Below are 57,848 nucleotides of genomic sequence, written 5' to 3' on the forward strand. Positions count from 1 at the left end.
GCAGGTGGGTGACCATGCTGGGCAAGATGTTGGAGCAAGGGAGGGGCAAGTGCCCTGACACTGGCCCTGGGGCACAGACCTAAGTGGGAGGGGTTGGGAGTCCAGAGGCAGGCCTTCCCTGAACACCTTGTTCTAAACTGCAACTCTTCTTCTTTAACTCAGCTGTGAAGGAGAAGGTACAGCAGGTGGCCTCACCCACAGCCAGGAAGGCGGACATGACACTGTATGGCCCCTGAGCTCCCCTAGACCGCCCCCAATCAGAACAGTGTCACGAAACCAAAGAATGTGGGGTGGGAAGAACACCTGAGCTCCCTTGAAGCCTCAGCTTCTTCTTCTGTAAAATGGAATGGCACAGAGCTGGAGCCAGAAGGATCCAATGAGGTTACAATCACCAGACACTCAGTAAGAGCTTGCTTTCTGCCAGAAGTTGTTCTAAGCACATTAACCATTCACCTCCCAGCAGCTCTGTGAGGCAAGTAGATTAGCGTCCTCCACACATGAGGAAATCAAGGCACGGGGAGATTCAGTCACTTGCCAAGGCTTCATAGTTAGGATGCAGCAGAGCTGGTAAAAGATCCCATTTTTACCCTTGTATCTTATGCACTCTGGTGTGAATAACCTTGCATATATAACTCAAGGACCTCAAACAGAGCCTGGCACACAAGGAGTGCTAGCTATGGGCTTGAAAACATTCAACTCAGAAGTGCACACAGCAGGAGAAGGCACACAGGCCCAGATCTCAGCTGCGAGATGTAATCAGGGGAACCAGGAGGGCCCTGCGTTTGCTGAGGCCTGGCCTTGCAGGGATTCCTAGTTCAGGCAAGCACCACCTCTCTTCTGAACACAGCCCTGGACTTCTGTAACACCAAGAGAGCAAAGAAGGCACTCTCTCCCTCTTGAATAAGCTGAGAGTCTCCGCAGGCAAGTTACTCAGTCCTCTAAGCCAATCATGGCTGAGTCTGCCCAGTTGCTCAGCAAACTCATTTACTTTCCTCCTGGACCAAGAGGAATAGCTAGCCTTCGTTTCCAAGCCTCCTTTGCTGTTTGGCTTAGCCACGTGCCTGAGTCCTGGAGGCGAATGTGCGTGGAAGTCACATTCACCATGTCCAGATTTGAACCACGAAAGCCTCCTGTAGAATCTTCCACATATTTTCTTCTTGTGTCCACCAGGCACATGTTGGCACACAGGGTGCAGGTCTTCCATCCACCTGGGTCCCTGAGTGATTGCATGAAACAGAAACACATTATGCCTACCACAACCATCAGCTGAACTTTATGTGAGTGAGCAATAGGCTTCTATGGTGTTAAAGCACTGAGATTTGGAGGTTTATATGTTACAGCAACTACGGCTACCCTAAAACACCAATATCCTTCATCTTTAAATTGGGGATAATAATTTGAGTGTTCAAAAGCTGTTGAGTGGCTTACATTAAATGTGATAAAGTGTCAGCATGCAGAGAGTACAGAGTGAACATTTGATTAAGTGCCTAATGAATGTCTGTGCGAGTTCGTGGGGTGGTTTGGCTGGTGTATTAATGAAGAGTGCTTTTGGCTATAAATGAGAGAATGTTGCATGAACAGTTGCTTAAGCCATAAGGAGTTCATTGTTTACTTAGCAAGTCATCTGGAAGAGGCAGTCTGACTTCCTTCCTTGGCTCGGAGATGTCAGGCCCTTCCACCTTTCCCTCAGCCATTCTCAGCACAATGGCTGTCCTTCTTCGTGCTTGCCACTTCACAATCCGTGCAGTTCCTGGCACCACAAGCCCACACCAAGTTCAAAAACAGGAAGCAGAAGCAGGGGCCAATGCTTTTTTCTTTGAGAGGCTCCCACTTTTCATTCGGGAAGCAAACTTTTTTCCAGACACACCCAAAAGAGGTGGCCTTTCATCTCACTGGCCAGAAGTGAGTCACATGGCCATCCAACCTGCATGGGAGCCAGGAAAGTGAGTACCCGGCCAGAAGATGTTAGCTATTGGGTCAGTCACTGAAGTGTCTGCCAGAGATGGAGACCTCTGAGCCTCGTCCGATGCTCCTCAGGAAGGTCAATATGAGGAGGACATGAAAGCCTCTCTCAAGCCAGGACCTGCTACAGCCCCTGTACCAGTGGCGTGAAGGGCTAGCTCACACCAGTCGATGATCGCACTGGACCAGAGCAAAGGATACTGAGCAAAGAGCAGAACAGCAGCAAGGAGTTCTGCTCTACAGAACTCATGTTGTAGGAGAAAGGGCCATATGTCATAAACCGGGGCTCTCAATACATGTCATCAGACCTGCCTGGGAGCCCCTCCTGCAGTGGATGACCAGAAACCAGCCAGCCTTGCCTTGATCACCTCTATAAGTAGGAAACTCACTACCCTCCTCTCTGCATTACCACGATTGATATTATTTAAATATCGTGTACACACTGATGATTCCCATAACTCCAGCCTGGACTTTCCTCACAACTCCAGACTTACTTATTTAACTGCCTGCTCAACATTCCCACTTATGTATCTAGAAGACAGCTCAAGCAATGTGGTTGACACTCTTGACTTCCCCCCAGAATCAGTAAGTAGCCGCTGCATACTTCCAGATGTTCAGGCCAAAACCTCCCAGAGGACCTCTCTCCCCAACATCTAACCCATAAGTGAAGCTTGCTGGCCTGACTTACAAACTCTGTTTAGAATCCAGACAATGCCCCAACCCCACTGCTGCCTCCAGCCCAAGTCACCCCCACCTCTTGCCTGGATAATTGCAGCAACCTTCTCTTCTATTTCTCTGCTTCCATTCTCAGAGTTAGCCTTCAACATGTAGGTCAGATCATGTCTTCCATTCAAACATGCAGTGTCTCCTGTCTCATGAGTAAACCCCAAAGTATTTTCAGAGTTCTTTAAAAAGCTGCCACTTGTGTTTTTGTTATGGCAACAGTAGATAACTAAGACATTTAATTTATGAATGTGAACATTTCAGAGCAGAGTGTGAGAAATTATTTTTAATAAATAATTTACTGTTAATTATTTAATAAATAGTTACTAAAACAATTGGCTATACATATAAGGAAAATATAAAACTTGAGCCTTGATCCTTACCTCACACTATACAGCAATGAAAAGATATGAACTACAGCTACGCACAACAGCACAGATGAATCTCACAAACACAATGCTAAATGAAAGATGCCAAACAAAAGAGAAGATGGCTATATAATTTCATTTATATCTAAAAGCAAAACAAAACAGGCAAAGTTAAAAAGTCATGTTTAGGGATGCATGTTTAATGTCTTAGTTATCTAGTGCTACTATAACAGAAATACCACAAGTAGACGGCTTTAACAAACAAATCTATTTTCTCACAGTTTAGGAGGCTAGAAGCCTGAGTTCAGAGTGCTGACTCTAAGGGAAGGCTTTCTGTCTCTGTCAACTTTGGAAGAAGATCCTTGTCTCTTCTGAGCTTCTGCTCCTGGGCAATCTTCATGTGCTTGACATCTATCTTACTCCATCTCTTCTTGCTAGCTTGCATTTAATCTCTTTTACATCTCAAAAGAGATTGACTGATGATATACCCTCCACTAATCCTGTCTCATTAACATAACAAAGACAACCCATTCCCGACTGGAATTATAAACACAGACATAGAGGTTAGGATCTTCAACAAATATTTTTGGGAGACACAGTTCAATCTATAACACTTAATATAATGATAAAACTATAAAGAAAAGGTGATTACCATGAAAGTCAGGATAGTGGTCATTTGGGGGGACTAAGGAAGAAGTAACAATAATGAGGGGAGCAGAAGGAGCTTCCCGGATACTTGCAGTGTTCAATTTTTTTTTTAATTTTTTAAAAAATTTTAATTGTGCTTTAAGTGAAAGTTTACATATCAAGTCAGTCTTTCATACAAAAATTTATATACATCTTGCTATATACTCCTAGTTGCTCTCCCCCTAATGAGATAGCACACTCCTCTCCGCCCTGTGTTCCCCGTGTCCTTTCAGCCAGCTTCTGTCCCCCTCTGCCATCTCATCTCCCCACCAGGGAGGAGCTGCCCACATAGTCTCATGGGTCTACTTGAGCCAAGAAGCTCACTCCTTACCAGTGTCATTTTCTGTCTTACAGTCCGGTCCAATCCCTGTCTGAAGAGTGTTCAATTTCTTGACCCGGTTGGTGGCTCTGTGGGTAATTCCCTCATGGAATTTCACTGAGCTATACATTTCTGTTTGGTGCAATTTTCTATATGTGCTCACAATTCGCAATGAAAAATCACTTTAACCACATGTTTGTGTCCCAGCTACATTCATATTCATGTAGACTCTTTACTCTTACACTCCTACGCTTTGATAGCAGCTTATACTTTCTAAAAGCTTTTCACAAAAATTAAAGTACCATGATAACAGGTGGCTATCGTTCCCCTTTTTCAGATAAGGAAACTGAGGCATGGGTGGGAGGGAGCTATGACTTTGCCAAAGGGTCTCCCGCACAGTCAGTGCAGAGCTGGAATCAGAATGTACACTCACATCTGACCTTTTACTTCACACAACGCATGTGTTGGGGGGGAGGTGCAAATCACACTTTTGTAAATGGATTTCATTTAAAATGCACTGGGGAGGCTGCCACTTAAGGAAACCCCAGAGTGAATTCATTTATTAATTGATTTAACAGATGTTTATCAGGTGTTTACTTTACTCACTGCGCTGTGAATCCCTTTGAAGCCTAAAGTTTTCTTTCATAATGGAAATAAATGTTCCCTTAATTTTTTGGTTGCTTGATTGTACAAGTCTATCTTTTCAGATATTGACACTTTTAAAAAGTCTTGTTTTGTTTTTCAGAAGTAGTGCATGTTCACTGTAGAGCATTTAGAAAATAGGGAGAAACAAAAGGAAGAAAATACAATCACCTATAACCCACCACCCAGAGATAACCATTGTTAACATTTTGTTATATAGCAATTGTCTTAGGCTGGGTTCTCTAGAGAAGCAAAGCCGGTAAAGCGTATAAATATATACAGAGAGAGATTTATATTAAGGAAATGGCTCAAGAGGTTGTAGAGGCTGGAACATCCCCAGTCCATGTGGTCAGTCTAGAGCCTTCTCCTGACTGATGTAGTCACAGGGGCTGGCGAACCAAGATTGGCAGGTCAGACAGCAGGGCCCTTGCTCATAGGCTGCAAAGAACACAGAATCCCAGAAGACCAGTGAATCCCAGGATTGAAAGGCAAGATGGCCGGTAAGCTACAAGTTCAAATCCTAAGAACCGGAGGTCAGACAAATAGGAGCCAGCTGCAAGATCCAGAGCAAGCAAAAGCCCCCAGCTTTGCCAGAAAGTCCACTTACATTCAGTGCAGGCCACACCCCCAAGGTAACTCCCTTTCAACTGATTGGTTTCTCACAGCAGATCCCACATGGAGGTGATCACATTATATCAAATCTCATCATGGAAGTGATCACATCATCATACTACAACTGCCAAACAACATCATAACTGCCAAACCACTGAGAATTGTGGCCCAGCCAAGCTGACAAACAACCTTAATGATCACAGCTGTCTAACATTTTTTTCTATACATTTTGAATAGATTTGATACACAGTGTACTATCATACCTCAGTACCCACAGGCTATTGGTTCCAGGACCCCTCTAGGTACCAAAATCCAAGGATGCTCAAGTCCCTTATATAAAATGGCATAGTATTTGCGTATAACCTATGCACATCCTCCGGTATACTTCAATTACCTATAGATTACTTGTAATACCTAATACAATGTAAATGCTGTGTAAATAGTTGTTAGTGCTTACACTTAACACTTACTGCTTTCTCTGTCTTTGCAAGCTCAAACAAGTGCTGGACAGATACTAAAAGGATCTGTGAAAAGGTTGGAGGCTACAGCAGGATATGCCTACACATCACATCATTCGTGTGGATTCAGTGGCGTGCTCAGCATGGGACAAGTTCAAGGTTTGCTGTCTGGAACTTTTGTTTTCTCCCCCTAAATATTTTCTTTCCACGGTTGGTTAAATCCACGGATGCAGAACATGCAAATATGGAGGGCTGGCTGTGTACACAAATAAGTACGTTGTAATAATTTTAACCAAAATGGAATCATATTATACATCCTGAGTTTTTTTAAATGTTAATTTTATTAAGACAATCCAATTGGAATCTGCTCAGCAAAAACAAAGAGGAGTACCCCAAATACATGCATTATTCCCTCTTCCCATTTGGATGAGGAACCACAATTAGATGTCAGACGCAGACAGAGGATGTCCTGAATGAGAATGCTGGGGTGGCTGAGCTTCCCTTTTTTTAGGGACATACCTCAGGAGTGCACAGGTCCAGGTGGTCTGCACTGCCAGCGTCACCTGAGTACATGCCAGGTCTGTGCTGAGACCTGAGTTCCCCCTCCCAGTGGGCCATGAGGAAATAGGATTAGGAGAGAACAGCAGTGTAAGAAGAGTGGCAGATTTCTCCAAATCACCTTTAAGATTTAACCAAAATTCTCCTCTAGCCCTTAGGACAGCTTGGTTCTTTATTGACTACTGGAATTTCAGCATATTCTACTTACAATCTTACAGGCACAATATTCAAGGAGCAAAAAAATTCAGGAAGTTACACCTATCAAAAGTTGCATCTGACCAGTAGTGCTGTCCTTATCCTCTCAGATGGCAAAGTACTGGGTGGGAGGATTAGCAGTGGGGACAAGCCAAATGCAGTACAGGAGAAGAGAAAAAAGGGCTGATGGCAGATGACTCCCCACAGTGGGATTTATGGCAACTCAACCACCTGGATACCAAGAAACCAGAACTAAGCAAATACTATCTGTAAAAACAGCCTTAAGGCAGTGTCTGACCTTCTCTAACTTCACAAGGGAGAAAGAATCAAGATCAACAGCCCAAGGCTGATTACCCATGAGGCAGGGGTCAGATAGCCTCTTCTCTCTGCCATCTTTACCAATTCTGACACCAACCATCCCTCCTATGGCACTCTCTACTTCTCTGCTGGGTTCAATAATTCATTGCAATGTCCACACAGCACTCATAGATCATACTCACAATTGTGGGGTTTATTAGGGAAGTAATAGTTTACATTCAGGCTCAGGAACACTGAAGGATACAGTTCTTCCATCAGGACAGCCTCTTCCTAGCTCTGCTTGCAGGCACCCTTCTCCCTGGCCCTCAGTCTGTGCCCAAAGGCACTCAGCTTTCTCACTCCGTGGGCCGAAAGCCCACCACGCTGTCTCCTACTGCTGGGTCTCTTCAGCTGCTTCTCACTGCCTCTCCTGTTACAGTTCTCTCTCTTTCTTTCTCTCTGTCTCCTGTTTCCAGGAGCTTCTCAGCACAGGAACCTGGGTCCAAAGGACATGCTGGCTCTTCTTCCTTGGCGGTGGTATCTTCTCTTTTCTGTCTCTGGGATGGCTTACCTCAAGCCCAGCAGGATGGCAAAACTGACCAATCCCTTTAATCCCTTTGGTGGGCCACAGTTACCATATCTGCACAGTCCCACCCAAAGGCGATGGCTAGAAAGGCCACACAAAAGCAATCGATCACACCGTACCTGCCAAGAGTGAGCTAGTATGACCTGAGAACATACCTAACATCTGGATTCCAGGACTCATCATTTGAGGAGAGAGGAAGTCATCACAGAGAACTTCATGACCTTGGAATAAAAATTCAGGAGAACAAAGAACATCAAAGAACAGGTTATACAACTACCTTGGACAATTTCATTACAACTGTAATCAGCCCCACTGGGTTACATATCAATACCTTCTTTGCCGTAATACAGAAAATAGAAGCCAGGATATTTTATTTTATTCTTAGAGCATGAAGAACTACCCAGAAAAAGTCAAGTGGTACTTTCTCTGGAACGAACCTATTCTTACAGCAAAAACAGCCACTGATTTGGTCAGATGTGAAATGAATTACAAGTGAGGGTGGAAATCATCTTAACCAGTGAACAGCTTATTCCCTCACCACCTTGGTTACAGTTTTAGGCAGCTCTTTTATTATAGAAATCTTCAAAAAAAATGTACTGGAAACAGTCAGAGAGACCTAACTGAAGTCCCGCTTTTTAGATTGATAATTAGACCTAGTTTTATGGCTTCTTTTCTTTTTAAATACCCAGCATCTGAGCATTTTTTTTCTGTGTTTCAAGAAATTTCACTGGGGAAGGAAATGAGTATCTCCCTGAGATCCCGAGCTTGGAAGTGGACTCATATAGTCTGAAATTTTGGCAAACCCTCTTTTTAAAGGGTGAATGCTTTTGGTTATAAGAGTTGTATTGTGTCAGCAAGGGCAGTGGTGGTTCAGTGCTAAAATTCTTGCCTTCCATGCGGGAGACCCAGGTTCCATTCCCAGCCAACGCACCTCGTGGTCACCCACCACCTGTCTGGCAGTGGAGGCTGAGCTTCCAGACTAAGGCAGACGAGGAAAAAAGCCGATCCACTTTCAAAAAATTGATCAGTGAAAACCCAATGGATCTCAACAGTTCAATCCCCACCCAGTCATGGAGATGGTGCAGGACCAGGCAGGATTTCCTTCTGTTGTGCACAGAGTCACTGTGAGTTGGGGACTGACTTTGACAGAAACTAACAACATTGTTTCAGCAGCAAATGCATGCATGTTTAAATAATGAAAGTACATGTTGATATTTTAAAAAAAACCTGTTGCCATCAAGTCGGTTCCAACTTATACTGACCCTATAGATCAGAGTAGAACTACCCCATAGGGTTTCCAAGGAGCAGCTTGGTGGATTCCAACTGCTGACATTTTGGTTAGCAGCCGAACTTTTAACCACTATGCCACCAGGGCTCCATGTTGATATAAGGTAGTCCAAAACAGTGGGGGTTTTTTTGTTTGTTTGTTTGTTTGTTTTGCTGCTTAGCAAGTGAATCACCCTATGCATGACCAATCACTACCTTATGAGTTTTAGTGGGAGGTAGAGCCCACCGCTACTATAGAAGCAGTTGAGAAGCCCAGGATCTTGCTTCCCAGCCTCCCACAGAGCTGGGTATGGGCCCAGGACCTAGGTTCCAGATGACTCAGTCTAGGAGCCCAAGGCACCTCATGCACAGAGCAAGGAGGCAGAGGCGCTGTCCCAGCCTCTGCCTCCGGATCCTGGGAGTGGTTTCCAGCTATTAGCCCTGGAAACCATCCTTCAGCTCTTCTACTAGTTCTAGGAGATTTCTAGTACCCTTTCAACAAGCTCTTGTTTCAAGTAAATCAGTTAGATTTGGATCCTGAGCTTTCCAACTCCAAGCCCAGACTACTAGAATATGAAAATAGGAACATGCCATGCAGTGACCTAAATCACACCGTCTTCTAAGGTGAAGCAGTGTCATTCACACTTAACCTCTAAGATTTTTTTTTTAATCTTTATTTTCTAAAGGCCTGGGTAAGAATTTGTCTTATCGACAATACCAAATAAGATACGTAGATTGGATGACATTGATTGGGAGCAAAATTGTTAGAAAATTTGAAAATACAAACAAGCCTTTTGATAACAGTCCCATTGAGTTGGCATTCTTCCCTTCTCGCTGAAACCTCAGAAATAATAAGAAAAGTAAAATTCCCCTGCTATCAAAACTAGGATTTAGCTGAAACACGAAAATAAAAAACAGATGAAGTATAAAAGCAGCAAACTTTGAGCAGTAGTGTGGGACAAAACACAGAGAAAGTGCCCGTGAATGCAGGCATCAGGAAGAGCGGATGAGGTAGATATATCCAAGTAAGCACCAAAATCCTTAAACCTAAGACCAAAATTCTTTTTAATACAGTACATGCTCCTAAATCCTTGTCTCTAGTCTGCTTCAAGATAGATGAGTTTGCCAAGTGAAGGCAAAAGGAGCAGCGTTTTGAGCAGGGGGAAGCCTGGGCGAGGCTGGGAGTGTGAAAGAGCCTGGGGTGGAGCTGCCTTGAAGAGGGCACAGACTGACAACAACAGGACAGGGTAGGAAGTCCCTGCATTCCCAGCCAGAGAGCAGAAGCCAAGCAGGAGCCATTGATGGTTCCCTGCAATGGGAATAACGGGATCAGGTTATACTTCCCGGTGATTCCCACCCAGGCACAGGGCATGTATGCCCACACATACACATGCAACATCAGAATCCTCTGGGCGAAGTTTTCCCCCCCTGCCCCCAGGCAGACAAGGATTTAATACAGGGAGTCCGCAGCTTACAAAACCACTGGAAAGGCTGGTAGATCAAAAGTTGGGGATTTCAGGTTTACTGCGAACTTGCAGAGAATTATGATGTTTTGCTGATAACTGTTGAAGATGGTTAAAGTGTTTTGTTGCATTTGATAAATACTTATTGAATAAATGAAGAGACACATGCTTTCATATATACTTACATCAAATAGAAGCAGTTTTTTCCAATTTAATCTATCAGGATAAAATAACAAAAACACCATACCTACTATTACCTTTTTTTTTTAACTTAAATACAAAACTTTGGGTTCTCCTTATGAATACGTATAGATGCAATCAAAGTAAACAAGTAGAATTCTGCATCCTAAACTTCTTTCCTAATTTTTTAAATTTTGAAATAATTATAGAGTCACAGGAAGTTGCAAAGATAATGTAGAGAGGTCTCGTGTCACCTTCACGCAGTTCCTCCCAATAGTAATATCTTATGTACCTATAAAAACCAAACCAAATCTGTTACTGTGGAGTCGATCCTGATTCATGGCAACTGCGTGTATTACAGAGCGGAGCTGCTCCGTAGGGTTTTCTTGGCTATAGCCTTTACAGGAGCAGATTGCCAAGCATTTCTTCTGCAGTGCCTCTGGGTGCATTTAAACCACCAATCTTTAGATTAATAGTTGAGCACAAACTGTTTGCACCACCCAGGGACCTTTTTATGTAACTGTAGTACAATATCAAAATCAGGAAATTAACATTGCTGTGATATGTGTGTGTAATCCTGTATCATTTTATCATATGTACAGTTGTATAATCACCATTGCATCAAGATACAGAACTAAGCCATTACCTCAAAGATCACCCTCTTGTCACCCCTTTATAATCATACCCACCTTCCTCCCCCAACATTTCTAACCCCCGGAAACCACTAATCTATTCTCTACATCTATAATTTTGTCATTTCAAGAATGTTACATACATGGAATTGTATAGTATGTGAACTTTTGATATTGGCTTTTTTCATTCAGCATAATGCCCTTGAGATCCACCCAAGTTATTGTGTGTATCAGTAGTTTGTTCCTTTTTATTGCTGGTATGGATGTAACACAGCTTGCTTAAATATTTACCTATTGTCTTAGGCTGAGTTCTCCAGAGAAGTAAAACCACTAAAGAGTATAAATATATAGAGAGACAGATTTATATTAAGAAAATGGCTCGCACGGTTGTAGAGGATGGAACATTCTGTCTGTGGATCAGGCTGGAGGTTTCTCCCGATTCACATAGCCACAGGGGCTGGTGAACCCAAGATTGGCAAGTCAGACATCAGGGCTCTGGCTCACAGGCTTCGAAGACTGATGAATCCCAAGATCTGCGGGCGAGAAGGCAGGTGAGCTGCTAGCTCAAATCTCAAGAACCGGAGGTCAGATGAACAGGAGCCAGCGGCAGAATCCAGTACAAGCGAAAGCCCCCAGCCTTGCCAGAAAGTCCATTTATATTCAATGCAAGCCACACCTCCAAAGAAACTCCATTTCAACTGATTGGCTACTAACAGCAGATCCCATCATGGAGGTGATCACATTATATCAAATCTCATCATGGAAATGATCACATCATCACACAACTGCCAAACCACTGGGAATCATGGCCCAGCCAAGTTGGCACACAGCCTTAATGATTACATCTATCATAGGTAAATATTTACCTATTATAGGACATTTGTTGCCAATTTTTGGCTATTAAAAATAAATCTCCTATGAATAATTGTGTGTACAGGTTTTGTGTGTGGTTGTAAGTTTTAATTTCTCTGGGATAAATACCCAGGAGTGCAATTAAGAAACTGTCAAACTATGTCCCAGAGTGGCTGCACTGTTTTACATTCTCATAGCAACATATGAGAGATCCAGGTTTCTCCAAATCCTCGCCAGGTTTGATAATCAACACTATCTTTTTGTGTTCTTTTACTTTCAACCTATCTATATTAGAAGTGAATGTCCTGTAGATAGCTTATAGTTGGGTCATGTTTTTTTGTCCACTCTGCTAATCTCTGTCTTTTAATTGGTGTATGAAACCATTTATATTTAGTATAATTGTTGATATGTTAGGGTTTAACATATTGCCTTGCTATTTTTGTTTTTTATTTGTTATTTGTATGTTATTTAACACAGCACCTTTTATTTTTTTTATTTCCTCTGTTTTTAATTTCTGTTTTCTTTTTCCTGCCTTTCTGTGGGTTACTTGAACTTTTTTAAAAAATCCATTTTGATTTATGTATATTGTTTTTCAATGTATCTCTTTGTATAACTTTTAAAGTGGTTATTCTAGGTATTATAGAAGATAACTTATTACTGTTTACTGATGCTGACATTTTATCAATTGGAGCGAAGCATAGAAACCTAAGTCCCTTTATGTCCCTATACTCTTTCAATTTATAATATGACTGTCAAATATTTCCACTACATACAATAATAACCACAACAGATGATACTATAATTTTTGCTTCAACTGTCAAACATAATTTAGAGAACTCAAGAGGAGATGAAAAGTCTATTGTATGTACCCATATTTTGCTTAGTGTGTTCTTTCTTGCTTCCTGATGTTCTAAGATTCTTCTTTTATCATTTCCTTTCTTTTTAGTCATTTTTTTAGGGTTGGTCTGTTGACAAATCTCTTGGTTTTCTTTCTTCTGAGAATATCGTATTTCTCCTCTATTCCTGAAGAATATTTTCACTGGATATAGGATTGTGGAAGCCCTGGTGGTGCAGTGGTTAAGAGCTACTGCTGCTAATCAAAAGGTCAGCTGTTCAAATCCACCAGCTGCTCCTTGGAGACCCTATGGGGCAGTTCTACTCCCTTGTGTAGGGTCACTATGAGTTGGAATCAACTCGATGGCAACAGGTTTGGATTTTTTTTTTAATAGGATTCTGGGTTGACTGCTGTTTTAGCCCTTGAAAAATGTTGTGCCACTTCCTTCTGGTTTCCAGGGTTTCTGATGAGAAATCTGCTGTCATTTGAATTGTTATTCCCTTTTTATAGGTAGTGTGCTGTTGCTTTCTTGTTGCTTTTGAGTCTTTTTCTTGTTCATTAGTTTTCAGAAGTGTGTTTTGGCATGGATTTCTTTGGTTTCATCCTTTTTGGGATTCACTCAACGTTTTGAATTTGTAGATTTATGCTTTTTGCCAAATTTGGGCAGTTTTTAGCCATTATTTCTTTGAAAAAAATTTTCAGCTCCACTTACATTTTTTTTTTTTTCAGAACTCTGATAGTAAATGTTAGACCTTTTGTTATAGTCCCTTAGGTCCTTGCGGTCCTGTTCTTTTTTTTTTTTTTTTTTTTAGTCAATTTTCTCTTTGTTGTTCAGACTAAGTAATTTCTATTGTTTTATCTTTAAGTACACTAATTCTTTCCTCTACCCTTCCATTTGGCTGTTGAACCCATCCATTGAGTTTTTTATTTCATTGCACATTTTCAGTTCTAAAATTTCCGTTTGGTTTTTCTGTATAGCTTCTATTTCCTTGCTGAGACTTTTTATTTCCTGAGACTTTCTATTTTTTCTTTTGTTTCAGTCATGTTTTGTGTTGAAGCATTTTTGTGATGGGTGCTTTAAACTTTTTGTCAAATAATTCTAACATCTGTTTTTTTCCTGTAAAATAGAAGTGTTGGTAAAATGAAACTCCATTGTATTTGGCCTCGTTCTCTTTTCACGTATAAGAACACTGAGGATCTACCAGGTAAGAGACTTGTTGAATCAGGTCATGGAGAGCAGGGTCAATGAGCACTCAGCCCAGGGTACATGTGACAGCTTTATGGTTTATCCCCCATTCTCTACACCTGTGGTCCAAGATGACTGCTTGTGCTCCAGGATCACTTCTACTGTCTTAGTCATCTAGTGCTGCTATAACAGAAATACCACAAGTGAATGGCTTTAACAAAGAGAAGTTTATTCTCTCACAGTCCAACGGACTAGAAGTCTGAATTCCAGTGCTGGGCCCAGGGGAAGGCTTTCTCTTTCTGTTGGCTCTGGAGGAAGATCCTCGTCATCAGTCTTCCCTTGGTCTGGGAGTATCTCAGTGCAGGAACCTCAGGTCCAAAGGACATGCTCTGCTCCTGGTGCTGCTTTCTTGGTGGTATGAGGACCCCATATCTCTCTGCTCACTTCTCTCGTTTATATCTCAAAAGAGATTGGCTTAAGACACTATCTAATCTTGTAGATCTCATCAATATAATTGTAGCTAATCCATCTTATTAGATCATAGTGATAGAATTTACAACACACAGGGAAATCACATCAGATGACAAAATGGTAGACAATCATACAATACTGGGAATCATGACCTAGCCAAGTTGACAGATACTTTGGGGAGACACGATTCAATCCATGACATCTATGTTCTAGCCAGTGGGAAGGTGTTCTAGCCAGTGGGAAGGTGTTCTAGCCAGTGGGAAGGGAAAGCATATCCCTTCTTTCTAAGAGCACAATTTGAAGTTGCACATATCGTTTCTGCCCATACTCCATTGGCCAGCATGTAGACACATGGCCACACCTGACTGCAAGGAAGGCTGGGAAATGTAGTCTTTATTCTAGGAGCCCATGCACCTAGCTAAAAACCTAGGGTTCTATTTCTTGAGAGAGAATTTGAAAACGAATATTGGAGGATAATTAATAGGTTTTGGCTCATCTAATATATTCCTTATTTTGCTTCAATCACTTTCTATAGGTGACAAGTGCAGCACTTATCATTGTTCTATATTATACATTGGTTCAATTCAGAACACATCCAACACGTAATCTGTGTGAGCCTTGGCTTAGGCTAAAGAGAAATATGTATATGTGTAAGACTGAATGTCACAGAGAGGCCAGAAAAGGAAAAAAAAATCATTTATTGAAGATTTACCATGTCCCAGGCTAGGAGCTTTGCATACATTATGTCTTTTCATCTTCACAACTCTGTATGTCCATTGTACAGTCAAGGAAACTGAGTCTCAGAGAGATGAAGTGAGTCTTGAGTCAGGTCACCTGGGGAACAGACTTTGAGATGGAGGTTTTAGCGAACAAGGTTTATTAGGGAGTAGACTCAGGATCAACACTGATGGGAAAGTGAGTGAAGCAGGACTGAGTAGCAAGAAAAACTGAGCTGTGATGGCCCTTAACTCCTAATTGTCTTAACTCCTAATTGTCTTAACTCCTAATCAAGAGGTTGGGCTTTGTACCCCCTTATCAGCCAGTCATAGGATGTGGGATGTCCCCCAACCCCCCTGAGGAGCATATACTTGGGTGAGGCAGTTCTCGTCATTTGAAATAATTCCCAGGGACTCAGCTGTGAACCATCAGTCTCTGTGGGAATAAGTGGGGTCCTGGAGTGGGGATCTGGACTGCACATACTGTGTCCAGTACAAGATGGTTTACCCAAGCCTGTCTCCAAAATTCATGCTCCTTCTAATTTTTCTTGCTGGCTCCTGAGGGACTGCCAAGAGGTGGCTGGCACTGGCAGGGAAGAGCCTGGGGGACTGAGTTCTCCCATGCATGATGCTACTGAGGAAGGTAGAGACAAGGCCCCCTCAAATGTCTCATGGCCACCAGTGCCCTGGGCCCTGCCCGCTGTTCCCCTCACCTCCTATCACACCCCAGTTCACTGCCTTCATGATGCTCCAGCCTCTGGGCTGTGCCCAAGCTGTCCCTTCACCAGATCACCCCTCCTTGGCCTTCATATGGCTGGCTGCTCTGTGCCATTTGGGCCTTGCTTAAATATCACCCTCTCAGAGAAGCCCCCTGACCAAAGCATCCGAAGTTTCCCCTGCCCCAGCCCCTCTATCCTACCCCCTCTCGAATGTCTTCCTGGCAGTCAGGACTCTCTCACATAAAAAAAAAAAAAAAAAAAAATTTCATTAATTAAGTCCCTAGAATATCAGCTCCAGGTAGACAGGGACCTTGTCTGTCTTGCTCATGCTCTGTCCCTAGCACCTGTCCCAGTGCCTGGTAGGTAGTAGGTTACCAGCAAATATGAATGAGATAGTAGAATGAATGAATGAAAAAGATATAAATGATCCCAATCCAGGGCAGAAAGAACTCAGGCTGTGCAAGGGACCTCCCAGAGCTGGGGTCTTTGAGAAAGGGCAATTCCTTCCTTTGGTCAAGGGGTGAGTCAGTGTGGGCATCAGGGTGGATGCTGACTTTCGTCTCAGTTTCCCCAACTATGAGCCAAGGGAATGGCGCTGACTTCCCACCTTGTAAGAAAAGTTTGTGGGAAGAGACCTGTCTCATCTGGAAAGTGTGTGCAGAGGGAAGAACCCAGCTCCCAGAAATGAACTGACCTAGACTCAGCTCCCACCTCCAATCCTTCTCTCTGTGGCCCCTGGGCATGTTTCCTAGCCTCCCTGAAGCCCAGTTTCTGTATCTGTAAATGGTTTAATAATGACACAGCTCACTGTGGTGCAAATGAAGTGGACTGAGATAACATGTGGGTAACAGGCTTCACAGAGATTGAGAGGGCACTGCCACTTCCAGGTTTTCGTTTGTTTGTTTTTGAGAATCTTGGCATATTAAAAAATGAAGACATACCTCAACAGGTCTATATTTTAAATGTGTACCTTTAACAAATTAGTACTTTAAACACAAACGTCACACAAATAATGTAACACAATTGTGCTAATAACAAAACACTTCTAAGATTTATTAATAAAGTGTTAATTTAGTGCGTTACAGACAGATTGGTCTGGCTGTGGGACACATCTGTTAAATTTTATAATGAGCAGCTTATTCTTCTAATCTTATAATGCACCTCCTTGTATAAAAGGGTCTAAACTTTTGATGGCTTGAGTCTGGTCCTCCCCATGGGCTCACAGGTACGGAGTGGGTGTTGTACAGACAAGGGAACTTCTCTCGGTTCTCTTCTCCACCTCCTTCCCTCACAACTGGCAAAGCCTCTGCCTGGGCCAGTGGCCGGGCAGGAAAGCTGCTCTGCAGAGTGGAGTGGAGGGGAGCCAGGCCCCGCTTGGGTAGCATCACCATGGCAACACTCTCCTGTTCTGTTCCTTGCAAAGACCTGGGCATCTGTGGCCATGGCGACTGGTCCCGCCACAGGCACATCTGCATAGCAACCAGAGAGAGTGCTGCGCATGCAGCCGGCCCGCTTCAGGAGAGCAGGTACACTTAGAGCTTTTACAAATCATTAAGGAGAAGATGGGCGCCTGGATAAAAAACAACAAAGGACAGGAACAAAAGAGGAATGCACAAGTAGCTAATAAATATATGACAAGTGCCCAACATCACCAGCGATCACAGAAATGCAAATACAACAACAAGATACTTAAAAAAGGGGGGGGGTACCCAGCCAGTGCATTTGGCATAAGAGGAGGAAAACAAAAAGATAAGGCCCAGTGTTGGGGGTGGGAGGGTGTGAGGAAAATGGGGACTTTCATACCCTGCTGGTGTGAGTGCCCATTTGTAGAACATTTCTGGCAGGGCAATTTGGCAATATGTATCAAACGCCTTTAAAATGTGCATACCTTTTGAACCAGCAGTTTCAGTTCTAGTCATTTATTTCAAGGTAATAATTAAGCAAGTAAAGATTTAGGTACAAGTGGGTTCCCTGTAGGGGCAATTATAATAGCAAAAAGTTAGAAACAACCACAATGGGGCAGAGGGAGAAAAAAAGAACTGATTAAATCAACTATTTTGCATTCATACAATGGAATGTTATGTAGCCATTAAGAAATATTGTAGAAGATTATTTAGCAGTATAGAAAGATATTTATAATCACGTGCATTAAGTGGAAAAACACCATATTATAAAGCAGGTGTATAACTCATGGCCAGTCCGGGAAACAGATTGTTACTCAGGGCTCTCCTCCCAACTCCCTGAGCCTTGAGCACCCACTGATCCCAGAGGAGGGATGTGTAGGAGCCGGAAAACACTATCCACTATTCCTGAAAAGACCTTCCAGAAGTTTCTGTGTGGGTAAGAGCATGTTTGAATGTACATCATGGAAGGCAGCACAGTGCAGAGGATGCACTGGAGTCCAAGTTGGACCCTAACACCACCACTACCTGTGTTACTTGGGGACACCCCTTCTTTGTGAGCTTGTCATCAGCACACTGGCTACCATATCCAGGCCACCTGTTCCCAGACCAGTCACAATCTCCCAGTTGGAACAAGGGGATAAACCATGAAGAATCAAAGCCATTTTATTCTTTATTTTTTCCAGATTTGGGACATTACTTGCATGAGAAAATCAACTTCAGGGCAGGGCATTTTTGATGAAGAACCATTCCATGGAGTGAAGGTAGAAAGATTGCTGGGAATAAGCCTGACTGTCTTCATGTGGAGAAGCCTAGCACTGTAACAGCCAGTTGGAGAAGCACAAGGAAAACCAGGAGCGACATGTGAGAGATGTAGCATTCACTCAGAAAGGAAGCTTCAACTCATAAGAGAGTCTGGGGAGATAGTAACATTGCGGAAGAAAGTCTTGTGCACTCTGATCTTCCTTCTTGCCTGGTCATTGTACATAAGGAGACATTTCATAAGCATACCCAGCATGCTCAAAGACTGCAACATAATTAAATTTAAACAGTCATCAGAAGAGCAAAAGGAGTGAGAAACCATGAGGAAATAATGAGGGTGAGAAAGTCTCAGAGCATTCTTTATTCACCAAAAATAACTCAAATAGAAAATAATCCCGGTAGATTTCATGGACTCTGTTCGATACATATACATGTAGCCACTGTATATGCATACAACAACAACAACCCACTGCCGTCGAGTCAATTCTGACTCATAGTGACCCTATAGGACAGAGTAGAACTGCCCCATACAGTTTCCAAGAAGCGCCTGGCAGATTTGAACCGCCAACCCTTTGGTTAGCAGCCATAGCACTTAACCACTACGCCACCACATGAGACGATTCATAGGGAGGAAAATTGTTACATACAAGGAATGGGGGTAAGTATGGAACCACATTATATCCCTCAGCGAGCAACTGATGGAGTCCATATAAAAGATATGGAAACACTATCTGCAGAAATCCTTGGGATGCAATCATAGTGGGAAGTCTTTTGTGCTACCTATGATTTGCCTTTCCTGGTGGAATGTCCTGCCTCCTTTCCCAGCTTCTGCTAGCTCATGGTCTGTCTTTTTCGTCTGTCTATATCTTTATTGAGCTCTTGTATCTACTTTGTACTCTTGTTTTCTACTGGCAATAATTTGCAATAATGTTCAGTAATGTTCAGTACCTGTAGTCTGCTGCTCAGGAGCGATATTTTTTCTGTTGAATGATATTTGTCTACCATTTTTTTTTTTCTGTGACAATTCTCATTTTCATTTGTTGTAGTATCTTTATATATATCTGGTACCCAATTATTTTTGAAAACTCATCTCTGCATAAGGAAGTTTTTCCTGGACTAGCTGTTTATAGGAGACTCATATGTAATGTAGGAGTGGCAAAGATTGTATCCAGAGTGGGCTGTAATCAGTGTGTGTGCATCCTTCCTTGTTGGCTCCTCCATAGCTGACTCACCTGTGCACTCACCTGCTTGTCTGCCACTGGACAGAATCTCTTTTTTACCTAGCTACATGGCTTGTTCCAAATATGAGCACCTATAGAGTATCGTTCCATTGTTTTTCAGAAACAATCCGAGTACAGGGAAGATAATGCATCTTTTTCCTTCATTACCCCTTTCAAGACCCAATTATTTTCTTCTTTGAATTTTTTATCGATACTGTGTGTTTTCACTAATGAAGACGTGTTGATTAAAGGACCAATTCAGAATTTTCGTTATGCATTATGGATTTTGATACCCATTATCTGGGATCTCATGTGTCCCAGTGGCTCCTGGATGATGTAAATCCTGCTGCTATGAATCAATGATAACATCGGGGTTTTTTTAATTTTTTTAATTTTGTTTCTTGAAAATTTGTAAAACATGAGGTAAAATACGAAGGCACCTGGCAATGACTGCACATCCATTTTATTCTAGTCTTTTTTCCTAGCCTTTTTATTATTTTTCATGAAACTTTCAAAAGGTACAATGCATTCTTCCGTGGTACACATGCAGTACTTACAGCCCAAATAAAAAAATAAAGCCAAGGGACTTTTTATCTCAGGAAAATTACTGCTACAATGCTTTCTTCATTATTGCAAAAGTAGTATTTAGAGGTAAAAGAAATAAAACTAAAGGAATTTGAATCCCATAAAAATTACCACTAGTATGTATTCTTCATTATAACAAAAGCAGTACTAACAGCTAAGAAGAAGAAACAGCTGCCCTGGAATACTACAGAACTGTTCACAGTGGTGCATTTCACCTTCTACACTTGGAAGCAATGAGTGGGCCCTAAGATTGAATGCAGGGTAAGAATAACTTCTAGGAGTTCCCATCTCTTGAAAAGTACTGCCGCAGGGCATTATTCCTCATTACAATGCATTATTTATGGTTCAGAAGCTAGAAAAGAAGAAGGCCAGTAACACCTTGGAAACAACGAATGGCATAAAGGAGAAAATGGCCACTATGACCGAATGAAGACTGGCAATCGCTTATTCTCATGAAAAGTACATCCTCACAAGAACATAGTAACTGGGAAACGTAGTGAGGGGGCTTATCTCACAGAAAGATGAATTTGTCAAAAGTTTAGAAAATTCACACATCTGAGATGAATCACCTAAGACAAAGCTCAATCTGCTCAAAAATGAGACTCTCACTCAGGATTTTTTAGTTTCATACATTTCTAAAGTCTCCTACCTTGAGGCTAAAAGCGTTAAAATCAGGCTACCCCCTTTCCAAAGAACTCCAGACACATAAAAAGTGGGTGGGTTACCCAATGTCCCACTGGTCGTGAAAGGGAAAGAAAATGCTCTCAGGGAAGACCAGTAAGGGAAGAGGGGGAAGCTAAGCAAAGGTGTGAGATCAGACAAAAGCCTGACCCTGCGGGGAAACTCAGAAGTGTACTTATGCCCCAGAGTCTATTTCACTGGAGGCGAAGGAGCTGAGCCTTCAAATTCCTGCACCCTTCTGTCATTGGCTAAGGGCCGCCTGGGGGCCCATAAACTCCCAGGCACTTCCTGCTTTTTGCACATATTGGCAAAGCAGCTCCATAGCTGAGAAGTTGTCTTCCAAGAAGACTCATAGATGCAGGCTGCTGAAAGCAAAAGCACACAAGAGCTGGGGAGGGAGCTTGGGAAGGGCCAATGGGATCTGGGAGAGTCTGGGCAGTGTCCTACTCTGTCATTCAAGTCCAGAACAAACACCATATCCTCTGCCTGTGTGCCCTGGCTGGAATGACCGCTGACCACAGCATAGGTGTTCTCACCATCACTGAGGTCAAATCTGTTAGCACGGATGATGTTGGAGTGGATGGTGTCCCTGAGGGTGGGTTCCCACTTGGAGAGGTGTTATTTGGGGGGTTATCTAGAACTCTGGGAATGCCCTCCCTTGGAGAATAAAGTCCAAAGAAAGCCACCAAGTTCATTTTTATCCTAAGTGACAGAGTAGAGTTCACATCAAAAGGGCTGTGATTCCCAAACACTGCACTTTTAGGCATCACACACTCTGTGTCTCCGTGGATGGGACAGTTTTGAAGATGGGGCACAAATGGACAGCCTCTGTCAGATCGGACAGACTCAAACATATCCTTGAACCTGGTTATGTCTGCATCCCTCACCAGGGCATTACTAAATGTAAATAAAAGGCAAAGTTGCTGGAAGATTCCACCGCAAATGGAATGACTGGTAGACTTTCTATCTCCCCTCAAAGACGGTGAGCACGTGAAGGTAGGGGCTTGGTCAGATTTCCCTCTGTACCACCAGAGACCAGCACTTTGCTGTCCATGAGGTCAAGCTGTTTTCAGAAAAGCAAGATAAGGGGGCATCTGTCTGCAGGTCCCCATCTCCAAAGCTAGAGGTTTGCATGATGCCTTATGAGCCAAATTGGGTCCAGGAAGCAGCTTGAAGCCCTTGGTTGCCTCCCTCCCTGGTCTGGGGGCTTTGGTAGAATGTAGGCCTTCCCCAGTGAATGTTACAGGGAGGGCTGTGGACAGGGAGACAGCTGGCCCCCTTTCCCTGGTGCTGGGGGGGGAGGCTCTATTTTCACCTGCCACTCTCCTCCATTCATTCTAGAAATTTCTACTAAGCCCCTTGTATATGCCAGGTGCTAGGGACACTGCAGCAAACAAAATAGGCATTTCCTCTACAGAGGGCGTGATATTAACCACTCTGTATGCCTCGGTGTCTTCAAGTGTAAAATGGAGATAATAACAGTTCGTATTTCATATGGTTGCTCTGAGGGTAAAGCGAGTTAAAATACACAGAGGGCTTAGAACTAACTTCTTGGCACATAGTAAGTGCTAAATAAGTCTGGCTATTATTAGCTCATGAAGCTTATGTTCTAGTGGGTGAGACAGATGATGTAAACAAGTCAATGAGTAAATAGGATCATTTCAGAGAGGGTAAGTGCTACATGAAGTAAACAGGAGTGGGGTAGAATGGTTGGGGAAGGAGGGTGCTCTGGCTGGGTCAGGCCTCTGTCTACAGAACAGACTAGCAGATGCTGCTCAGGCCCTGATGCCATTTTGATATGACACTCAACCAGGTGGTTGGGGGGGAGGTGCCCCTGGGGGCACAGCTTCTGTGGGAGCCAAGAATGTGTGTGTTCCTTGGCCCTTGTCACTCTACCTCCTTGTGTCCTGGGGCTCAGAACAGGAGGAAGGTAGTATGGAGTGGGATGAAGAGCACTCTTCAAGGATGGGGATGGGCTAGAGGGGACAGACCTATGGGGCCTGGGGCCAAGAAAGTAGTTCTGCCTGGTCTAGATCTGAAACTCTCTGCCCCTTCCCTCCTCCCCTCTCCCCCTCCCTCCTCTCCCAGCACAACTCTTTCCTCACAGAGAGACCTGCTTTATCTGCTGAGGCCGGCTGCAGTGTTTGCTGACTTGACTCCCACAGTTGCTAGGTGATGAGAACTGGGGGGTGCCCAGGGAGTGGGGAGCAGGGCGGGGCCTGGCTGAGCCCCCTATTTGGGGGAGACACACGAACCTCCTACACAGCCCTGTAGACACATGGTGACAGACCCGCACTCTCAGTGAACAGAGCCAGCTCATCACAGACACACCCCCACACTCACTCACAGGCCTCTACCTGTGGAAACACACCCACACCCATCAGACTGCACCAAAACAACTACATGCGCGTACACAAACACACACACCCCCGCACGAATGCAGACAGACAGGAGAAGCACTGTGGTACGGAAGAGCTGATTCACACAGTCTCACACAGGTGGTGCCCCCCACCCTTCCTGGTTACACCAGCCCCCCAGGGGAAGAAGGGACTTTCCTTACTGTCTTGGCAGGTCCAGGGCAGGGGAGACTGGGGCTCCCAGGGACTACCTCTGCAGCCCTGTGCTCAGCCTGTGCCCACCAGGTACATTCCCATCCCCTGCACCCCCACCCCAGCCCCTCCTACCCTGCTCATCTAACCTGCAGGGCCCACCTTCAGCCTGGAACCCGGGCTGTACCCAGAGTCTTATCCCCATAGCGGGAGCACCACCAGCCAGCTCATCACTACCCCACCCACTCAGTTAGGTACACCTTAAGCAGGCATTCTCCGGGTGTTTGGGACACAGCCATTGAAGGACGGCCTTGTCTGCCCTCGTGGTGTCTACAGTCTAGTAACAGATGACACAACTCCTTTGTAACGGGAGGGCTGGACTTAGTGGGAGGTACCCAGGAAGGTGGCATTTGACTGGGGGGCCACAGTAGAAGTGGGAGCCCTTCAAGCAGGTGCAGAGGCCTCAGGACTAGAGAGTGTGGAGTCTGAGGGAGGCAGCAGGGCTAGACTGGTGCATGTGGACTGTGGGCAGGGAGAGGATGTGATAAGGGAGGGCTGGGGCAGCCGGGAGGGGAGCTAATCTAGAGGTGTGTCCTTATCCTAAACTCAGTGGGAGCTGCAAAAGGATTTACACAGGGGAGTGGTTTCTTGGCAGTGGGGAGTGGTCTAGAGGAGGCTGGGAAGCAGAGCCCACAGCTTTGGTGCAGGAGAAGGAGTGTGGCCAAGATGGGGGAGGGGGCGGGGTGGAAGGAGTGGGATGATTTGGGATACATGCTGAGTTAGAGGGGCGGGAGGTGACAGGGCGGGTACTAAGTGGGCTCCTGGGTTTCTAGATGGTAGGTGGGGGCCTTGCACTACCACAGGGATCTTGGAGGAACAGAGGCATGGGGCCGGGGTGACCCCAGACTCCTTCCTGCCACTGCACCTGTTCCCACGCCTCTCCACCTGCAAGACCACCTTCTTCTATGTTCTGGGCAAATCTAGACTCTCCCTGTGTGCCTTCAGTAGGCCCCACGAAGTGGCCCCTCCAGGCAAGCCCTGGGTGGGGCAGTGCTCAGACAGAGGGGACAGTGGGCATGGCTCAGGGGCCTCAGTCAGTGCCATGTGGGAAGGAAGGACCCCTCACCCAGCCTAAGAGTGAGGCAGCCTTCCCAGGGAGGAGGCACAAGGCTTGAGGACTGACCAGTTAGCCCAGTCAAGCATGGGAGAGGCATAGGGGAAGAGTGCTGTAGCCCAGGGGTCCGCCAAATGGAGAAGCAACTCTCCAGGGGTGTGCAGGCCAAGCCACTGGAATAAGAGAATGCGCTAGAACTTCTATGCATACCCACGGGGTGTGGGAAGAAATTCCAGAACTTGTATTCATATTTTCTGAAAAGAAAGAAACCTCACGTTGTTAAAACCGGGCATAAAGACTGACGCAGACGCCCTCATGTGGCCTGTGTCACAATGGTCAGCTCATTCCCGTCACCATTAGGCAGGAGAGCTGGGAGGCAGAGGGCTGGCTCCACAGGTTCATTCTCTTTCAGCATATTGCTTGGCTAAGTGGATTTGTGGATTATAGTCTCTGGTTTTAATTAAGCTAACCCTAACAAAATGAACAAGTGGCTTAAAGTTCCCTGCAAAGGAAACGTGGATTGAAGATAATGGAAGTAAGAGCTTAGAACAAGAAAGAATAAAGCTGACACTTTCTTCACTCCTGGAAGGAGCACCTCACCAGACACTTCCACCCCGACAGGAAGTCAGGCAAAATAATGACAGAATTATCTAGAAGTCCATTTGAAGTGTGAGTTTGCATGGCAATCATGAACGATGGCCTGATGAGGAAGACGGCCCTGGTGCATGAACAGGTGGAAGAGAAAGTGCAGAACAGAGCTATCGATGGCCCATGCATGACAAAAAAGAAAATCAGAGGAAGAGGCATCTGTGTTAATATAGACGTAAGACCGAGACGGATGTATACCACACCAGGCTTCTCTTTGGGGGACAGGGCTGTCGCTGTCAACACTGAATGCCTTAGGTGATAGGAATTATTACAGTGCGTGTCTATTATAGCTACAGTCAGAAGAACAGAAGAACAGCAAAGGATTTTTAAGCAGCTGGGTTTTTTTTTTTTAACTTTTTATTTTAAAATAATTTTAGTTATGGAAGGATTATAAGGATGGTACAGAGGGTTCCTGGACACCTTTCACCAAGCTTCTCCTAATGTTCCCATTTTTCGTAACCACAGTGCATTTACCAAAACTACGAGATGAACATTGGTAAACACTGTGAACTAAACTACAGGCTTTGTTCAGAGTTTATCAGGTTTCCGCTAGTGGTCTTTTTCTATCCCAGGCTCCAACCCAGGATCCCAATGGCGTTGGGTTGTCATGTGTCCTAGTGTCCTCCAATCTGTCACAGTTTCTCAGTTTTCCCATGTCTTTGATACCTTAGCACTTGTAAGGAGTACTGATCAGGTATTTTGTAGGATGTCCCTCTGTTTGGGTTTATCTGATGTTGTCTCCTGATTACTCTGGGGTTACAGGTTTTTGAGGGGAAGGACTACAGAGGTGAGGTGCCTTCCCATCACAGCATGCCAGGGATGCATGATACCAACATGGTTGCCCATTGGTACTGTTAACCTTGCTCACAGGCTAGTGTGATGTCTTCCGGGTTTCTCCACTGGGAAGTCTTAGCTGGCTTTGAAGCAGTGCAAGGCTTCACGGGGCAAGGGGGTGAGGAGAACAGGAGAGGCAGGGAGGACCAGCTCACCACCACCTTATCTGTGGAGCTTGGCCTTATCTCCCAGGCTACAGGGAGTCTGAGGCAGGGAGGGATGTGGTGGGGTTATAGGTGAGGTTTTAAAATGTCTATGGTGTCCACGTGGAGAGAGGGTGGAAGGCGGCAAGAGTGGAAGCAGAGGGCAGCTAGCAGTCTAGAGCAGTGAGGTCCAGCTGATGGGGTGGAGTAGGCGAGAGGAGAAGAAAGAATTCAAGAGCAAGGGGGGAAATAAGATGGAGGAGCTTGGTGACATCAAGGGCCTCTCTGAGTGCTGCTTCTCTCATGTGAAGAAACAAAGTCAAGGCCTAGAAGCTGCACTTTTGAGGATACCCACCTGCCCTCTTACCCAGCCCACACTCCCCTAAGTGTTGGGGATCTTCCTAAGGCTGTGTAGAAATAGAGCATCACACAGCAGCCGACTGCAGCTGGAATGAGGACAAGGCAGAGAGTCGGCCTGGTGTGTACACTCCTGTTTTGAGCAGGACTATAGCGCCTCAGGGTCACCATGAGTCGCTATGAGTTGGAATCGACTCGAAGGCACTGGGTTTGTTTTGGGTTTGGTTTTTTTGACAGCGCCTCAGGATCAATGTTTGACAGGGGAAGATAGGGGGCTCAGGGAGGCAAGACGCTGGTTCGGAACAGCAGCCAGTTGTGGCAGATCCAGGCCAGGATCATGGTGGAGTCCAAACCTGAGTCTTTTCCCAACACCCTGCAGGCCTTTTCCTCAGTCCCAGCCATGCAAAGGTGGAGGGGACTACCCTCCTCTGCTCTGCCCCTCTAGCCCCCGTCAAGCCCAGCCCTGCACCCTCCCTCTTCAAAGGAAGTGTCTGCTGGCCCAGTGTAGGGAATGTGTGTGATGGGTGAGGAAAGCTAGAAGGAGCACTCTTTTCCAGTTATCTTTTGCTGTGTATCAAACCACTGCATTTTATTCCACTATCCCATTCCAAGTTGGGAATTCAGACAGAGCACAGCTGGATAGTTTATCCCTACTCCACAGGGTCTGTGGCCTCAGAGGGTAGTGACTCAAGTTGCCGGAGGCTGGAATCATCTGGAGGCATCTTCACTCACAAGTGTAGTACCTGGGCTGGGCGACTGGAAGGCTGGTTGTTGATGGAGCAGCTACTCCCAGCCTCTCCACGTGGCTTGGGCTTCCTCACAGCATGGCAGCGAGTTCCAAGAGACCCTCTAGAGAAGGAATGTCCCAAGAGACTGAAGCAGAATCTCCTGACCTGGCCTCATCCCTACCACCACATCCGATCGCTGATAAGCACATCTGTAAGGCCAGCCCATATACAAAGCCAGGGGTGGGGCTGCAGGAGTTAGACACCACTTCTTGACAGGGGAGGGATGCAGTCACATTACAGAAGAGCGTGTGGGATAGAAGATGTTGCTGTGACCACTTTGGGGAAGTTTAATCTGCTCTAGTCCTTTAGCCCGTGTGTCTGATGTGATTCCAAGGTCCCTGCTCTCAAGGTCACAGAGCTGTGATATCTCTCCATGCCCCCAACACCTCTTTCTTGTACAGTGTTCGCCCGATCCATAACTTGAATTCCAGCCTCAGTTTCCTCACTGGATGCTCTATTCCCCAAAGCTTTGGAGGCCAGGCCCTGGCCCTGGTTGGTGTTCTGTATTCAAGTTAGGCCGTGCCCACCACCTTGCACAGGCTGTCTCTGCCCTGTGAAGCTCGGGCACCAGCCTGACAGCAGGCACTTCTCCAATTCTGCACCTGGTGCTGCACTGCCTCCCCCTAGACCCAGCCCTGCACCTTGTCCCTCCCTGAGCTTCCCCTCCTCCTTCAGCTGGAAGCATGTGACCACACTGCGGGGCCCAGCCCTGCCTGAGGCCTAAAGCTCAAGGGAGGCCCTGGGACTCTCACTCTGATATCTCACTGGGCTCTGCCCCAGCCCAGTGCCAAGCCCTGCCATAAGCCCCAGTCCCGTGACTTGCCTGAGGTCCAGTGTCCCTGAGACTCCCAGGACAAAGGTTTCCAGTCCTGTCAGGATGCTGGAAGCTAAGGCTGCTGCCACCCATCCACACCATCCCTCAGCAAGTACAGGCACTGTTAGAGTCGCTGGGGGCACCCCAGTGGGCAAACCCACCCAACATGTCCCTGCCCTGGGGTACACGGTCCAAGGGGAGGGGCTGAATGATGCAGACAACCAAATCCATAGGCACATGTCAAGCAAAGAGCAGTGTGGTAATAAAAAAAACAGTGTAACTATGAAGCCAGATGCTGGCCCCAGCAGGGTGTGGGGCACTGCAGGCTGAGACGGGGGCAGGCATGAGGGAGGTGAATTTGGGGCCCTTGGATCAATGTGTGGGGCCCTGGTGGTACAGTGGTTAAGAGCTACAGAGTGCTATGGCTGCTAACCAAAATGTCAGCAGTTCAAATCCACCAGCTACTCCTTGGAAACCCTATGGGTCAGTCCTATAGTTGCTATGAGTTAGAATCGACTCAACAGAGACAGGTTGTTTTTTTTTTTTTTGGTGGCAGGGGGTGATTTGGATCCATGCAGAAAAGGAACAGGTGGAAGTGGGCTGGGCAGCAGAAGAGTTTGGCTATGATGCGGTCTCCACAGAAGCCATGGTGGCCCTTCAGAGATTTTTCAGAGGGGCAGCCTTCAGAGCCGTCTGAGGTGGGCAGATCCCCATCCACCAGTCAGGGTGCAGCCCCTTGTGGGGCATGACCTCCGGAGGCAGCTCTCTGCTGACTCCCTCACTGGTAGTTTTCATAGGAAGTCTTCTCTGGGGAGGTGGCCTATGCACAGAGAGCTGATAGAGAGAGGGTGGGAGCAAGCCACACAGGTACCTGGGGACCAGGGCTTCCAGAAAAGGGAGCAGCAGTGCAGGGCCCCAAAACCAGCTGTATGAGAGGTGCACAAGGGACAGGGAGGGGCTGGCGTGGCCTGAGGGGAGGGTGGGAGTGGACAGTAAAGCCAGAGCAGAGGCAGGGCCCAGACCAGGGGTTCTGCCCTAGGAGTCACCAGGTTTGGCAAGGTAGCAAAGCTTCCTCTGGTTGCCAGTGGGGACTGGGCATTTAGGGCCTGGGGAGGACAGGGGCCAGGACGAGGCTGTGGCTACCATCCAACTAGAGGGACAGGTGCCCGAGTCTGGGGACTTTGGGGCAGGGTCATTGGGCCTAACGCTGGCCTGGATGGCATGGAGGGACTCAGAGTCACGACAGGAAGCCAAGCCCTGGAAGCAGGTATTCTCAGGCCTGACAGCCCACGCACTGTTCTGCTCTGCAGGGGCATGGTCCTTTGCAGGGGTGTGTGGAAGCCCACTTCCCCCAGGAGCCCAGGGGCTCCTAGAGTGCTGCGAGTGGCTGTTTCATCTGCTGCTGTATACCCTGCCCACGAAGGACCAGGACCAAACAAGCTGGGAGGAGTGCACGGGCTCCTCAGTCCAGCCTGCGGCCACTGGGCACCAACACCAGCTCGGCCACCCCTGCCCACTGTGACTTCGAGGACCCGGGAAGGAGCAGGAGGAAGGCATCTCTGCCCTTGAGGATCTCAAGCGAGAGAAGGAGATAAGGCACAAAATAATTAGTGAGCAGAGTGTATAATTAAGTGCTAAATTGTGTGTTTCAGACACGCTGAGCTGTGGGAGTGCAAAATGGGGGGAGTCTCGCAAGGCTACAGGGGCGGGAAGAGGGGAGCAGGAGCCGCGGCTGGGGGTCCACAGAGGTGATGGGTTTGTGGGTGGGGCGAAGTATGGCTGCCTGTGCAAGGACATGGAGGGGAGCAACAGGGAAGGCCCAATCCCACAGATGAGCACCAACAGGTCAGGCCCCATCTAACACTCACTGGCTATGTGACCACACAGGGTCTCAAGTGACCCATCTGTAAAATGGGGACAAAATTCCCTAATTCATGGGGTTGCTGGGAGTATCCAACAGGACAGTACATGGGCAGATCGCACCACAGGGCCTGGTGCCCTGGGGAGGCTCAGACAGACAGGAAAACAGTCAGAAAGACACACAGACATAGGGCCTCACAGACAGGGAAAAGGGTGGACACACAGACAGACACCCACAGACAGGCAGACAGGGAAGTAGTCAGGCAAACACACACAGTAAGACACACAGACAGACAGACAGACATGCAAGCAGTCAGGCACACAGTTTTGAGATAGTCGCCAAGAGACACTCAAATAGATAGACAGACAGACAGTGGAATTTCTGTCTTTCAACTCCAGGCCTGGCAGGAAGTCCTGTCCAGAGCAGGTCCCGCCTGTCTTTGTCTTGTTTCAGGAGAGCACCCCATTGCTGGCTGCAGGCTCTGGGGAACCAGGGGAGAGGGGCTTCAGCAAGTGTTAGTCAGAGCTGGAGCAGGGGGTGGCAGGAGAAGGCGGGGCACACCCTGGCTGGGCTGAAGGGGGCCTCGGGTCCCCAGCATCTGTGAGGGAGCCCGGCGGCAGCGGAAGGCTCCTGGGCTTGGCAGCTCTGTGTTTGCAGCCAGGCTTAGTGTGTCGCTGCCTGTTAAACAAATATTGTGACAGGCCCACTCCACACACCCAGGGACAGACCAGCACTCGGCTGTCACCAAGGGCAGCCCATAATGGGGGAACTCTGCACCACAGCACAGCCTCTCCTTCCAGCTCCAAAGCAAAGCTGCTGGCTGAACAAACACCCCGTGTGGCCACTGCAAAGCAGCTTAGCCGGCTAAATGAGACACAACTGGGAAAAGAGACATATTTGTGAGGGGTCCACGGACCTCATGTGGGAGTACAGAGGTAGCCCTGCCCTGCTGCCAGCACTGTTCGCCCCAGAGCCAGGCACCCAGGTCCCTCCTGCCCCACTAGGCATCGATTTGTCCTTTTAATAACTATTTGTGGAGCCCCTTCTATGTGCCAGCGGAGTCCCTGGGTGGTACAAATAGTTAACTACTCAACTACTAACCAAAAGTTAGGTGGTTCAAACCTATCCCAGCGGCATCTCAGAAGACAGGCCTGGCAACCTTCTTCCCTATGGAGCGGTTCTACTCTGCACACATGGGGTCACCATATTTTGGTTTTAGTGTGTGCCAGGTGAGTCCTAGAACCTGGGATACAACAGAAAACCAAGCAGCCAAATGTCCTACCCTCATAGAGCTTGCATTCTAATGGGGGGAAGCTGACAATAAACGAATAAATATGTAACATGCTGGGTGGCAGTAAAGTGCTAAGAAGGAAAGCACAGAGTAAAGGGATGGACTGTGACAGAGAAAGAGTGGTCAGGGAAAGCCTCTTTGAGACTTGGAGCAGAGACCTGGAAGAAGTAAAGGAGCCACATGGGGATCCAGGAGAAAAGCATCCAAGCTTTGGGAAGAGCACATGCAAGGGCCCCGGGGCAAGACTGTACTTGTGTGTTCTAGGACCCGTAAGGAGATGGGAGTGGTTCAAGTTAGCGCCCTGGGAAGGGAGGCAGGTGATGCAGTTAGGGACATAACAGGGACAGATCATGCAGGACCTTGGAGACCCCTGGGTCCAGCCCCTCCATCGAGACCCTAGGATAGGGGCGTTTAAGCTTTTCCTCTGAATTAAGTGGGAGCCATAAACAATATAGAGCAGAGGAGGGACAGAGTCTGACTTCACATGTTTTGTTTTTAATTTGATTTTTTTTTTTTTTTTTGGTGAAAATATATACAGCAAAAGATACACCATCTCAACAATTTCTACAGGTACAATTCAGTGACAATGATGACATTCTTCCAGTTGTATAACCATTCTTACTACCTTCTCCCAATTATTCTACCACAATTAGCATCAACTCACTGTCCCCTAAGCCTCTGCTCTTAACAGGATCCTCTGGCTGCTGTGCTGGGGTGGGCGAGCGGGAAAGGGGGCAAGAGCAGAAGCAAGGGGACCAGTGGGATGAGCTGCTGCAATAATTCAGGAGGAAGGGCAGCTCTGACCAGGGCAGAAGCAGTGGGGTTGAGGCGAGAGATCAGATTCTCGGTGTATCTCGCAGGTAGAAAGGGCAGGATTTCTTTACAGACTGGATGTGGATCTGAGAGAAAAAGAGGAAGCAAGAGGGGGCTGGGAAACCGACTGAGTCACAGGCTTCCCAAACAGGGCTAAATTTCCTTGTTCGTTCATTCATTCTTTTCTTTTTTTTTTTTTTGAAGGGGGAGAGGGGAGAAAAACGAAGACATTTGTTGCAGCATAAGAGTAAAATTGGACGTAAGCTATAGGCCTTAATGATGGGGTAATAACCTGTAATTCAGCCATACAGCAGAAGAATGAGCAGCTCTGAAGTTCGGGTCTGTAGTCTCCAACCCACCAGTCCTTCTTTCTCCAGGCCTAAACCCTCGCTGGCCATGTCCAGGCCCTTGGGGACCCTGAGACACAACAGACCAGCCCACCCACAGTGACAGCTCAAGGCAGTAGGAGCTGGAGACGGCCCCTGTCCAGCCTGGAGGAGGAGGTCAGGGAAGGCTGTCTGAGGCTGTGACATGGAAACCCAGTTCTGAAGGATGGGCAGAAATGGCTGGGAGACAAGGGTGCCGCAGTAAAGGGGAGCAAGAACATGGAACATTCCAGAAGTGATGGCCCATAGAGAGGGAGGGAACGGTGGGCCAGGAGACTACAGGTCCTGGGGGCTTTGCACACTTGGCTAAGGAGGTGGACTTTGTCCTGAGGCCTGCAGCCATTGAATTGTCATCGTGAAAAAAAAGGATTGTAATCTTTAGGGTTTCTATTTGAGAAAGTGCTCCCCCTCCCCTGGGGACTGTGTGGAAAGTGGACTGGAGAGACACAGAAAGCCTGGGACAGGGACAGGGGACGTGGCCTGAGCTAGGGCAGGAGGAGGCTCAGTCTGTCACCATCACCCCCCAAGAGCACAGAGGTCCCGGTGCCCCCTCACACCCTGGCTGGGCCCTGGCCCCACCCAGGCTCCCACCTTGCCTGCTGAGCCTGTCCCTGACCTTGTGCTCACTCAGGCCTGCTGCCAACCTCACTCTGTGGCCTTGGGCCAGCCCCCCCACCCCCGGGCCTCGATGGAAGTGCTAGACCCAAGGGTCTGTCTCCAAGGCCCTGTCTGCCATCCTGACAGCTCATGATCTTGACCCAGCCAGTCCTAAATCCAAACTCCTCCATGACAGCCCAGGGACACTAGGCTAGGGTGGGGGGGATGCAATCTCAGGAGAGCTGTGTCCGCGATGGTGGCAGCAGCTGAACAGCCTGGTTTTCAGCATCTTTAAACAAAGCCTCCAGATGGGCCTCGGCTGCCGGGGAGGGCTGGACTGCTGCTGTGCTCACCCGGCCGGCTGCTGCACCGCACCCCCAGGGACTTGCCACTAATTGGATCCCTGGGGAAGAAGAGCAGCTTCCATTCCCAGCCTGCGCAGTCATTCATTCATTCATTCACTCATCCAGAGCTTACAATGTGCCAGGGAGCCCACAGAGCCCAGCTCAGGGGACCCTGCAGTGAATAAGAGGATAAAGTACAGGCAGTCCCCGGGTTACCAACATCTCTGACTTACAAACCACCTGAACAATTCATACTTAAAAATGGACTTCCATAAAGCCTACTGCATTAGAAATTTGAGTTAAATACATACAATGGTTCGTAATAAGGAAAGCGTGCACTGCTTTGTGACATTCGTGAAAACATCGCATGGTTGCAAGTGTTTAAGTGTTTTATACACATTGTTGTTGTTAGGTGCCATCAAGTTGGTTCTGACTCATAGCAAGCCTATAGGACAGAGTAGAACCGCCCCATAGGATTTCCAAGGAGCAGCTGGTGGATTTGAACTGCCGACCTTTTGGTTAGCGGCCAAGCTCTTAACCGGTACACCACCAGGGCACAGAAAGGTAAAATATATACTACATATTAAGACAAACATTTAACTGACAGTAAATAAGAACCGTATGTACTGTTCTGATTTAACTGCAAATTCAACGTAAAGACAGACTTAGGAATGGATCCTGTTTGTAACCCAGGGACTGCCTGTACTGCACAGACGGAGTTCACGGCCGCTGGCGGAGGCCACAAGAAACGCCCAGGCTGAGAAGGAAAACAGTGATAGAGGGTGTTGGGGGCTGTTTTAGGTAGTGTGGTCGGGGAGCGCTTCTACAAGGAGGTGACATTTAAGCTGAGACCTGCATGACAAGGTGAAGTCAGCACGCCACAGCATGAGGGAAGGGTACCAGGCAGAGGAAACAGCAAGGAGGCCAAGTGGGCACAGTACAGAGAAGGGGTGATTCAGTGGGTGATTTCAGTAGGTACCAGCCAAGTAGGGCTTGTGGCTGTGGGAGGAAAAATTTGGAATCCTGGAGGGAGAGGGGGAGACCCAGGCTGTGGGCTGACGTGCATTGCTCCGTCTGCTGTAGTGCAGATATGAGGCCACTCTGGCCTGCACAGTCCTCTATAAGGAGCCCTGTCACATCCACAATGTCCCCACAGGAAACGTTATTATGCCCACTGAGTGGATCAGAAACTGAGACTCAGAGAGTTGAAGACTTCCAAATCAAAGTCCCTTGACCAGACCTTGATGGGGCAAGCGCTCAGTTTCAGCTGAATCCAACCCCTAGAAAAAAATTTTTTTAATCTGCATTGTTTTGAAATTTTCAACTGATTTGCAGCATTTACAAATAGGGAGCTTTCACATCAAAGGTGTTTTGGCTTTCCAGCTCCTCTTGAAAAAGCCCACGCCCCTGCAGGCACTAATGGCAGGATATGAGTCATGACTGCCCCTTGAGATGGTGCCAGCATACCAGTTTGGCACAGTCCTTCCTGTCACTCTTGTAAACGATCAGTCAGTCACTCCCAGGGGCCTTCTGGAGAAACACCATAATGAAATGCACTCTTCCTAGAACCCTGGGCCAGAAGCCAAGGGTCTTGGCTCAGATCCCCAAGCCCTACCTCTGTTTAGCTGTGAGACCTGGGCAATAGGCCTCAGTTTCCCCATCTGTCCACTGAGAGGATGGGGAGTTTGTGTGATTGATATCTCTTTGAGGCCTCTCTTATCTCAGGAACTCCTTGCTCAGGAGAGAAGCAACTTAGCACTCTGGGTTCAAACGCAGGTGCCTCTGCTTCTAGGTATGTGACCTTGAGAGGGGACTTAACCTCTCTGAGACTCAGTTCCTTCATCTACAGAATGGAGATGCAATTTGGGGAGTTACTATAAGGACATGATTCATGAGAAGCACTCAGCAAACAGCAAGGGCTTAGTAAGAGTGAGCAGGAGGTGGGAGCTGTAGGCTGACTTGGTCCCTTCCCCAAAGGCTTAGGCCCAGGTCACACCAACAGCCCAGTGTCCCGGATGATGGCATGGAGGGCAGCTTCCAGAAGGCCAGGCCTCAGGGCCACCCTCATCAGGGCTCCACTGGCCTGGGTGATAGGCCAGTCTGAGGTCACTCTCCCTGTCACAGAGTCCCTGCTCCATGCCAGACACCCTTCTCAGCCCTGGGGAAGGTCGGTGGGGACCGAGGCTGGGGAGGTGAAAACCCGGGAGTGGAACAGAGAAATCCCGGTGGGAACTGGGGCCACCTCAGATCCAGTGGTCAGGGGAGAGCTTTCTGAGAGGGGGTCCCTAGCAAGAGGTGGGGGGGCTGGAAGGAGGAGCATTTCAGGCTGTGGGGGAGGGGACAGCCTGAGTGCTTTGTTGCTGGCGAAGAAGGTCGGTATGTCCCCGCTGTTGTGCACCCAGGGAAGAGAATGGTGAGGTGATGTCCACTACGTGAACAGGGGGCCTTCGTGCGAGGCCTTTCAGCTGGATATGGGATACAGGACACAGGATGGGGCCTTAGGATTCTAAATTAAGAGGGACGGGAGTCCCTAGAGGGTTTATGGTCTGGCTGACCGGCCGGCTTTCCATTTTATGGATCAGGCCAGGGCTAAGGACCAGAATCAAGCCCTGGAGTATAGTCCCAGCCCAGGGATCCAGGTAAGAAACTGAGGCCAAGGGAAGACCTGGGGGCCTGGGAGGCGGGGGTGGGGGGTGGGGGGCGGGGGGACGCGTGGAGTGTGTGGAGGAGGGTTGGAATTTGGGGGGTGCGGGCTGTGGTGTGGGGGAGGGACTCAGGTGGGGGCGTAGGGGAGGAGCGCAGGCTGGAGGTCTTGGGGCGCTGAGTGAAGTCGGAGTGGGTTGGGGCGTAAGCACGGGTAGCGCCCCACGAAGACGGGCTGTGGCAGCCTAGGCTAGCCAAGCAAGCGGTGGCCGGTGCGGCACCGCCCCCTGGTGTCCGCGCGGAGCATCACGCCGCTGCGCTACGCCCAAGGCTGCGTGAGGAGCAAGGGTCTGAGGGAGCCCCTGCAGCCGCCCGAGGCTGACGCGGGGGGCGCAGAGCGTCGGGACACCTTGGGACTGCAGGAAGCGGCCGTCGGCAGGACACCCGCGGTCCGCCTCAGGCCTGTGACCTCGGGGAGCCCCTCCCTTCTCTGGATCTCGCTACCCTGTGGGACTCGGCCGAGGTTACCCAGTGGGAGTGGGCGGTCTGGCAGCGCTGTCCACCCCGACAGCCTCAGTTTCTGAGCCGCACTTTCCCCATCTGTAAGACAAGACCATCATTCCCCGACCTGGGTTAGACTCTTCACCTCTCAGACCGTTAAAACATCAGTGGTAAGAGGGCGAGCGCTAAGTCATCCTACAGTTCTAGATAGTTGTGGTTTAAATTAGACTTTTGTCATTCATTTCTTTATAACACTGGAATGAAACAGTACATTGAGCCACAAGATCTGATGTGCAAAAAGAGTGCGTTTTGTGAAGCAAACCTTCCTTAAGTTTTTTAGCACAATTAAAAGATAGCTAAGGAACTGTCTTAAATGTAAAATACACCTTTAAAAAAAAATGACAAACTAGGAAAAATATTTGTGACTCATATCACAAAAGTCCAATCCAGAAGTCAGCAAACTTTTTGTAAAGGGCCACATAGTAAATATTTTCAACTTTTCAAGCCACGTGGTCTCTGTTGCAACTCTTCCTTGTAGCACAAAGGCAACTATAGACAGTCAGTGAGCATGGCTGTGTTCCAATAAAACTTTATTTACAAAAACAAAAAAGAGGCAGTCTACCAATTAGCCCACTAGCCACAGTTTGCCAACCCCTGGTTTAATCTGGCTAATATACAAAGAGCTCTTAGAAGTCTAGAAAAGACCAAAAAGCCAATAAAAAAATGGGCAGAGAACACAAAAAGATAGTTTACCAAAAAAAAGATCCCTAAGTATATGGCAAATGACCAGCTTCACACATAATAAGAGAAATGGAAATGACCCTGAGATCCCATTTCTCACCTATAACAATGGTGAAGCGGCCTGCCCAGGTGAGAGCCAAGATGGCAAACCCAGAGTATGAGCTTTGGCCCACACCACACTGCCTGTCCAGTTATTAAAGCAGGAGTCACCAACATCCCCACGGGAGACCCCCGGGCCAGCAGCTGGAAGAGATTCTCTCAACTGGCTGCCAGCTTTGCAGCACCTCTAGGACAGGAAGCTCACCGCCCTGCACAAAGCCATCCTGTTGTCAGAGGGTGCCATGAAAAAGCCCCTCCTCACAGCCAGGGATAGCATCTCCATCCCAGCCCTGCCCTTTCCCACTGGCTCCCACTGCCAGGGGAATTGCGTGCTGGCCTGCCACATGGAGACCAGGCCATCTGGAGCTGTTCCTCAGGCTGAGCCATCCAGCTCCTTTGGCCACTGTCTGCTGTGGCCACTCTTTGACCCCTGCCCCGGGCCATCCAAACAAAAGGGGCTGTTATTACCAAGAAGAGGAAATCTCAGTCTGTGTATTGAGGACTAGAGATTCATGAAGATCTCTAGTTACTACTTGTACAAGGGGTGTGCATTTCTCATATCCATGTGAAAGCTGGGCAATGAATAAGGAAGACCGAAGAAGAATTGATGCCTTTGAATCATGGTGCTGGTGAAGAATATTGAATATACATACCATGGACTGCCAGAAGAACGAAAATATCTGTCTTGGAAAAAGTACAGCCAGAATGCTCCTTAGAAGCAAGGATGGTGAGGCTTCGTCTCACGTACTTTGGACATGTTATCAGGAGGGACTGGTCCCTGGAGAAGGACGTCATACTTGGTAGAGGGTCAGCAAAAGAGAGGAAGACCCTCAGTGAGGTGGACTGACACAGTGGCTGCAACGATGGACTCAAGCATAGCAATGATTGTGAGGATGCTGCAGGACCAGGCAGTGTTTCGTTCTGTTGTATTTGGGGTTGCTATGAGACAGAACCAACTCAACGGCACCTAACAACAACAAGGGACCAAGTAAGCTGATAGCACACACTGCCCGGGCCATCGTCACCCGCAGTGGGACCTCCACGAGGTCAGGAGTCCTCCCACTGGAGTGTAAGCGGCCCAGTGGAGCAAGAGCTGCCTTCTAGTAAAAAGGCTCAACCCCAGCTCTAAACGGATGCGCTGGGTGATGTTCCCTCTCTGAGCCAATACAGATAAGATATCCCCTTTCACAAGGTTGCTGTGAGCATTGTAGGAGCAGTGCCAGCATGCAGGGAGGCCCCGCCTAGTCTCTCTGACTCCATGCTTTAGCTTTCTCTTGCCCAAATTAAGGCAAGCCTAAGCACACCTCAGGGCCTTTGCACTTGCTGTTTGCTTTACCTGGAAAGCTCTTCTCATGTGTTCATCTTCCCATCCTTCAGCTTCTCAGCACAAATGTAACCTCCTTAGAGAGGTCTTTGCTGCCTACTCTAGCTGGCACTTTAGAGTGTAGGGACCAGCCAGGAGGGGCTGCACTCCTATGGGCCACAGGTCCGGTGTCCATCTCTGGAGTCTGCCCTGAGCAGCCCCCACAGAGGCACTCTCATCACCCCCTGCTCTTAAGCCCTTCTCCCCTCCCACCCACTACACAGGGCAGAGGTGAGGCTAGGAGGCCGCCTTCCCAGAGAAATATCAGGGCTTTAAATTCAATTTAAAACAGTTTAATTGCCTAATTGCTCAGCTCTTCAGTGCAGTTTGTTAGCAGAAGTGATTCTGCAGCAGCCAGGCCAGCCTAGCAGAAAATTGGCATTTCAGCCAGAGGGAATTAAAGAGGCAGAGCGCTAAACTGCCACCGTTCCCAGACGCCCTGCGCCCCTCTCCGCCACCCCAGCCTACGGGAGACCTTGGCCACCTGTGGGACTGCGATGCGGGGGGGTGTGGGAGGAGGGCTCACGTTGAGTCCTTGTCCATCGCACGTGGACGTGGGTGGGTGGGCAGTGTTTGTGTGTTTGGGACGAGCAGATGTTTTTGCCAGAACGTTTAGGCATCTTTGTTATGTGCTCACCTAGGCAGATCTGTGCTTTCTTTTTATTTTTAATTCATGCTTTGGAATAGGAAACACATGTAAATAATGTTTTAATTCAAGGTATAAGAGTTTTCGGCTCAAATAAGCCTCTCTTCCGCACCCCACCCTGATCCCAGACCAGTGGTTCCCTTCCCTAGGGAGGGAACTGTGATCAGTGTCCTGGGGTCCTCCCAAAGATATTTCTGTTTAAATATGCATACAAGTGTTGCTCTACAAAGGTCATACACCTTAAGCACTGCTCTGCACTTGTCTTTGAATTACTGTACCTCGGAAACTGTTCCTAATCAGGAATATCCGGTGCCTCCTCACTCTTTTTAACAGCTGCATAGTATTCCATCTGATGGCTGTACCTGGAGTTCTTTAATCAAATCCCTATTGCTAGGCATCGAGGTTTTTTTCTAGCCTTATGCCATTATAGGTAATATCACAATCTCAACCTTTTTACAGACTTTGTTTTCATACCTGTGAGGGTAGAAGGGTGTAGAACTCAATTTCACTTTCAAAATGAAGTTTGTTGTTTTCTCATCTGCAAAGCCAGACTTGAGTCCCACAGGAACAGAAAGAGAACTTCAACCTCACCAACTTAGAAACAACCGCTGTTACTCCCTGGGGTGAATTTTCCAGTCCCTTTTCCAGGCTGATACAGACTTCTGTTTTACCCAAATGGGCTTGTACTGTTCAGACTATTTTGCAAGCTACTTTTTTGGGGGGGAGGGGGGCATGTAACAATAAGTGAGCTCATCTTTCCACTTAAAAAAAACAATTCTGCATCATGTTTTAAGGGCTGGATAGCATGCCATTGTGTCCTCTTACCACAATGGATTTAACCACTCCCTTATTGAAGTCTAGATGGTTGCCAACTTTTTATTATTACAAACTGCACTGCAGGGAAATTCCTTGAAGCTAAGTCTTGGCACTCATCCTTAATTCTGTGCTCAGGGCGGTGGCTTCCCAGAAATAGAATTTCTTAGCTCAAAGGGCATGTAAATTTTTTGTTTTGGGGGCACATTTTTAAATCTTTCAAAACGTGTGTATTGTGCATGTGTGTGTGTTTCTGGTGTGTGTGTGGTCTGTAGATTCATGCAGGTACCTGTGCAAATCTGTTGTCTGGCTTGGCACAAATGGGTGTGTGTCCCTTCTCTCACCCTCATCTCTAAAACCACAAGAGCTGTCCTTCATCTGCTTAGTAACTAGGAAAACACTGGAGCATTCCAGTTCTCCTCCTCTCGGTGAAACTCACTGGTTCCTGGGCTGCACCGGCTTCCCTCTGCCCCATCCTTTCATCACCTTGTCCGGACACTCAGCCCAGCCTGGCTTACCAGCAGGGGCATCCATCCAGAGCCTCAGGCCCTCTGGGTGCAGGTGTACAAGGAAGGCCCTTCAGAGTCTGTCTTGTGACCTTGCTTTCCTAAGTCACTTCCCTCAGGTCGGTGCTCCCACATGTTGGCAGAGACAGCCCGCAACCAGCTCCAGCCTCCAGTGTCTCATTAGGGTCCAGCACCTCTTCTTCCTGCAGCTCTGACAACAGCTTGGGATTCCCTCCAGTGGATTGGCCACAGCCACATGCCCACCCTGAACCAGTCACTACATCCAAGGGACCACAGTGCTGTTGCTGGCTAGCCAGAGTCTCAGGCCAGCTCTGGACTCAGGAGTTGGAGTCTATCCCACCTGACCCACATGGGTTGAGCTGGTCCATCTTGCCCTATCTTTGCCCCAGCTCTGCCAGCACCTCTTCTGGAGCTGAGCCTGCTCCCCATGCCCTCAAAGGGCAGAAGTTTCTCAGGGCAGAGACCACATCTGCCACAGTGTCCATCCCCTGCCCCCAGCTCATGGCCTACTCCTGTATACTGGCTCACTGTCTAAGTGGACTTTCACTCTCAGCCCTTCCTGGACCACTTCAATCCTCCACTCCTTCCATACATCTGCCTCTGCCCATTTCTGCTCACCTGTCAGCAACCAGAAGCTATGATGGGTTGCCTCATCCCTAGGACAGCTGCTGATTCAAAGTAGATGCCCAGAAACTGAACAGGCTTTCTGCCCAAGGAGGGGAGGGGAACTGGGGGCCAAAGAATCCATTTCAAGTGACAGCAGTCCAAGGGAACAAGGCTTGGCTTGCTTTCCTTTAAAAATCACAAAATGGTTTGTCAGAAGGGACAACTGAAAACATTAGACTGTTTTCCTGGTACACGGTCATCTGTACATTTCCCAGTTGCTGTTCCTATTTTTCTGCTTTGCCTCTCCCAACCTGAAGGAATGGGGAGCTGTTCGAAGCTGAGGCAGAGCCTTCACCACAGTGATACTTCCAACCCCAGATCCCATCAGTCTGGATTTCTGTGCTTCAGTGAACTTCTACTCATCCTTCAGAACTATCCCAATGTCACATCCTCAGGGAAGCCTTCTCTGGCTCCTTCAGGCAGAATTGGCCTCCCTGTCTTCTAGCCGGCCCGGGAGACTGACTTCTGCTCTCTGAGCACCCATCATCCATCAGTGTCCTGGGCAGTGGGCCTGGTCTAGAGCTTAAACCACTAGCCTTAAACCAAAAACCCCATTGCTGTCGAGTCGATTCCAACTCATAGCAAACCTATAGAACAGGATAGAACTTCCCCATGGGGTTTCCAAGGCTATTATCTTTACGGAGGCAGACTGCCACATCCTTCTCCTACAGAGAGGCTGGTGGGTTCAAACCACCTACCTTTCACTTAGCAGCCGAATGCTTAACTACTGCACCACCAGGGCTCCCTTTATTCCTTGAAAGGGGAACTTGGAGTGGGGTGGATATTTTCATCAGGCAAAGGGAGAATGATTGTTTTTATTCATTCATTTATTTAACCAATATATTTTGAGCACCTACCCAGGGCCAGGCCTTGTGACCAGAGGTCACACTAGTCTACTAATACCAGAACTAAATATAGCTTTACCAAATGTGGTGCAGGAAGTACCACAAGGCAACATTATATGATGACTAAGAGCGTGGACCTGGAGCCACGCTGTCTGGGTTGGAATCTCCACTCTACCACTTCCCAGATGGATGAGCTTGGCCAAGTCACTAAACGCCTGTGGGCCTCAGTCTTCTCATCTATAAAAGAGGGACAGTAATAGTCCTGCCCTATTCATCCGTTGGGAGACTTGAATGAGCTATGGTCTGTAAAGTACCTTACAGTAAGATCTGTATTCATGTCTGTTCAACAACAGCTCTCGTGGAGTACACGTAGCAGGGGCACTGACCTTACTGGTCAAGGGAGGCTGGCGGCTGAGCAGAGGCTGAAGGATGCATAGGAATTAACTACAGGAGGGAGGGGAAGAACATGACAAATGCAGGAACTCCATGCATCCCCAGGCTGCACAACCCAACCTTTTTCACACCACTGTCCCCCTAGAAAAGCCTGAGCAGGAAGGGCAGGAGGGGACGTCCACATGAGGCAGGGTGAAAACAGCATGATACTGCTTTCATAGTGCAAAGTATGACAAGAAGAATAAAGTGCAAAGTATTTAAAGATGATATTCAATATTGGACTTGCATTAAATTTCCAAATAACTTTTATTAAACCGGTAGATCCGGTTCCATGCTTGAGATGGCTAAGCAGTCCCTGGCCAAGGACCGTTTTCACTGATCGGCTCCTCCAGCGCTCACCGGTGACCATGGATGAGAAGCTGCCGGGGCAGGTGGTGGTGGACAAGGGGCTCAGCCTCGTGTGGCCCCTCTAGCAGCAGGCAGCAAGTCTGCAGGGCAGAGTCAACATGGAATTAGAACAGGGACAGAGAGGTTCCAAAATGGTACTCAAACATAATTTCAACTGTTGTACAGTTTTGAATTGTTTTAAAATGATTATTTTATAGCTATAAACAATCTACAAGCCTCAATGTCTACAGCCCACAGGTTAGGGTTGGAAAGCTCAGTGTTGGAGGAACAGAGACTGGGATAGCTGGGGTGTAGACAGGGGAGCACGGTTCTAGGCCAGGCAGGGCAGGGGCGGGGGCGTTGGGAAGGAGCGCCGTGGAAGGGAACCAAGTGACAGAACCATTTCCACAAGATCTCTCTGGCTCTGCCCAGACAGGAGAGGGCACTAGACGGCAAAGTAACAGAATGACAGTCTTGGTCTGGAGAAGACAAGGCGGCAGGTGGACAGGGTAGCAGCCGTGAGAGGGATGGTAGCTTGAGGTATCTGGTGTAGAATGGATGCGGGGTAAGAAGTAGAAGATGTCAGGAGGCCTGGCTTCCAGAGCTGGTGGCAGGGACCCCTTTGGAGGGGAAGTGACAGCTCTCTCCTAAGTGGCAAGCTAGCTGGGGGATGGAGCATGTCATGCAGGCACACACCTCCAAGTTTTCCAGGGACAGGCCTGGTTTATACCTACTGCCTCCAAGTAATTACGAAATGTGCCCTCTTTCACTCTCAAAAGTGTCCCTGTTTTTCTCTGAATAAAATAGGAATCCATGAGTCCTTCACTGATATAAATAAACAAGCACATGATAGAAGAGAAAGGGATTTCTTCCACTAGACACTAACTTGTAAAGGTAGAAAGAATGAATGGTGGAGCTGGAAAATTGCCGCCTGCAATCACCTTGGTAACAATTGTTGCAGGCAAGAATCAAGAGACTAAAACTAGCAGGTAGCGGGTAGAAAGCAGATAAAGAACAGGATATACACATAGTCTCAGAGCTGTACAAAGAAGAGGCCTGGCAGACACCGCCTTCCAGAAGTAAGTGGCCAGAGTTAACAACACTCACACTGAGGCAAACCAACCCTCTTGGCCAGCTGGGAGGAGCAGTGAAAAGAAAATCAAAATCCAACCCACTGCACTCGACTGCTCTATAGGGTTTCCAAGGCTATAAATCTTTCATGGGAGCAGACTGCCACATCTTTCTCCTGAAGAGCAGCCGGTAGGTTGAAACCACCAACCTTTTGGTTAGCAAACAAACATTTTAATCACTGTACCACCAGAGCTCCTGAGAAAAATATAGCATCCCAGAAACACACAACCTGATGTAATTGTTAGGACAAGCCCAGGTTGAAGGCCTTTCTATAAAATAACTGTCATCAGTGGTCAAAGTATCCAAGTTATGAAAGGCAAGGAATGACTGGGGAACTGTCCCCAACTGATGGAGACTCAGAGATGCTTACCCAACCCAGACCCCATGGCCAGGGCAGCAGGGTCATGTGACAGAGAGTGTACCCTGTGGGCAGAAGGACTTCACCCTAGCAGAAACCAGACTGGTCCTCAGCTGGGCTCCAGATCCCACACCGGAACAGGAATCAGGGGACTGGCCTGGTCTTTTCCCCTCCTTAGGCCTCAGTTTCACCATCTGTAAAATGGGCACACTTCACTTGCTTCACAGATTTCAATGTGAGAGTCCTTTATAAATTAAGTGCCCCTCAAAGGCAAAGGGAAGCTTGTTCTTATGTGGATTTCATAAACAGATGCCCCTTCCAATGAGGAATAACTGTCTTAACAGAATTTAATTCACAATGCATCAATCAAGGCTCTGAACTACAACAGAGTGGACTCTGGCTGACTTAAAAAAAAAAAAAGCTGATCTGGAAAAAAAAATGAAGTTTATTAAGACAAATAATTATAGGCTCATATATGTGGACAACATATCTGGAAAGATTTACAAAAAGCTCGCCACACTGGTTGCCTCCAGGTTATGAAAAGGGGAGGTGGGGCAAAAGGGAGCAGGGGCTTTTAATGAATACCCGGGTATCTTTTGAATTTGAACTATATGAATGTGTTTCTGATTCAATCAATCAATATGATTAAGATAAATAAAAACAAAATTGAGGGAACAGGGGTACCGAGAGCTCACAGAACCCGACTTGAAGCTAAGCCACTCAGAGCAACACTAGATCAGGCCTGGTCCGCTCCCACCCTGAGCGCTAGATACCCTGCCACCACTTCTGCATCAGGATCTCAACCTACAGCAACCACCGCTGCCGCCAATACTGCCCTCTGCTGCTGCATCACAGGCCCTAGCGGCAAGGGAGGCTGGGAACGCAAGCACCTCCCATTTTCAGCTTCTGTTTTGGAAATGGTCTCCACCTACCACCAAGGTTTCTAAGGTGGCAGGGGTGGGATTTCCCAAGTACAGAAATAGGGTTCAGATGCTGGGTAGCCAAAAGATACTAAGAACTGTCCACGAAATACATTTACTGAATAACCTCTGTGTACCAGCCCTGGGCTGAGAATTTTCACAGAATGCCAAAGGAATGAGTATCTAATGGGTGGATGTGGGACCAAAGACAACTAACCTTAAAGTTGTGAGGAGCTGAGACCCTATCAGACCCCACGTCTCTGTTTTATAAATGAGGAAACTGAAGCCCAGAGGAGAATGGGGACGCACTGACTCAAAACAGATCTCCTGCTCCGTCTTGCTCAGAAGTTCTGAGGCCAAAGGGTGAAGGAGAAATTCGGAGGCAGTGAAGGAATCGGGGCCCTGTCACCTAATCCCTTCCACTTGGGATAAGCCCAGGAGGCTCCACACTCACAAGGAGCTGGCCTTCTGCCTCCCAGTTACCCTGGAATCAAGGGCTTCGTCCCCTACCTGGAGCCCCTGTCACCACTGGTCTTCTACAGACCTTGGTTGCTGGGTTAGCAAGCGCAAGGCTCTGGGAGGGGGCATGTATGAAGGCAGCATCCCAAAGCGGAATGGCAGGACATCAAGTTTACCCCCAGGCACTGCAGGCCTCTCCCCTTTAATAAATATCACAGGGAAGGTGGGGTGCCAGCTGCCAGCTTCCAGGAGGGCAGCTCAGACTCTCAAGGGGTTTCCAATATCCACCTGGCCCACCCTCTGGCTTCTCATGCCCCAGTCTCCCCAAGCCCCTTAGGAAGCATGAGGTTTTTCTGCTGCCTCCCAAAACAGTGATTTGCAAACTTTTTAAATCACACCCCCTTTGAGATGATGAGAGCTACAGATCCTCTCCCTCTCGAAAGGGGACCCACATACAGCATTTTGGAAGCCCGTTGGGGGCCCCTGATTAAGAACCTCTGCACGAGTAATAGGGGTGCATCCGATCATCATGGAAACCATTGCCCAAAAAAACACCCACAAAGACAGCAAAGCTCTATGTGGTCCACTGAGAAGGGTCCGGTCTGCCTACCCCCTGAGTGGGGAGCTGTCTCCTCCCCAGGTCACCTGCCCCACTGAAGATCAGCTCTGACAGTGAGATAGGGCAACCTGGCCTGCCCCCAGATCTCACCTCCCTGTGGTGACCTAGATGGCCCTGCCCTGATCTCAGGCTCTCAGGCCTGGCTGCCAGGATTTTGCTGCCATTGCTCAGGGAAATGTTGGAATTAGCCCCCAAGCCAGAGCCCTCTAGCCACGGGTGCCCCCCATGCAGCACCTATTCAATTGTCCAGTGGTAGCTGAGCACCCAGTAAGTGTCAGGCCATGGTCTAGGCACCAGAAGAGAGCAGGGGGCAACACAGACCAAGCCATCCTGGCAGAGGAGGGGAAGGGTCCTGTGGGAAAATGGCACCACTGATCGCTGCTGCCTCAGGGGCTGAGCTCTCCTCGGGGTGCTTGCACAGGCTCCTCCTCGCTGCCTCAGGCTCTGCCTCGAGTCACCTTCTTCTAAGCATCCCTCGCCACTCGCCTGAGCCCCAACACTTCACACCCCTCCCTGCTGTGTGTTTTCTCCTTACACTTGTCACTACTTAACCTGCTACTGGAAACCTTTGTGGTGTAGTGGTTAAGAGCTACAGCTGTTAACAGAAAGGTCTGCAGTTCGAATCTACTAGGTGCTCCTTGGAAACTCTGTGGGGCAGCTCTACTCTGTCTTATAGGGTCACTATGAGTCAGAATCAACTCGATGGCAGTGAGTTTGGTTTGGGTTTTAACATGCTATGTATCTTATGTAGCTGTCTTATTATCTCCTCCTACTGGGACATCACTCCACTGCTGTTCCCCCTGCACTGACACTCACACACTCAGGGGAAGCACCACAGAGCTTTGCTAAATGAACAAAGGGGGCTGCTTACCTGGAGTGGGCAGGGATGGCCTCTGGGGAGGTGACAGCAAGGAGACACCAAGCACAGAGAAGATCTGGAGAACGAAACAGAATCAATCCCTGTGATGTCACCCTCGCTGGTCCCGGCTCAACACTGATTCTTCTCCTTGGATATGACCCACTCCATGGAGCCGCCACCACCATCAGCTCTAGCCCTGGGATGCCGACCCTTCCCCAAGCCAGGCCACAGGCCTCCTCACGTTGTGTATTAGATACAAAACAGAAGTCATATCTCCCAACTGCCTCTAGATACTTCCAAGTGAAATGGCCCCCTTCTTTCCACCCTTCCTGCATTTCCTGTTTTCTAGACCACTGAAACAGCCTGTGGTCACCTTGGACCCAAAGATCGTTTTTAGATGGAGTGCTTTGTCACCAAGTCTTCCCCACCCTGCATGCAGATCACCAGCTTCCTCAAGACCCTTTCAGCCCAGCAGCTGGCAGCAGCATTGCAGCGTGCTGGTTGTGATTTGTCACCACAACACACACAGATATTTACAAAATAACCCACATTCTCAAACTTTTCCATTTCTCAAGAATTTTCTGAGTGCTGGGTGTTTTACCCATCAGCTAATCCTCCACAGGGAAGAAGGCATTGTTGTTCCCATTTTACAGAAGAGGAAGCTGACACCCAAATGGCAAAATGATTCACCCAGGGTTACTCCTAGGAGCGGAGAGTCAGGTTGGAACTCCAGCTGCCCAACTTCTTTCCTGCACACGGCGCTGCCTCTCTATGCAGGGTGCTGGCTTCCCAGCCTGGAAAGGATGCTCTGTCCAGATTCAGCAGCAGCCTTCTGGTCTGAGACACCCGGTTCCCCAGATAAGAAACACCCTCAGCATCATCCCAGGTCCCTGAGATGCACGGAGAATGTGAGTGACTTCTAGGAAGATGGTTCTCAGAGTACAGGCTCCCCTCCAAGGGTCTACACGGCCAGGTAGTCAGCAAAACGGGGTTTGTTCCCTTCTGCAGCATCCCAGGAAGCCGACATGGAAGGAGGAGTAGGCAAAAGGCGTGCACTGCTGCAGGCACCCATGAGGCGACATCACCTAGGAGTGTCTCTAAACACACCCCAGCCCTGGCTGCTGACCTGGCTCTACATGAGGGCTGTCTCCCGGCAGGCTCCCTTTATGCTCAAGAGTTATCGAAGACCCCAAAGAGCTTTTGTTTGTGGGAGTTTTATCTATCAATGGAGTCCCTGGGTGGTGCAAACAGTTACCACACTCAACTGCTAACCGAAAAGTTGGTGTTTCAAGTCCACCCAGAAGTGCCTTGAAAGAAAGGTCTGATGATCTGCTTCCAAAAACTACGGAGCACAGTTCTACTCTGACACACCTAGGGTCGCCAGGAGTCAGAGTCGCGACACTCCACGGCAGCTGGCTTTTTTTTTCTATCAATATTTGCCATATTCAAAATTAAAATGAGATTTTAAAGCACAGGAATGTGTAAGCACACATGCCACCAGCTGTCACAGCGGTGACGCCATCCACATCACGTCTGGAAGATACCACTGTGCATTGTGAGAGAAGGGGGGCGAGGAAGGGGAGTAATGTCATAGTTATTAGGAAACTGGCTTTGACTTCAAGGAGCCCATCAAAGAGTCTCAGAAACCGCCAGCATTCCCAGACCACAGTTTGAGAACCAGTCGTCTACGCCACGCCCCTTCTTCAAAGGCTGCAGTGACTGGTATGACCACTTAGAAGGAAAATTTGGCAGCAGCCAGTGAACTTAAAGACGTGTACAGCCGTTGTTGTTGTTAGGTGCCATTAAGTCGGTTCTGACTCGTAGTGACCCTAAGTGTGAAAGAATGAAACACTGCCCAGTCCTGCGCCTTCCTCACAATTGTTGCTATGCTCGAGCCCATTTTGCAGCCACGGTGTCCATCCATCTCGTTGGGGGGTCTTCCTCTTTTTCACTGACCCTCTACTTTGCCAAGTATGATACCCTTCTCCAGCGTGATAGAGCAGCTAAAAGAAACCAGGGGCATCGATAACGCCGTGGTGCCCTGCGACCAGCCCTGGACCGCCACCTCCTAGCTTCATAGCACATCAGGGAAAAATAAATCCCTGTTCATTTGCACCACTTTGGGCCTGGTCTCTGTTGCTTCCAGCAACGTGTCTCCACATACCCTTCACTCTAACCCAGACATGCTCAGAACGTGCTTTCTCTCACTGAAGATGCAAATAACATATGCCCCAGATTTCATTACTTTCTAATGCTATTCTGCTCTTGTCCTCTCCACGGTCTAAGTTTTGAGTGTGTTGAGCCTGCTTTTTTCCCTCTTGGTGCCAAATAATGAAATTTCAGCATTTAGCCTTGAAAACTCTAAGCCTTTCTTACCGCTGGTAAAAAAAAAAAAAAAAAACTCAGCAAGATAAGAGGGGGAAAAACGTCCCCTCTTCCCCTACAGCTGCAGAAACGCGGGCGTGCTTCCGAGTCACAAAGCTGGCTATGTGAATTGAAAATGTTCACCCAAGAAAAAAGAAAAATTATTCTCATCTGCAGTGTGGAGACTGGTGTGAGGATGTGAAATCCTGTTCTATTTTCTGTGAGTAAGAAATTGTCCTGAGGAGTGTTATTTGTACAAAGTTTTTTTTTTTTTTTCAGACTTGGGCCTTGCTGGTGCATCCTTGCTGGTGCATCCTACGAAACGTGCCCTACTGCCCTCTCAAAGCCACCACGCTGGTGGGTGTCTCCTGCGATAACTGCTTGCCTTGCTACTCATCTTTAATTTGGCACCTCTAATTTTCCGAAATTTTTTTGTCAAACCATAAGAGGGTCATTGTTACTTGCATGGAGGAAAAATCAATAAAAGCTATCCCTTTGTTAAATGCCTTGTTTGAACCCAGAGCCCTGGAGCCTGCATCGACCCTGGTTTACCAGTCTTTGTTCCTGGCTCCCTCTGGCCAGAATGTCCTCCTCCCTCTCACCCCCATTTCCCTTCATTTCTGATACTTGCTCCCCCTCATACTCAGCTGGAGGGCCTGCCTCCCCATCCCCCTGCCCCTGGAGCTGGCCTCCTTCCCCTGCCTGAAGCCCGCTCCTTAAGCATCTCAGCCACAGCTCTTCCCTGCTGAGGACCAGTCGGGCTCTTCTACTCAAGTGACAGAACTGGCTTGAGCAGAAGTGGAGGTGTGTAGGTTCTTGTGCCTGCACCCCCCTGCCAGGTGCAGGGGATGGTTCCCTCCTGTGCTCTGACCTGGCTCTCAGCTCTGCTGCCCCCTGGGGGCTCCATGTCAGAGAGCTCTTCCAAAGGGGCGTCAGCCGCTCCCCAGGCCCCATTCCACCAGCTCGGTAAAACCTGCAGAAAGACACTTCTCGTTCTCAGGTGGTCCAGAAGCTGCATGGTGGTTCTGATTGATTCGGCTGGACCCTATGAGCACCCCTCAACCATTCACCACAGCCTCTCCTGGCAGCCAGGTGCCCACTAGGAGCCAGGGAACGGTCAGGCCCACTTCAACTGTAGGGCCGAAGGATGGGGGAGAGTCAGTCCCCCAAAAGGAAATGGGGGGGTGGTCCTTATCAGAAGACCAAGAGGGCCAAAAAGACACATGTCCACAGCCACACAAGCTATAAATTGTCCGTGGCCCCTCTCGAGGGCCCCTCTGGCTCTGGACCACCAAACCCAGAGCTGGCACAGAGGAGGTGCTCAGCACAGGCGTGTGGAGAGGCATGGGGGGGAGAGGGACCTGGGAGATGTGACCTGGGTGCCAAAGCATTAAACTTCCAGAGACACTACAGGAACCAGGCAGGAAATAGCCCATCAGTGCAGGCCAGGGGGTATAATGTGCCCCAGCCTGGGATTGTTGAATTTTGCGGGGTTTTTCACTCGTTTGCTTGCTTGTTTGTTTTGTTTGTTTGAGAAGCTGTAAAATCTCCTAATATTTAAATTCTGACAACTAATTAAACATTGTGCAAGCCAAAAGTCGGTAGGCCGGAATTCAGCCCCCAGGACAGCTCTGTTTATGGGAGTCAGTGCCTGAAATGAGAACCTGAGGGGAAAGCAGCAGCCTGCTGGGGGCCCCTTCACAGGATGAGGAGGCCTGTCACTCCCACCAGTCAGTAAGCCTCCCCCACCCCCACCCCCACCAGCCTCCCACACTCCCATCCCCATGGTATGAGTGCCAGGCAGGCTCCTTGGAGCGAGCGGCTCTCGTGTTCCTCACTTCACATCAGGCAGACTCCCCAGAATGCCATTCAGCCCTGGCCAGGCGGAACTGATTCTGTATCTCGGAGCCCCTAACGAGATCTTGACTGAAGCCAGGGCTTAAACATTCTTCACAGTGGGTTATTGGATCTTGATTTGCTGGACGCGTTCAGCTGAGTCACCATCTCCAAACAATATGAGAAATAAAACTCTCGGCACGCTCAGGCACCGTCAGGTGCCTCCAGTTCCACAGGGGCTATTTCACGGGCATCTCTTCCTCCCCAAAACAGCCCAGCACCAGCTGAGGGTCTTGCTTAGAAAGGAAGGGGGCAACCCCCTCCTTGGAGAAGTGGTGAGGTGCCAGGCCCTGCAGGGGAAGGAGGGAAGTGTTCTAGAATGTTCCACATTACAAGTGGGGAAACCGAGGCACAAAGAATGAGGGGCCTTGCCAAGGTCGAAGGCCAGGAAGTGGCAGAGCTGGGCTGGGAGCCAGGTTGTTTGCTCCTTGCTCAAAAGGTGTTCATTCTGGACCCCATCAGGCCATAATGCCCAAGGCTTTGTCTGTCCTATTCAGTCAGTCCCTTAGGGGCTTTCTGTGGACACCCAGACTGACTGTACAGTGGCTGCAGCACCTCACCTTGGGTTCAGAGCCCATCCCATTTGAAAGGTGTTGCTGTGAGCCGTGGTAGTGCAATGATTAAAGATCTGGACTCTGGAGCCAGGCTGCCTAGGTTCAAGTCCCACCCTGCCATGCATTTAGCTGTGTGAACTCTCTGTTCCTCAGTTTCCCCATCTGTGAAGTGGGCATATTGACACCTGTGTGGAGTGTTTAGAATGAAGCCTGCACACAGTGTTACCTACCATGACCATCATGATGCCCCTGGATAACAAACCAACCATCATCAGCCCCCGATGCACAGCCCTGCTGGATAACACTGACTTCTTCTTCAAGGTGGCACCTAGAAGTCAGCTCCCATTCACACTGGTGTTGCTGGGGTCCAATAGGGCAGAGCTGCCCTCTCCCTCCCCTCCACCCCTTTAGGTCATCCTGAGAGGGCAAGGAGTCTGCTCACAGCTTAGGCTGCAGCTCTATTGGGACCTGGCCTAATGCCCAGCTCTGTTTCCAACAGGCTCTGGCCTGGGACAAGCAACCGCATCTCTTGGAGCCTCGGTTTCCTCAGATAAGAACATTACCTACATTGCAGGGTAATTATCAGAACCTTACCAGGGGCGTGGAACTGCCATGCGGATGGCCTGTGGGTGTGAACTGAAGGCCAGTCACTCTGGAGCCCAGACAGCCCTCTGAGAGCCACAGCCCCAGGAGATCTTGAAGAGCCTTCTGCTGCCCTTGGCCAGGGTAGAGGTGTGCATACTAAAGGTTGCATCTCCAGGGGCGTAAGGTGCTGAGGCCCACTTCCTTCAGCTACACTCAGTTTTGCAGTTCTGGCCTCTGGGGAATGTGGATCCGTCTCTGGCCAGTTCTGCTGCAAAGCTGTGGGGTGACCAAATGGCCGCTCAGGCTCCTGGCCCTGGCAGCAAGTCTATTTCTTGGGACTCAGTGACGGAGCAGGCATCTCTGAGCCCTGTCTCTTCCGAAGCCCACTCCTCAAGCCAGGGGAATAAGTGCTCACAGCTGCAGAACCCCTTTCACATCGTTCAGGCTTCACTCCTCTGGGCTGGCTGTGCCCCATTTTACACACCTGCCCTGGGTGGGTGAAGGGTCTCCAGGGAGGAGGAGAAAGGGATTCTCTCTGAGCAGCTCCATCTGCTGGCAGCTCCAGTGACATGGCATGTCCCACATATCCCGGTAGCAGGTGCAGCAACCTGAGCATGCTGGGAGGGCACCCTGCTCCATAATCATGAGGAGAGGAGCACGCTTGCTCCTACCAGCTCATGTCCTACACGCTCTCACACCCTGTGCATCAGGCCTTCGGCTCCCCAGACCTAGGCCCCTGCTTTAAAAACAGCACAGTAGTGACAGCTTGTCAGGACGAGAACACAGCTTCCCAGGTCAGCATCCCAGAAGGCAGCTCAGTGTAGATACCTTAGGCTCCCTCGTAAGCAGTGGCCATGAATGTTCATACTGCCTCAACATCATAGGCCTTGTCTCAAGGACAGCCTGTGCCACCAGGAGCATTAGCTCCTCCCAGGACCACACAGGCCCACTGTGGTCTGCTTTGGAAACTGAAGAGAAGGGGGAGGCTGGGGCATATGAGCCTGGTCTGGGTGTCTCTAGGGAGTAGAAGCAATGAATGACAGGGAGCAACTTGTGTGAAGCTGACAGAAAGACCCACAAAATCTGAAAATGAGGCCCATGAGACAGGGGATGAGGAGATGGCCCTGTGAGCCCCAGAGCTACTAGCTCTCCAGTCCAGGCCTGGCTTGCCCTCTTTGCTGAAAATCAAATTAGTTGAGCACCTGCTACATATTAAGCGGTCTACCTCACTTAACCCTTGTGTCAGTCAGGATATGGTAGGTTACAATGCAGTAACAAACAACCCCAAAATCTTGGTGGTTTGAAGAACAAGGCTTATTTCTCATTCGGGCTGCATGTTCAGTGCAGCTCAGCAGAGGGCCTCTTCTCACTGAGGTCACTCAAGAAACCAGGCTCTATCTCGATGCATGCTCTCACCATTACCATGGCAGGATGGAATAACACACTGGCAATTAAATGCTTCCACCTGGAAGAGATGCTTGCCATTCTGCTCACATTTCATTGGCCAAAGTCAGTCACATGGCCTTGCCCATCTCCAGCGGGGGCAGGGAAATGCAATCCTACATGTGTCCACAAAGATGAAAAAAGAAAGTGTGAGCAGCCCCCAAGATGACCACAACCTCTCACAGGTAGTATGAATCCTGGTCCACAAACTTAGGAATTGTTTTCTAGAACCCTGCTTAATTTCTGATGTGGCCCAATTCTGCTGAGTGGGTGGAAGATTTCACCTCAGTCATTCTTGGGGTGTTTCTGCCTGCTCTGTGGATCTGGTCAAGGCCCCAGATGCTGCAAGGCCAGGATGTCAGGGGGGATCTCTAATGCCCCTGGTCATGTGTTCACACCTGCCATCAGGAGGCCTCCAGTGCCCAAGCCACATGGACCCTACAGTCTCAGAGCTCTGCTGGTGGGCACTCCTTTGCAGCTGAGCCTGGGTCCCCACTGCTCAGGGACACACAAACCTCACTCCCTTCTCTAACCCAAGGGAATCCCCACCTGAAACTTCCCAAGAGCCCCTATTCCCTGTGTAACCTGAGGCATCTATAAACAAAAATCAGGAAGTTGTGGAGGCTAGCTCTGCCATCCAGCCAGCTGTAGGCTCCCCTGATGGTAAGGAAGCCAAGGACCAAGCTCCCACTGAAATGGGAGGGAGGAGAAGGATAAAGTAGAAGAAGGAAAAGACACAAACTGGCATCTTGAATTATCCAGCCTTACATAACCCCTTGCAGGACATATTATTCTCACCACATGTTTGCTGTAAACAAGATAGTCGCTTTCTCTCTCATGTGAAAGAACCTGGTGGAGCAGCCCAAGCATCATCAGGGAAAAGGCTTGTTTGTCTATTTGACCAACCTTAATGAATAGCTTCCCAGTTACCTCATAGTTCAAGATGGCTGCAAGAGATTCAGTCACCACATCTACATTCCAGGAAAGGGGAAGAAAAAAGGCGATAGGATCAAAGAGCATACCTCCTGGCAGAGTGATCTCTCTTCAGGCAGCCTCTGCTAAACAAAGTCTCGTATATTTCTAACATCCCACTGACCAGAACTTAGTCGCATGAGTGCCTCGCAGCGAAGGAGTCTGGGAAATGTTGTCTTTTAACTAGGCACTCCACAAAACACCAGGATGTGGTTACTGAGGAAGAAAAGAATGGATATCAGGTGGAAACCAGTCATCTGCTATCTTGTATTACAGATGAGGAAACTGAAGGTCAGACAGAAAATATGACTTACCCGAGGTTCATAGCCAGTGAGCGGCAGCAGTGGGGAGCTAGGACTAGAACTTGGGTCATATGCAGTGAACCGCATCACCACATGAGGTTTCCAGAACCCTCCACATGCTGCCACTCCTCTGCATGACATCTGTTCCTATCCAGACACAGCACATGAGGTGTGGTTCAAACAGAACAGACGTGAGCTGGGCTCTTCATGAAGATTGAAAATGTGAATGGCACACGGTGCCAGTGAGGATGTGCTGGTTGGAGTTAAAACTGACACAGCCTCTTTGAAGGGTGTACTGATTTATATCAGGTTCAGCTATAAGAGGACAAACCCAAAATAGCTGAAACAAGATAGATGTTTCTTGCTCACATTCAAAAAGTCACCTGAAGGTAGAAAGTTCAAGGATATTTTGGATGCACCACAGAGTCGGAAACACAGGCTCCATCTATCTTGTTGCACTGCCATGAGCGGCTTCCAGTCCCAAGATTACCCTATGGTCCAAAGTGGCTGCTAAACTCCAGCTATTACAACCACATCCCAGCCAGCAGGAAAGAACAGAGCCTACTGCTCTCTTAAAGAAGTTGTGGACATGCTTACATCCCCCTGGCCAGATCTTAGTCACATGGCCACACCTACCTGCAAGGGAGGCTAGGAGATGTAGCCTTGATTCCAGGCAGCTGTCCATTCAGTTAAAAATCAAGGATTCTATTACAGCAGATAAAAGGCAGAACAAATACTGGGGGACAACTATTAGTCTCTGTCAGAAGACGAAGACTGTGTGCCAGCAATTCCACTTGCAAAAGTTACCAAAAGCATGCTTTTACAGAGATCTGTCACTGCAGTGTTTGTTGCTATAAAATATATTGGAAACAACCTCAGTGTCCATCATAAGAGGACTGGTTAGACAAACTGCTATGCATCTATAATGTGTGCAGCTGATGAAGAGTGAGGCAGTTCTCCCAGCCGGACATGGAATGATCTCCAAGATCATTTGGCAAGTGACAAAAGCAAGCTACAGAACATTGATGTAAAAAACAGCTGTAATATGCCTCCACATGTATGTGGACAGACACAGGATATCTCTGGAAGGTTATGAAGACCCTGGTCTCAGCGGTGTTTCAGGGAGGGAGACAGGGAAACTGAAGTTCGAACTGGAAGTTTCCTGTATACCTTTTGTCTTATATGATTTTTTTTTTTAAACGATGTACATATATTACCTATTTTAAAAAAATGTTGTAAAACAAAAAAAGCAGGCTTCTACCCTCCTTGGCTCACCCCTGCAGATTCGGCTGTTGCCTCAGTGATCACACACTGTGCCAGCCAAGGCTGAAGCTGTGACTTCTTAGACCAGAAAGGCCTAAGGAAGGTCTAGCAAAGGTCAGGGCTGCTGATATTGAACTCAGCTCCAGGATTTGACATCAAGCCCTCCTTGGCCTGTTTTCAGAGCTACTGGGGTCCTTGCACCCACCACCTATGCTGTCTGCCCCTGCTCAGAAGGCTCTGCAGTCTGCTCTTCCCTGCCTAACAGGCTCCCTGCACGCTGAGGCCCTAGCAAAAAGCACCATGCAGAAGCAGCCTTCTAGGAGCCCTGGCAGCCCTCGCCTTTCCTCTCCAGCTCTTGCCACCCAGGAGTTCCACTCACTGGCTCTGCCTTATACCTGCCCTTAACCCCTGTCCAGGTCAGCCTGTGCTGTGGGAGCCAACAGCATCCCCAGCACTGAGCTGGGGCCCATGCCTGCCAACAGTCCCCCGGGCTCTGGATCCTGGGATCTGACACATTCATGTAGGGCAAGCTGTGTTGGAACTGGTGCCCTTGGTGCCCTCCTGAGAAATAGGACCAGCTGTGGAGCAGGCCCTAGCCTCAACCCTCAGGACCCCCATGGCCCCAAGACCCCCTCTAGGCTCTGAATTGTGTGGCTTGGTTATGTTCCTGTTTATGTCCTTGATTATGTCCTCTTCTTGTGGGGATCCTATATGTGTCAGAATAGAACTGCTGCATAGGGTTTTCAATGGCTGAGTTTCAGAATTAGACTGCCAGGCCTTTCTTCCAAGGCAATTCTGGGTGGATTTGGACCTCCTACCTTTTGGTTAACAGCCAAGTATGTTAACCATTTGCACCACCCACGGGCTCCCCTCTCTGACAGTAAGAATTATATAACTAGCAGCAATCCCTTTTCACTCTGGCCACCGGGAAACTCAAAGTCAAACTCAGGTACAAGTGCAGCAATATGGATATGTAGAACCTCTTGCCTCTAGTTGTATTTTATGGGCCCCAATGCTTTGTTCCAATTTATATCTGTTTAGTTCATCTTGATATAAATATCACTCCCCAACATCCTACCTTTTC

The 57,848-nt window shown here is 48.3% G+C and overlaps 1 long non-coding RNA gene across 1 annotated transcript; it reads right to left on the reverse strand.

Annotated features, from left to right (window-relative positions):
* Positions 1-40,413: 40,413 nt before the first annotated feature.
* LOC135228484 (uncharacterized) lies at positions 40,414-51,484 on the reverse strand. Its single transcript, XR_010319034.1, has 4 exons — positions 50,621-51,484; positions 47,398-47,461; positions 44,541-44,722; positions 40,414-43,140 (listed from the first exon to the last, which is right to left on the reverse strand). It is a non-coding gene; the product is annotated as an uncharacterized LOC135228484 (long non-coding RNA).
* Positions 51,485-57,848: the final 6,364 nt, after the last annotated feature.

Source organism: Loxodonta africana, chromosome 22 (genome assembly GCF_030014295.1).
Source record: "Loxodonta africana isolate mLoxAfr1 chromosome 22, mLoxAfr1.hap2, whole genome shotgun sequence".
Classification (NCBI taxonomy): Eukaryota; Metazoa; Chordata; class Mammalia; order Proboscidea; family Elephantidae; genus Loxodonta; species Loxodonta africana.